General features: G+C 45.8%; 14 protein-coding genes and 1 pseudogene across 15 annotated transcripts; 8 read left to right on the plus strand and 7 right to left on the minus strand.

Moving 5' to 3' along the window:
* Positions 1–10739: 10739 nt before the first annotated feature.
* On the minus strand, positions 10740–12097 carry MYCFIDRAFT_212687 (uncharacterized protein). Its single transcript, XM_007933902.1, has one exon. It carries the CDS (start codon positions 12033–12035, stop codon positions 10854–10856), a length of 1182 nt encoding a protein of 393 aa, XP_007932093.1. The 5' UTR covers positions 12036–12097; the 3' UTR covers positions 10740–10853.
* A 1868-nt stretch (positions 12098–13965) lies between these two features.
* MYCFIDRAFT_19487 (uncharacterized protein) lies at positions 13966–14276 on the minus strand (the record flags this gene model as incomplete). Its single annotated transcript, XM_007933771.1, has 2 exons — positions 13966–14151; positions 14211–14276. Coding segments are annotated over 2 exons (252 nt in total), but the record flags the coding sequence as incomplete, so codon positions are not given.
* Positions 14277–15389: 1113 nt separating this feature from the next.
* Positions 15390–16007, plus strand: MYCFIDRAFT_146670 (uncharacterized protein; the record flags this gene model as incomplete). Its single annotated transcript, XM_007933903.1, has 1 exon — positions 15390–16007. One exon carries the CDS (start codon positions 15390–15392, stop codon positions 16005–16007), a length of 618 nt encoding a protein of 205 aa, XP_007932094.1.
* Positions 16008–17218: 1211 nt separating this feature from the next.
* On the plus strand, positions 17219–18864 carry MYCFIDRAFT_158198 (uncharacterized protein; the record flags this gene model as incomplete). The annotated part of the gene is made up of 1 exon (XM_007933904.1): positions 17219–18864. Exon 1 carries the CDS (start codon positions 17383–17385, stop codon positions 18862–18864), a length of 1482 nt encoding a protein of 493 aa, XP_007932095.1. The 5' UTR covers positions 17219–17382.
* Positions 18865–19352: 488 nt separating this feature from the next.
* MYCFIDRAFT_158199 (uncharacterized protein) lies at positions 19353–20521 on the minus strand (the record flags this gene model as incomplete). Its single annotated transcript, XM_007933905.1, has 3 exons — positions 19353–20224; positions 20312–20400; positions 20451–20521. The coding sequence occupies 3 exons, from the start codon at positions 20519–20521 to the stop codon at positions 19509–19511; spliced, it is 876 nt and encodes a 291-aa protein (XP_007932096.1). The 3' UTR covers positions 19353–19508.
* A 593-nt stretch (positions 20522–21114) lies between these two features.
* On the plus strand, positions 21115–22181 carry MYCFIDRAFT_42189 (uncharacterized protein; the record flags this gene model as incomplete). Its single annotated transcript, XM_007933777.1, has 2 exons — positions 21115–21689; positions 21752–22181. 2 exons carry the CDS (start codon positions 21115–21117, stop codon positions 22179–22181), a joined length of 1005 nt encoding a protein of 334 aa, XP_007931968.1.
* A 735-nt stretch (positions 22182–22916) lies between these two features.
* Positions 22917–23006, plus strand: MYCFIDRAFT_t77 (annotated as a pseudogene). The gene has a single exon. The product of its transcript is annotated as a tRNA-OTHER (tRNA).
* A 144-nt stretch (positions 23007–23150) lies between these two features.
* On the minus strand, positions 23151–26105 carry MYCFIDRAFT_179910 (uncharacterized protein; the record flags this gene model as incomplete). The annotated part of the gene is made up of 6 exons (XM_007933906.1): positions 23151–23191; positions 23224–23286; positions 23310–23645; positions 23678–23719; positions 23749–24002; positions 24040–26105. 6 exons carry the CDS (start codon positions 26103–26105, stop codon positions 23151–23153), a joined length of 2802 nt encoding a protein of 933 aa, XP_007932097.1.
* A 271-nt stretch (positions 26106–26376) lies between these two features.
* MYCFIDRAFT_179911 (uncharacterized protein) lies at positions 26377–28723 on the plus strand (the record flags this gene model as incomplete). Its single annotated transcript, XM_007933907.1, has 13 exons — positions 26377–26389; positions 26413–26472; positions 26530–26649; positions 26681–26704; positions 26752–26834; positions 26866–26879; positions 26923–27228; positions 27273–27385; positions 27424–27461; positions 27487–27545; positions 27570–27579; positions 27628–28602; positions 28628–28723. The coding sequence occupies 13 exons, from the start codon at positions 26377–26379 to the stop codon at positions 28721–28723; spliced, it is 1911 nt and encodes a 636-aa protein (XP_007932098.1).
* A 28-nt stretch (positions 28724–28751) lies between these two features.
* MYCFIDRAFT_179912 (uncharacterized protein) lies at positions 28752–31431 on the minus strand (the record flags this gene model as incomplete). Its single annotated transcript, XM_007933908.1, has 13 exons — positions 28752–29248; positions 29293–29325; positions 29362–29393; positions 29422–29606; positions 29654–30202; positions 30229–30294; positions 30321–30447; positions 30481–30573; positions 30642–30734; positions 30803–30995; positions 31035–31058; positions 31103–31330; positions 31368–31431. The coding sequence occupies 13 exons, from the start codon at positions 31429–31431 to the stop codon at positions 28752–28754; spliced, it is 2184 nt and encodes a 727-aa protein (XP_007932099.1).
* Positions 31432–32215: 784 nt separating this feature from the next.
* Positions 32216–33762, minus strand: MYCFIDRAFT_42334 (uncharacterized protein; the record flags this gene model as incomplete). Its single annotated transcript, XM_007933787.1, has 2 exons — positions 32216–33003; positions 33057–33762. Coding segments are annotated over 2 exons (1494 nt in total), but the record flags the coding sequence as incomplete, so codon positions are not given.
* A 2532-nt stretch (positions 33763–36294) lies between these two features.
* MYCFIDRAFT_83279 (uncharacterized protein) lies at positions 36295–36792 on the minus strand (the record flags this gene model as incomplete). The annotated part of the gene is made up of 2 exons (XM_007933909.1): positions 36295–36536; positions 36591–36792. 2 exons carry the CDS (start codon positions 36790–36792, stop codon positions 36295–36297), a joined length of 444 nt encoding a protein of 147 aa, XP_007932100.1.
* Positions 36793–36823: 31 nt separating this feature from the next.
* MYCFIDRAFT_179914 (uncharacterized protein) lies at positions 36824–37064 on the plus strand (the record flags this gene model as incomplete). Its single annotated transcript, XM_007933910.1, has 3 exons — positions 36824–36839; positions 36863–36879; positions 36912–37064. 3 exons carry the CDS (start codon positions 36824–36826, stop codon positions 37062–37064), a joined length of 186 nt encoding a protein of 61 aa, XP_007932101.1.
* A 36-nt stretch (positions 37065–37100) lies between these two features.
* MYCFIDRAFT_168793 (uncharacterized protein) lies at positions 37101–39830 on the plus strand (the record flags this gene model as incomplete). The annotated part of the gene is made up of 1 exon (XM_007933911.1): positions 37101–39830. The coding sequence occupies one exon, from the start codon at positions 37101–37103 to the stop codon at positions 39681–39683; it is 2583 nt and encodes an 860-aa protein (XP_007932102.1). The 3' UTR covers positions 39684–39830.
* An 811-nt stretch (positions 39831–40641) lies between these two features.
* Positions 40642–42045, plus strand: MYCFIDRAFT_146550 (uncharacterized protein; the record flags this gene model as incomplete). The annotated part of the gene is made up of 1 exon (XM_007933912.1): positions 40642–42045. A coding segment is annotated over one exon (1404 nt), but the record flags the coding sequence as incomplete, so codon positions are not given.
* Between the last annotated feature and the right edge of the window lie 27287 nt (positions 42046–69332).

A 69332-nucleotide genomic window follows, 5' to 3' on the forward strand; every position in this document is an offset into this window, starting at 1 on the left:
AGGCTTCCGTCTTAGTTTGCCTTTAATATCTGTTGCTATACTAGTTCGTAACCTTCTATATAGTCGCTACGGCGGCTTAGTGCGTCGGCTCGTCCGTTCTCGCGTCCTAGGGTATAGCGGATTTCGAACTTGTACTATCCTAGTAGCTCCGACTAGCGGGCCTATCTTCGGGTTAGTACTTTAGTCGTAGTAAAGTAAGTTAGATTCTTATAATTAGAAAGAATCGTAAGACTTAGTGCTCCTTCCGCGTATACTCGCTAGTATTGCAGTAATACAACTATTGTAAGTAGCTCCTTATTATAGATATCGTAGTTCTATTCCGCGGGTAATATCTTTCTCGAGTAATAGGCTACCGGGTATCGTTTCCCGTTATACTCTTGCGTAAGGTATACTCCTATAGCTCTATCTAACGCGTCTGTCTCTATCTAGACCGCCTTATTCCTATCGAATAGTCGTAGCGTTAGTACGGAAGCGCATTGCTCCTTTAGTTGCCTAAACGCTATATCTTCCTTCGTACTCTAGTTCTATTTCTTGTCTTTCTTTATAAGCTCCGTAAGGGGTGCCGCTATCTTAGAGTAGCCCTCGATAAATTTCCTATTATAGTTAGCTAATCCTAGGAATAATTGTACGTCCTTAACGCATATTAGCGTTAGCTATTCCTATATTAACTTGGTTTTTTCTAGATCGATCCTAATTCCTATAGTACTAATAATAAATCCTAGGAACTTGACTTCCTTCTTATAGAATTCGTATTTCTTAGGTGCAGTCTTGAATCCTACTTAAGTAAATCGTTTAAAGACGTCCTATACTATCTGTATATAGTCCGCGAGAGCTCCCTTAGTATAGACTAAGATATCGTCTATATATACGATAACGTATACGTCTAGGAGGTCTCGGAGGACTTCGTTTATAAGGTCTTAATATAACGCTAGGGCATTTGTAAGTCCTATAGGTATAACTAAGAATTCGTAAAGCCTATATCTTGTTCGGAATGCTATTATCTATTCGTATCTAGCTACTATACGTATTGCGTAAAACGCATCGCGTAGGTTAATCTTCGTATACTAGTCTAATCTAGTTAATCGGTCTTATATTTCTTCGATATTCGGTAGTAGGTACCGATTCTTAATCGTAATATCGTTAAGTCGTCTAAAATCGACTACTAGCCGTCCTTCGTCTAATCCGGCGTTCGGAACGAATATTACTAGTAAGGCTGCCGAGGATATCGACTTCCGTATCTAGCCTTTTTCTAATTTCTCTTTTAGCTACTTGTCTAGGGTTTTAAGCTCTTTCTTAGACATTGCGTATAAGGGTCCCTATAGAGGCTCTTTCCTAGGCTATAAGTATATCTTATAATCCTATAGTTAGTGTTTAGGTAAGGCTACCTTGCCTCTCTCCTCTTTAAAGAGTCGCTTCTACTTACTATACTCTTTAGGAATGTCTAGGTCCGAGATTCTAGTTTTATTCTTCGATAGCGTATAACTTCTATCCTTCCCGTAATTATTATTATAACCCTCCTAACCTAACGGTAGTATCGATCCGGATTGAATACGGTTCTCCGTAATTCCTATCGACGTAAACGTCTTACGAGTCGCTCTACGTTTATTAATCTTATCTGCCTACGAACGCTACCGCTATATAGGTTGAATGCCGATTATATAGTCGCATTCCTTAAATGTAAGTACTCCTCTTCTCTAGTCTACGACTAGGTTATACTTTCTTAACTAAGGTATACCTAATACGATGTTATAACTAGCTATATTAGTAATATCTAAGACAATTTCCTCGTAGTGCTGTTAGATAGCTAGTAGTAACGGTATCGTTTCTCGTTCTATACTAGGTAGCGGTAACCTATCTACTACTATAAGTTTATACGCTCCTTCTCTTCTACTTCGGGTTGCGATCCTTTAGCTTTTAACGAATAATTCGGAGGTAAAGTTCCCGCTCGCTCCGGAATCTATTAATGTACTCGTCGGGTACCTATTAACGATAACTTTTATACGGAAGACTGCTATTAATACTTAAGCGCTTTCGGTATTAAGGAACTCTCTTAGAACGCTCTAATCTAGAGAGTTAGTCCGTTTCCCGACTAATTAGTAGCCTAACGTTGTTCTAACTAGCTACGGATCCGTAGTCCTGCCGTTCGTACTTCTTCGGTATATAATTTTTCTTCGAGGGTGTCGTTATATACATCCCGTCCTTACGCTGCTATAGCCTTTCGGTATTACTAATTTAGTCGCTAGACCGTCTAACGTATATCTTAAGTAATAATCGTCCTTTCGTCGGGTAGGACGTATCCGTAGGGCGTAATTATACTTCCTATCGGTACTCGCTCCGTAATGAAGTTATAGTACGTATAGTCTATAGGTATCCGGGGGTAATTCTAGAATTTTGCCCGTAAGCTTATCTAGAAATAATTAAAGTAGATAGGATCGACCTTCCGTTATCTATTAACCTTTAGAAACATTTCCTCGTATTTACGTACTAGATACAAGGCGATCGTTCGCGCTACTATAGGTGTATCTATTATAAACGTAAGGATCGTATCGTCGTTAATTCTAAATTCGTCTTTACTTTCTTTATTCGTAGTTTCTTCCTCGGTATCTAGACTTTTTTCTAAATCTTCTTGCTATTCCTCCTCTTACTAAGGGGACTCCGGTACTTCTAGGATATCTCCTAACTCCTCTCTAGAAGGGAATAAAGCTTCCGGATCTCGGTTTTCTTTATCGTCGGTATCTAAGTAAGATTTATTAATCGTTTCTTCTTCTAACTAGGATTTCGTATCTTCTCGTACGAGTCGCCTAATCTAAGGGAAGAATCCTACTTCTATTTTAGTAGAATAATGAATTTAGTATTAGTCGTCGTAATAGAATCTCTAGTAAAGGGTTCTATATATAGGTTCTTATCGTCGTGCTATTATATAGATTTGTCGTAGCTCTTTCTTTACGACCTCTACGTAGGTCCTCGGCGTACTATTAGTAGAGTATAGCCCTACTATTATTTAGTAGCCTCCTCTATCCGAGTCCTTTCGTTGCATTATATTAAACTGTTCGCGTCGTACTATATTCTTACTGCGGCAGTTCTATACTATATAGCCTTCCTTGCTATATATATAGCAAGTTAATCTTTCTACTTTCTTAGGCGAACTCTTACCTTTTCTTCCTTTAAATACTCGACCCTTCTAGGTAGCGTCTAGCTCTATTAGTTGCGCTCTATAGTAGTTGTTCCTCTTTAGTTTATCGTAGGTACTATAGTTTCGTCTATTATCGTATCTAGGAGTATAACTAGCTTTTCTAGAAGTCTTAGAATCGTAGCGTCGTTCTAAAGCTCGTTCGTAGAGCCTATCGTCGAGATCGATCGTAACCTTAACTAATGTTCCTATATTATCTATCTTTCTACTATCGCGTATAAGCTCGTCCTTAATATTATCCTTAAGACCTCGCCGATATATTGTTATAAGAGCTTCGTCGTCCTAATCTATAAGTTAGGCGTATTCCTAAAATTTAGCGGCGTAATCGGTATATAACCCCTTCTAAGTTAAGTATTAGATAATCCTAACTACGGTAGCAACCTCGTTAGAAGATCTAAAGACCTTCTTTATCGCACGCTTAAGGTATTCGTAGCTTGCGAAGATTCTATCCGAATTGTCGGTCCCGTTGCTATCTAGATAGGTCCTAAGAAATAGTTTAACCTAATGCTAAGCCCTGCCTCGTATAAACGTCGTTACGAAGACTAGCTTTAAGTTGTCTTAAACCTAGTTAAATATGAAATATATATCTATCTAGCTAACCTAGGTATCGAACTTATCTCGGTCGCCGTAATAAAAGGCTAGCTTTCCGATCTTAAGGGAATCGTTTCTAGTATAGGTTCCTAGTGTATTGCTAATACTAGAGGTAGTACGTCGAGTACTGCCTATCTCGCTAGGGGCGGGAGTTCCCCTTCCGACTTATAATAAGGCACTTATCCTAAGGGCGTTCAAAGTGTTACGGTTACTCGCGACAGATCGTTAGGTAACTTCTTATTACGTATAAGCCGAGGCTTCTTTAGAGAGGCTAATATAAGCGGGAGGTAGAGACAGAATAATTAGTACAAAGGTAATTCCAATTAGTAAGTAGGTAATATAAGTTGAACGCCTCGAGCTATAAGGGTATTCCGGCGTTCCTAAATACAAAGGAGACATCTTATCTGTAGTCGTAAGCGACGTAAGCGACGCTATCGCTCTCGACCGCTCCTATCGCTCCTAGTAAGATAGAGCGACAGCTTAGCCTACTAGTCTTAGCGTCGCTCTAAGATTATATAAGGACTCTAGCTAATTAGATCCGTAATATAAGGATAATAAGTAGAAAGGAAAGCTAAAGTACTTTAAGGCCTACCTACGTAAGAATAAGGGCTTCTATTTAAGACAAGCTAAGTTCTTTAAGGACCTACTAGCTATTAAGATTGTATAGCAATACTATAGTTTATCCTCTTCCTCTAATAATAGAAATAATGCTAGAATAGGCAATAGATTAGACAAAGTCTTACTAGCCTACTTCTTTAAGCTAGACACTCTAGACCTATTAGCCTTTACCTTAGTTACCCTTATACTAACTACCTATCTATTAATAGCTATAAGAGACAAGAAATAGAACCCCTTTATTAGCCTAATATATAATAGTAGATCCAACTACAATATTGTTCGAGCGGAGCGATAGGCTAAAAAAACAGGCACCTAGAGCAACCTAAGGAGCTTGCGACGAAGGTTGTAGAAGGTGTTTGTTTTAGCCTGTCGTAGAGCTCGAGAACAAATTAGATTAGTGTTATTGCAGCGAGCGTACCGAGGCTTTAAACAACGTGTATATGTAATGCGGTAGGTAAATAGGCGCGGATAGGAGGGCTAAATTTCAAAGATGCGCCCGCAAAATAAAGCGCGCGCTATAATTAGCTTAAATCCGAGAAGATATTACGTGTTTTGCAATCCTTAGGCTAACTTCTAACCTTAGCAGTATAGCGTATACGAAGGACAATGCGATCGCTATACGATCGCTGCTTGTGTGGTTGCGCGCTACAGATACTAATCTAATTTGTTCTCGAGCTCTACGCGTCGCTCCGCTCGATTAGGACAAGCACTATAGGGCTTAAACGATACTTTATTAACTATCCTAGTCGCTTTAACTTTCAGGCAATGTTTATTCTACCGCGAGCTACTATAGCAATAGGAACTAGATATAATAAAGTTATCGCTATTAGAAGGGCATCCTTTACTATTAAGTTAGTAGTAGGTACACCCCTAACTATTAAGCTAAAAGAGTGCCTCTATATCCCTAATTTCTATACTAATATTGTTAAAGGGGCAATCTTCTATTACCGTAGGTTTAAGCACAATAAGCTTAATAATGTTCTCTATAACCTATAAGGGAAACTACTAGTCCCTCTTGTTAGACCGGACAACTATATGCCCTATTTCGATATTACCTATAAAGTAGATAGTAAACCTCCGCTTAAATAGCTAATAGGAGATAAAGGCAAGCTATACCTATACCTATTCTAACTGTCTTAGTTAACTACAACTATACTATTAGCCTACGTAACAGCTCGACGCTCCGTACGCCTACTACCGCTAAGGAAGCTTACCCTTAAACAAATACATAAGGTGTTTAGACATCTCGGCTCTAAGAGAGCGTAAGAGCTTATAGATAGAGTTAATAGAATAACAAGAGATTATATATATAATAATAAGGTACTAAGAACACCACTTTGTCCTATCTATATATAAGCAAAGGGCAAGAGGCTTATCTCTAGGAGACTAAGGCACTATAATGTGTCGATACTAACTCTATATAGACACCTTATAGCCGACCTAATGTAGCTAGATCTAGCCTAGAATAGTGATTAGTACATTTTCTATACATACGACCTAAATACTACTAGTAGCCTTTATTTTATATAGACTATTAGCAATCGTTAGGAGTTAACTCTTCTATAATGCTAGAACTAAATAGCTACCTTCGTGCGTAGCATTAGTAGAGACATTATATGCCTATTATCTAACAATAAGGGAGGTATTTTAGGCCTTCGGTTTCGGTCGTATCTACGCAATAACTATACTATATAGAGGCTAACAGCCCTATATATATTAGAATAGGACCTAGTAGAGCGAGCAGGCCGTACTATTATTAAGGTAGCTCGAGCCTTAATAATACACGCTAGATTTCTACACAACCTATAGCTAGAAGCAGTTTATATAGCAACCTTCCTAGCTAATAGGTTACTAAGATTACGTATAGCCGACCTATCGATACGTACCCTATATAAGATTAGCACTAGCTATAAGCCAAATATAGCCTATATCTACTAGTTTAGAGCAAGGGCATATCTAGTAATCTACGGTATAGAGGCAACTAATAGCAAAAGTAGGCTATACTGCTAAACACTATAAAAGTAGCCCTACGCACCTATATTAGATACCTATATAGATATAAAGGATACTCTATCTATAGGATATAGGTACCCTTACGAATAATAGTGCTACGTACAAGGGACGTTATATTTAATAAAACCAAGTTCTATAATAGCTACAATAATGACCTAGGTGTTGTTATAACTAATTAAGAGCTTGTAGAAGAATATAGTAATCTCGAAGAGGCATAAGCACCCGCCTCGGAGCATTAGTTTAACGAGCTTCAAGAAGCCTACGATATACCTCTAGACCTTGTTAGGTTTAGAGCTAAGGGGGTAGATACACTAATAGGGCCTAGTTGACTTATAATAGTTAACAGGCTAATAGATAACCCTATTAGACTAGAACTACTACTACCTTAACTACTAGCACTAGCTAAGCTATAGCGTATATAGGTACCTATATAGAAACAAGACTTTCTAATTAATCTACGCGAAATACTATAGCCGCGTAATAACGTGCTAAGTGAATTAGTTAAACTAACTATTAGTTAGCTAACTATTAATTAGCAACCTTAACAACCTAAGAACGATGCTAGTACTTATACCCCTACTAACAATATAGACGCACTAGGTTACGCAGATAATATAGACATAAATTTACTACGTATAGAGCTTGCTAAATTGCTAATGCCAATTAAAGCAGCTAATATATCTTATCGTTACTTACTAAATACAGGAGGTCTATACTATCGTATTAATAATCCAAACAAGCGATAACGAGCAGCCGCGATCCGTTACTGTATTAACGACCGAGACTAAGCGAGAAACCTCCTTCTATTTAGCAACCTATATATAGTAGCAGAGCACGAAGCTAGGTTAATACATAGTAATAGCGCCGATAATAATCAAGCCGATAGCGATCTGCTACTACTACTTCCTCGTAATAAAGACGATCTAACCCTTATACCAAAAGTGTTAGACTTGCTAAAGGAGCTACGCAACTAGCGACAGGTACTAAAGAGCAAATTTAAAGAGCATTAGATACATGCTGCAAGAGTGGAATTCAATAAGGCGTTAGAGATACGTATATTCGAGTAGGTAGATCTAAATATACTAGACAAACCTAACCTCCTGCCTCTTACCTAGGCATTTAAATACAAGGGTAATGCCAATAGTCGACCAATCAAGCCTAAAGCAAGAGCATACACAAGAGGGGACCTTCAGAAGAACACACACTTAGACATCTATGCCTTAATACTAGCTATACGAGTTTTTAGAGCCCTTATAGCTATCGTAGCTAAGTTTAACCCAGAAGCCAAGTAAATAGATATAGTCAATGCCTTCCTTAATGCTATATTCCTATATACGCTATACCTTAGGCCGCCTAATAGATTTAAGCAGAAGGGCAAGGTATTAAAACTAATCTGAGTACTCTGTAGTCTGTAAGAGTTACCTCGGCTATAGTATAACCACTTTACTATAACACTAGAAAACAAACTTGGTATATAACTAGTAGACAATATAGACTGCCTATACACCGACCTAGACAAACAGGTATTTATCTTCTTCTGCATAGACGACATTATACTATTATATTACCGCTAGCATATACAAAAGGCAATAGACCTTAAGCAGAAGTTAATAAAGGAATATAAAATTAGTAACCTAGGAAAGCTCTTATAGTTCCTTAGTATTAAAATTATACGCGATAGGCAGAATAGGAAACTGTAGCTGTCTTAGAAGATATATACCGAGAAGATAGCTTAAAGATATAGTATCGCAATTGCTAGTCGAAGAGCTAAAGCACCCCTGCTAACTAGATACGAACTATATAAGAAACCAACTTCTAGTAAAGATAACTATGCTCGACTTAATCTAGTAGCAATCCTAGCCTACTAGAGCCGTATAGGGTCACTTAACTTTGTAGTAGTTCAAACTAGGCCGGACATAGCTAAGGTAGTGTCCTTATTGTCTAAGGCTCTATAGAACCCGCGGACAGAAGATATAGTAGTAGTAGACTAGTGCATTAGATACCTGCTAAACACAAAGGACCTATACTTAGAGTATAACGCAAACGAACTAACAATTACCGCTTATTTAAGCTAATAGCTTTATAAATTCTACGTAGCTTCTAACGCATCCTATAGTAACTATAAGGGTACGAGATAGTCGTTAGAGGGATAGATATTCAGCCTATTTAATAGACTAGTTAATTAGAAGGTAGTACGATAGTTAACTATTACTAAATCTACGACTAAAGCTAAACTGCTAGCTGCCTTATATATAGGCTTAGAATTGATCTAGTAGAAGCGTTTCTTTAACAATATTAGCCTTACCTTAGATAGCATTCCTATACTATACTATAACAATATATAGACTATCCGCATTATTAAAGCTAATGCTAGCAAACTAGATACGAAGCTCCGCTATATAGACATTTACTAATGCTAGCTAAGGCAAGAATATAAGGCTAGAAGGATTTAATATAACTACCTAGCTATATAAGACATACTAGCCGATAGAATAACTAAGCTCTATAGCCCTTAGAACTAAAAGAGGTTTATTAAACAGCTAAGGCTAACTGAACTACCTAACCTAACAACTAACTAAGATATATAGTTATCCGAGCGAAGCGAAGTAAACAGGTATAAGCCGAAGCATTCGAGGAGCTTACGACGAGGATACGAAGGTGTTGTCTGTTTACGAGCTAAGTAGAAGAACAGTTAGAATTTGTGTACTTAGGCAGGAATTTAGATATTACGTATAGAGTGTTCGCCGGGGGTTTAGTTTAAAGATGCGCTTATACAAATCTAGGCTCGGCTTCTAATTAGAAGAAATCAAAATGTCCCCCCTACGTAACTATAGCCTTGTCGCCTTATAGCTTCGCTTTAGTACTATAATAACGACTCGGAGATATAGCAATAGCGACAGCGATATTGCGACAATGCGATACGATAATAAACTACTAAGTAACAAATTCTAATAGTTCTTCTACTTAGGTCTCGCTTCGCTCGGCAACCCTTAGGTAGTACCTACCTATACGGTACTTTATAGGGGTATATAAGGAAGCAACTCTTCCTCCGATAACCTCTTCCTCTTCCGTAATACGAAGACAACTCTATATAATAGGTAGTAGGCGCCTCCCCCCCTTTATCTACTAATTATAACTAAGTCGATTAAACACAACTTTATCGATTAGTACTAACAAAAGTGTCTAATACGATAACGACGACTAATTAGAATAAAGGACTTAACCTTACCTTCTAATATAGACTAAATAATAGTATAGGTAACCTTACCCTACGGGGTACGTTACTATCGCCTATATTATTACTTCGAGCGTTACTTCTGCTAACTAATAACAAGTCTACGGCGATTGTATTAGTACTAGTAATAATAGTATAGTAGTCTTAGCTAAGGGTAGCGTCCTTAGTTAAGTTACCTATCCTAATTTATTAAATCTGTTTAAACAATATATATCTTACCTAATCCTTTATCTAATTAAATAGACGCTACCTATACGATTAATATAATAACCGGTAGTAATAATATAACGGGCTTAGTTTAGCTAAACTAACTTTACTAACGATACGAGTTCTTATATAAGGCTTAATAGTGTCGGTCTGTGCTTAGACTACGTAGGAAGAAAACAGTTCCTAGTAATAGGGACTGTATATAAAGGTATATACGCAGTCCGGATTATGTAACGATATCCTTCGGGGTACTCGAGGTATAAAATAAGACTCTCTTATATATAGTGTAGATTTAAACTATTTTTTTAGTGTTTTAATAAAGTACTATATAAGGAGTTAAAAGGATTAATTTTCTTTTATTTGTATATAAAGAAGCATTAACTACCTTGCCTAAAACCCTTTTATATAAGCTAAGGGGGTGTGTGACGCGTTAGCTCAATTATATAATAGACACGTAACCTCTTAGCATGAAGAATTTTTACACTGTATTTTAGACCATAGAATAGACTAAGATATAGGCAATCAACGAAGCCAATTCAACCGCCGGCAATGCAGTATTACGTAAGTAATCCACTGCGCTGTGCGTGATACCATTTGGTCTTGCAGGCTGCTGTAGCCAGGCAAGATAGCAGAGGCTCCATCCTAGGGCAATACATGCGACTGGGACCGGCTCCTCGATCTTTGGCCATAATCTACACTTGGTCGCTTCCCGCTTCCCTCCTCAGGCGTCACCGACAGCTGCTTACCATCTCCCCAATCCTCAGGCCTTGTACGTCGACTATACCAAGTTTTCAACACTCAAATGCGGTTGAAGACCAGATACCCTCAAGCAGATCAGCAGAGACTTGGGGAAGTGGTCTTTTGGTAGGACACGGGCACCTCGATCCATTGGAAGTGAGCAATTCATCAGCTCATGCTTCATTCCTCGTTAGTAGACATGTCCTGGGTATACATTAAATTCCTACCCTCTCCTCTATTCCCATCCCAGTCACTCACCTCTCACCTCCTCAAAAACTCCAAAACCTTCTCCCCCCAAACAACCCCCCGTTTATAAACCTGAATCTCGGGTACATTCCCCAACCCCAACCCCTCAATCGCCTCAGCCAACCTCTCCCCATACCCTTCCCTCTTAACATCCTCAAGCAAATACTGAAAAGTCTTAAACCCAAAAACCACAGCCCGACTCCTCGGCAACCGAAAAAGCGTCTGCCTCTCACTCCTCAATCTACAATCCCCAATCACAACTTTCGCCTTCTCCTCCTCGATCCGAGCCTGCAAAGAAACTTTCTCCTTCTCCTCCCCCTTCATCCCCCCGGTAGTAGCATAAAGATGATTCCCCCCCTCACTAAAAAGCGGCTCATTCGTCGTAATAGTCCAATTCGCCCTTTTCACCGCACTCCCACACTCCAGCCGCGCGAAAAAACGATCCATAGATTTTTCTAGTTTGGTTTTGTAACCCGGGACAGGCATATGAATAGCGGAGAGTGGGAGACCGAGTTTCTTTCGTAGACTGAAGCCTGAGGGGAAACAACATACGAAAGCTTCGAGGTGGTAGAGGGGGCTTCCATCGGGGGCGGTGCTGGAGGGGAGTAAGAGGAGGAGATCGGTGTCGACGTGTGCGCCGAGGGTGTGGAGGGCTTGGAGGGGAGAGGGTTGGTGGAGAGGGATGAGTTCGTTGGTGACTTTGTTGAGGAGGTGAGGACCGGAGGGGGAGGTTGTGTTTTGGAGTTCGTACATGGTTGGATAGCGTTGAGGGAGGTAGGTGCCGAAGATCCAGTCGTGGAGTTCGAGGACCGCTGGCTCGCAGACTTTGTTGCAACGAATGGTGGCGTCTGTGTTTTCGTCCATGATCTGACGACGGATTTGCATTCTTTCGGCGTAGGTGTTGTCCATATCTAGTATTTCCGACAGTGTGATCTTCTCCACGGCCATGGTGAGGTGGTATTTAGGCTTGAGAGGTGAGTTGCGGATTGGCGGGGTCGTTTTCCAGTCAAAGTTGGGGAGGGTTTCGATGCTGAGATATGGGTCCTTTTCAACTGGCGGTAGTGGTTGCGAAGATATTTGCCTCCATCGTCTCCGGACCAGGAACTTGTAACCGCTTGCAACAGCGAGAAGACAGAAAGAGATAGCAAAGAGAAGGGGAGAAAGCATGATGTGCTGTACGATTGAATCTTTGAACATGAATGCGAACGATGCAAACAATGGTATGAGTAAGTAACCAGTCTTCGCGTTTAGACGACGTGAAGTATGTGTAGAACTGGGGTAGCTATGCTATGTAGTTGAGTCAACCGTCAAGCGTGGAGCTTGCATATCGTGAGCCAATGGCTTTCCGCTACAGCCAAAGGCCCGTGCGCCTGTACCTTCCTGCTTCGGTAGGAAAGTCCTCGGGCCTGCGGCCGGCCAAGACGCCTCACTTGCTTGCACCACATCTTCAATCATGGTGATATGTATGCCATACTCTGGTCTGACAATGCGAAATTTAGATGAGAGGCCGAAAATGCTCAGGATCTAAAAGCGGCATGGGAAGATGCTAGTACCATTCGTATTGACGATAGGTGGGTGTTCCGCCTGGGAGCATTGATCTACCTCGACCTCGCAAGGCTTCTGCGATGCGATACGCAGCCAAGAAGTCAAAGAGGGCGATAAGGTTCGCCAGACGCTGCTGCTGATGGACTTGGCGATGATGATACGGATGAAGCAAGAGCGGGCATCGCAAAGCGTCATTATATCTCGAGGTATTAGGCTCCAGCTCGTATGCTGTCATGATGCGGTTCAGTTGATGCTCACCCATCTCTTGAAAATCTATCAAGCGCCGTGGAGTTGAGAAGTCTGCAGGATAGCGACCATCGGAGCGCAGCATTGGTTGTATTTGCACAAATGAGCTTGGGTACGGAATTGCTCCATTGGCAACGGCAGCTCGAAGATTGCTGTCACAATGAATGAGTGAGCCATTCATCATGTGTCTCAAACAGCCAGCACTCACCGGCCAACGACTTCTCCGGGATAATAGCTCGTTCGCGGCTGTCCGAGAAAGACAGGTATCGCCCCGAGCATTGCATACTCGGAGCCATCAACCAAAATATCACCGAATGCGTCGCAGTGATTGCCATTCTCGTATCCATATGAAGCCATGACTCGACGGCTCAGGAGATCGTTGTACAGCCAAGGCGAAGGAGGAGCAGAGCGATACGTGCGATCACTCATGAACTCATAATGGTCTTCGTGGAATATCCAAGCCATGTTGTTGATGGAGATCTGAGATTGCTCGATGCAGAACCGCGCGCAGGTCAAACGGGCGAGCAGCCGGGTTTTGGCGTATTATGTGCCCACTGCGTCACCGCCGTCGGTCCATCGTGAGTGTGACGATGGGGGGCTTGAGTCTGCTGTCATGGGGTCAGCTGGCCTGCCATTGAGGGCAACGATTTCACTTGGCCCTGAACTCCCGTCCCGTTCGGCTGGCTAGATGTCCATGCACATAGCCGAGGACATCATCCGTTTCGCCGCCGTGTAACAGCAGTGACGACAAGTGACTCCTCCTGCTCGTTAGCACCCATGAGATCGGGGCGGTCGATGTCCTGGGCGGTCATCATTACCCGGCGGAGCACTGCACTCAGCAGGGCAGCTTTTGAGGGGCTCGATCTGGGGCTGGATGAGGACCATGAACGGGAGCGGGATGGAACGGGTCAGCTTCCCAGCTCAGGGGACGCTAATGGGAAAGTGGTGTTGAGGTTGCGATGCTCTCGACAAAGGCTTTGAATTTGATCTCAGACACCTGCTTACAAAAAGTCTGGTCGATCTTTGAGCATGTGCGGTTCCTTGCAGTCTACAGCCCCAGCTTTCGGACAAGCAGCTTGCAACAACAAGGCAACCACGTGCAACGCGAGCACAAAGGTGGACCATGGTCCGGGAAGCAAGAATGCTGTCTTGGATTGGCGCAGAAATGCTGCATCTGACCAGATAATGGTTGGTAGTAGGTTTGCAGCGATCAGAGTGCTTCTCAATCTCTAAGCTTCGACGGCGTCCTGGGTGCAGTGCTGTGAAGATTGTTCGGAGTTGCTGTCGATGTACTTGCTTCCTCTCGAATTGAAGTAGGGCGCTGCGTTATTCCCGGCATGCTTATTCGGCGCTTGTGTCCGCTAGGTCGTTCGGTCAGACTGGGGGCTCGGGGTCTCTGTCGTCCTCGTGCTCTGCCGCCAATATAAGGCAGTTCGTAGGTAGCGGAGCGCCAGATGTACAGAAGTACATCATAGATTATGAAAGCCAGCCAGGGCCCGATGGTCAAGAATGCGAACAGCAGCTTCGGGAATTTCAGCACTGCCGATGCCTCTCGTCGTGTCGCACAGCATGAGAACTCACAAAGAGCCTCGTGATCCACGTCTCGAACGTCTGCAGACTTTCCGGCAGGATCGAGGACCATCCCATGATCAATTCAACTGCCAAAAGCGGCTATGTCGAGAAGTGTTTAGCAAAAGAAGAGGTGCACAAGATGGATGCGATGGACTGACGTCGTTCCCCACCACCTGCACATCATTTGGTGAATCGCGACTCCCCCAAGTCCCCAACAAGACAAAGCACGCATCTTCGGGCCGGTCGGAGTTCGGAAGCTCTTGCCGATCCGATGCACAGTGCAACTCGTCCGCCAAGACTTGAGTTCCCTCGTTTTTTTCTCACAGCAAAGAATGCAAGCTTCATGTTTGTGTGAAAGATAGCGGTAGCTGATGATATCGAGCACTGCATCCTGCCATGTGTCTGGAACTATGCCGCCAGCAGCCGCCAGTACACGTCCGTCTTGACTCACAGAAGGACCAACAGCACTCTCACCGGAGTACGAGTAGACTTTGCTCGAGGCACACAACAGCTGTAGCTCAGCCCCAATGCATCCAATCGCACCTTTCGAAGCCATGCTTGGTGAAGCTGTATGCCAGTCTGCCAGACAGCTGTGCTGTGCTTCCTGCAAACGAGGGGCACCACTTTCCCGTGACTCCAGGCAGCCTTTCCTGGAATGCTGGAATGGCGGCCTCAAACGTCTGCACTGCGCCATCTCCTTCATTGCAGTTGTTGTTGTCGTTGAAGCACTCGTCTCGACACTGACAGACATGTTCCGGTAGGCAGTCTGGCGCTTGCTCACCCTCGCACTCACCCCACCCCGACAGCCATCCCAGAGCCATGGACGACGATTTCACCTTCTACGCACCACCGCCTAGGCCGCGACGCATTTTGCCTACTGTCGGACCTCTGGAGCCATACCTGGAAACTTCAGAAGCAACGCCAGATCCCTTCTCATGGCGCATGCCTTCCTCGCCGCTTGGCTGGCATGAGTGCCCGGAGGAATCAAATCTGCTTGTAGCACAGGACAAAATCTCACCTCTGCACAGCGACGCGACTCGGTCGCCTCAAAATGGCTGGCAATATCCTGTCGTCGATGACTTCTTAGATGGTTGGGATAAGGAGCTCAAGTCACCGCCCAACCCACAAAAGGATGCTGGTTACATGGGCAAAGACAGCCCATTCTCGCTGGACACGCTACCCACTGATATGTCTTTTCTCCACTGCTTTCCGAAGGGCAACGCGACAATCACATATCTCAATGATCTTGGGGACATGGAGTCCATTTCCGATCTCAGTCCATGCATCATCGAAGAGCGCAGCTTCCTTCTGGCTCAGGCTTTCGAAGACTCCACTACCGGGCCTCAGCTGCATCTTGAGCCACTCACTCCCCTCAGCGCCCGGCCCTTCCTGCAATACCTTTACACTGGTGTCTACAATCTGCCCACGGCGAATGGGGAGTCATTTCAAGATGTCCCAACATCTCTGCTCGTCCACTGTCAGCTATATCGTTTGGCTGACATCTACGATCTGCCTGAGCTCAAGACCGCGGCCAACCTCAACATCATACGCCAATGCGAGTTTGGCTGTTCTTCCCCCGACAAGCCGATTGACCTGTGCGCTGCCATCGAGTACATGTACAGGAACATGCGCGAATCAGCAAACGTAATCGACACCATCACAAATTACTGCGTGACCTGCTTCTTGAGCCACAGGTTGGCAGACGACTTCGAATTTCGCCGTATGGCATACGATCTTCGACCATTCCATCAAGACTTGTGCAAGGTCAGCATGAGCAGGCAATTTGAGGATGAGAGCAGTAAGTGACCCCTAGCGTCTCCATGAAAATGAACTTGCTAACATCATGACAGTTGCCCAAGCAATTATTCAAATGCCCTTTAAGCCTTACGTTCCTGAGACATACGCATCGAGAGAAGACGGCTTCGGACGGTCAACGAACCAAGATGTCGTCTATAACTTCCATGGGGGAGATGCATTCGCGGCTTCGCCCAAGAAGCGAAAGATGCTAGAGATGACACCAGCTCCGAGCGCTGGCGGGCTCTACCTGGCATTTCGCTCAAAGCACGAAATGATCCAAGACAAGCATAGAGACAGCCCGTTGCTCAACGAGAAGCAGGCCCTTGCTCCAGAGGCAGAAGCACAAAACCTTCCAAGCGAGACTGTCTCCGTGGATGCAGACCGAGCGTTCTGGGGAGCAGCGGCAAAGACTGCTCCGGTCGTGAAAGAGGAGGCTTCTGAAGAGTACGAGGTGCTTGCAGGACCGGCACAAGTCGAGGCGCTCAGCTCGGACAACGACTCTGACGCTGAGACATTGGTGATTGTGGACAGGCCAGCTTCGACGGCATACGAGACATGTTTGCCCATTCGCAAGCGCAGTGCAGCAAGCTCCATTACCGCCGTCGAACATCAAGAGAGCTCGGATTCTGAGTGGGACATTGTGTAGAATGCTGCATTCGATGTCGAGGGTGAATTATTGGGAAGATAAGAACATCCCCGTTCATGTCGTCCAAACTCGTACATATTGGGATGTCTTCAGCGCGGCGTTATGGACCAGCTATAAGGAATGGAAAAGCAGACAACGACCAGACGCAATGAATTTCTCACTACTCACACAACATATGTGCTTACAAATAGCCCGATTCAGCTTGTGCTAATCGAGGCTTGTGTGACCATCGCTTCGCGAGTCGGGACGTTTTCGAAGATCTGCTAACCCGCAGTAAGTAACCGGGAAGTGCTTGGTACACACGGGTGATCGGCATTCGGTCAAGAATGCGCTCAACGAGGAGCCGGCAGGTGCACTTGTGATCGCCACCTTATCTCCATGCATTTCTCGCTGTTTGTCTTGGATGTTGATGATATGCAAAACAATATCATTGTTCTGGGCATGCACTTTCATTCAGCGTCATGACCGGAACCCCGTCACCCTGAAACTTTCGCAGCCATGTGCACTCCTTCCGGATCAAACCCCGTGTCGGCAATCTCGAAGCCAATCTCACAATCCCAGCCCGGCGGTGAAGTCAAACAACATCATCAGAAAAATCCTCCACTACCAGCTCGAGCGACATCTGCAACAACCAGCGACGAAGAGCGAGAAAGGACGAAATCTACATCACGACTCTCATCAATATGGAAGAACACGTGCCGCTTCATCTTCTGGCCCTTCCTCTACGTCCCCCCATCAATGCACTACGACGCATCCAATCCTCCAAGATTCAGCATCTGGCTCAACATCCTCTTCGCATTCGCCGGAGCCTTCACCGTCGCAAACCTCTACTACAACCACCCCATCCTCAACATCCTCGCCCATGACTTCGGCGTCGAATACGTTCAAGTCTCGCAAATTCCGACCCTAGCCCAAGCAGGCTACGCAGTCGGTCTCCTCTTCCTCTGTCCCTTAGGAGACATGTTACGAAGAAGGCCTTTCGTGCTGAGCCTCGTCTTCTTCACAGCCACAATGTGCATAGGCTTAGCCGCGACGAGCAGCATCCAAGTCTTTTCCGCCATCCAATTCATCACCGCCGTCACAACCGTCACCCCTCAACTCATGATGCCACTCGTCGGAGATCTGGCCCCACCGAACCGTAGAGCTTTTGCACTCTCCATCGTCACGACAGGCCTCATGCTCGGAATCCTAGTCGCGAGATTACTCTCCGGAGTCGTCACGCAGTACACGTCGTGGAGAACGATATATTGGATGAGTGTCGGATTACAATATTTGATTTTCCTCTTGCTGTGGTGCTTCATGCCGGATTATCCTGCTACGAATCCTGGACGATTGGGACCGAAGACGTATGTGAAAATTCTTTGGAGTATTTTGGTCATGTTGACCAAACATCCGGTGTTGGTACAGGCATGTGTGATAAGTTTCTTCGTCAGCGCGACGTTTACGAATTTCTGGACAGTCCTGACGTTCTTACTCGCCGGACCTCCATACCACTACGATGCTGTGGTGATCGGACTTTTCGCATTGGTCGGGATTGCGGGTATGTGTCTAGGGCCTTTTTACGCAAAAGTTGTGATTGACAGATTTGTGCCGCTGTTCACGGTGCTGCTGGGGATGGGTTGGTGTATGTTGGGGATATGTTTGGGAACGTATGCCGGGACCTTCACCGTCGCGGGACCGATTTTACAAGCTTTCTTCCAGGACTTTGGAATGCAGACGACGCAGATTGCGAATCGGTCGGCGATATACTCTGTTGAACCGAAGGGAAAGAATCGGGTGAACACTGCATTTATGGTCTTCACGTTCGCGGGTCAGCTCACAGGCACCGCGGTTGGGGCACATTTGTATGAACGGGGAGGTTGGATTGCGAGTGGGAGCTACAGTGTTGGGAGTATTGGAGTCGCTATTCTGGTCACGCTTGCGAGAGGGCCTTGGGAAGAAGGTTGGGTTGGGTGGCATGGTGGTTGGAGTATTTGGAAGAAGAGCAAGACTTCTGCCGATGGAAAAGTTACGGAAGTTGATACGCCTGAGGCGGCTGCGCAGCTTGACGACGCAGAGAAAGCAGTTCATAAAGATCTTCATCAGCATCATCACGGACATGATAGTCAAGATCAGGTCAATTCAGTTGATGCCGAGAAGAGTATTGAGATGGGAGCGGCGGAGGACGTGGACGATAGATCAGCGAAATCTAAAGAGGACGAAATCTCGGCGGCCAGATGATCCAAGATATATAAATGGGCAAAGCGCGGCGTTGGGGATATGAAAAGCTTCGAGAGGATACCAGGCAGAGAGATCCCACAATCGTACAAGATGTTCTCACTTGAAAGCCATTGTCTTCGAAGTGCTGGCTCCCTGAGAATGACGGGAATGCCCCACTTCAGGCAAGCAGACTATTCGAGCGGAGACGATCAGTCAGACGAATTAGAGAAGCCGCACGTGGCATAAGTAAACGGAGAACAAAAGCGCTCGAGTCCGAAGAACTGATCGGAATCGCCGTGAGCAAAACAATATCCTTCGAGTCCCGTGTAGATTACCACTCAGGCTGATTCGTGTGCATCGGCGCAACCATACCACCAAAACTCAGCCATTCCCCATGCCAGTGATGTATCTACCCATCCTCCTACCAAATCACCACACCAGCGAGTTCGCTCAAGGGAAATGGTTCTGGTACTCTCGTGGGTCAATGCCGGAAAGTTATTACCACACCGGGAAAGTTGTTGAAGCATCGGGACTGCGATCCGAGTGAGTAGTGTGGACCCTGCAAAAGCATCATCGCCTGAAATGATGCCGAATATCCAATTAATAAATGAGCCAGAAGGAAGGAATTTAATGGCAAGAGTCAGTGTTTGCGGTGGTGGTAAGGTCTAAAATATTGCCACGATGTTGGGCGGACTTGCCACTCCACCGGGAACATACACCGGCTTGCTCACCACGAAGAAAGACCACCTCTTGACTTCTCTACAATGCGCTGCCAGTTTCTCCAAATCGAACAGCTCGCCAATGGGCATGCCCCAACCGGCCAACATGACCTCATGCAACGAATAATCCTTCTGTGTGGGCCATGCTTCCCACGATGGGTGATCTGCAGCGCAAGCCGAGAAGTTGTTCCACATGAACTCCATCATGTCCTCGCTTTGCTCCACGCCTGTGAAGGTGAGAGGCTGCTTTGCGCGAAGCGTCTCAATCTCGGGTCGAGAAAGCTTGTTGTATGCATCAAGGTATCCAGAACGAACGAAGAGCAGATCTCCAAACTTGATCTCTGTGCCCTGACTCTTGGCCACATCTCGTAGCGTGTCGGCAGGGATAGCGGCTGTCTCGAAGGCATTGTGCGGGATGTTGTTTTTCAAGCGGTACTCGTGGTAGTCGAGTAGAATTCCTCTTCCAACGATTCCCTTCTCGGCCCAAGCTCCTATGCCAATATTGTTCGTCTTTTGCACGCCATTGCGGCCATGGATCTCGTCTAATGTGACACCATTGTAGAAGCGTGCCTCTTTTTGGTAAGCGAAATGTCGGAATCCATCCCATTGACTTGACGATTGCGTGTTGAAAGTCCAGACGTCGTCGTTAACGATTCGAGGGGCTTTCTGGTAGACATTCTTCTCGAATGACTGCCGACCGAAGAATGGCACATCGGCTTGTGCATCGAGTGGCCAGTCTAGGTTGATACGCGTTCCAGTCTGGATCTCGCTCGCGGCGGCCTTGACCACGTCGTCGGAGAGGCGGTTGAGAGTCCCTAGCTGGTCATCTTTGCCGTATCTTATGCCGCAGTTAGCACGACACGAAGCCAGTACATCTTTTCTGCTTACAATCCCCAGGCATTGTGATGCGGACCGTTCTTGTCAACGGGCAAAGAGGAAAACGGTATTGGAGGAGGCATGGCGCAGACCTTGATGGACAATATGATATGCTTGGCCTACCTGTAAAGAGAGCCTGTAGCTGTGAGCGTTTATCTAAGTATACTCTGGTCAGTGTAGAGCTGTACCCATAGCTGCGAACTCGCCTCGCCGGTTCATGGGAGGAGTTGCGAAGTGGAGAGGGGTTCAAGTTGGACCGAGGAAGAAATTACCTCCTGCGGATTTCCTCCTTCTTTTCCGCCATTACCACAAAATCGACGTGTTAGCTGATTGATCAATGCTGTCGTGTCTATTGTCGTTGGCCATCTACCTATGTGAGTGTATGTCCAGATGCCAATGAATCCAGGAGTTGGCCGCAGTATAGAACTAAGGGCTTATCGCAGATGTCGATTTGGGATAAATGAGTATGCAGCCTTACGACCCGGTCGAAGGACTCCATAAGACATCTCGCAGATGAGTCCTGCTTCCGTCTGTCTGAGTTGTATGTTCGCTGGCTAGGAGTAACATCCACCGCCTTTCCAGCCACTCCTGCCAACCTCAATCCTTGGCACGATGACGGTACAGGTACAGTAGTTCTAACGACTCCACCTCCGATCTATCGATTCGCAACGACACCATGGCAAGAGGACCTTGGGACATCCCCAGCATCATCACACAGTGTCTCTCGCCAGCAAAGCTGATAGTTCGCATACTCAATCTCATCTTCTCCTTCCTTCGCCCCTACAATCCAATCCGGCAGAATGTCACGTTGGTCTGCATAAGCGACACACACAACCTCATCCCGAAGCACGTACCCTTTGGAGACGTGCTCATCCACGCTGGAGATCTGACACAAGGCGGCACTCCGAGCGAGATTCAAGCACAAGTGGACTGGCTGGATTCTCTGCCTCATCAATACAAGATCGTGATTGCTGGAAACCATGACTCGCTGCTCGAAGTGCGAAGTCGTGGGACGCTCGACCTCGCAGACCAGAATGTCGACATAAATTGGCGCTCGATAATCTATCTCCAAGAGGACCCTGCTCGACTACATTTTCCGAGCCGAGGATCTCATGGTGATGGCTGTACGCTCAAGATCTATGGATCCCCCATCGTTCCACATGTCGGAGGGCCAGAACATGCATTCCAGGTACCTAGGACTAAGGATCTATGGACTGGACGAGTGCCTCAAGATACAGACGTCTTGATCTCGTAAGTTGACGTTGGGAATCAAAATGTCCTACGCTTGAAGTCGCTTGCTGACATCGCTAAAGACACACGCCACCCAGATATCATCTTGATCTTCCAGGCGTCAGTCCTCTCGGCTGTGAATTCTTATTACGAGAAGTTCGACGTGTGAAGCCTGCTGTGCACGTCTTTGGACATGTCCACGCGGCGAGATCTGACATTTTTGGCCAATTATCTGGAGGGCAGGAACTCGTACGCTGGGACTTGACAGAACGACATCTCGAAGGTGTGTTCTCCGCGGAATCACCAGACGGGCTATTCAGCTTCATGTTCAGCTTGATCAATCCGGTAACGTGGTACCACTTGTGCGGCTTCTGGTTCTATAGCTTACGAGCGCTTGTTCTGGAGCGTCTACTCTGGACCGAGCCGCCTCCTACCACGAGGATGGTAAATGCAGCATTGATGCGATGCGATGAAGGTTGGCTGGGCAATGAGCCGCAGGTAATACATGTATGAATTTCCCGAGTCAACCCAAGACTGGAAGACACGAGAAATTGGCCATGACAGCAGAGGATATTGCTATCTCCCACCAAGTACGTGCACTGACGTACAAGACGCCATCATTTGGCCAGCACAGCATAGCAGAAGGGGACTTGCTTATTGCGAGCAGATCCTCTGCACGACGGTATCGCTCTTATGACCCTGACTTATGAAAAGGCCCATCAAGATACATGCGTCGACCCTTGGCCACAGAAAACAGAAACACGGCCATTCAAGACCTATAGCTTAGCGGGTTCGTGGCTGCAACACGACATGGGCAACTTCTTGCCGAAATGAACAAGCCAGTTGCACTGCTGGCATAGCTCGGAAGGCATTGAAATCACTCCATTTTGTGCTTGACCCTGGCCACTCGATTTGTCGCAACAGATAGTCTGGAGCTTCTCAATGCTCTACAACAAGGTCAGTGCAGTCGGACTACTTGACGAGTTGTTCAATCCAGGAGTGGATTCGGCTACCGTAGCGCGCTTCCACCCTCACTCACACTTTCACATCACCACAGTCTGCAGATACCGCACATCGTTATTGGAGTATCTGTCTAAACAAGAACAAGCAGTCCGAAGACCCCCACAACGTTGCTCTTGCTGCCGCCCCCAAATTCCTTGGCAAATCCACGAAGCCCAGAATTCCAACCTCATCTTTCATCTATATACAATACAACCCACTCCTCCACCATCCAATCAGCACCCGCCCTCTTAGCTCAGGGGTAGAGCGCGTCACTAGTACCTCCTGCAGTCAATGTAGCTATGACGAGGCCACTAGTTCGAATCTAGTAATCTTGAGCCTTCACGACGAGGTAGTGGCAGTTGCTAACAAATGTACAGGTAGTGGGCACAGTTCAGTTTCAACTTTTTTTTATTCTAACTCAGCAGAGATAATGTTTTTGTAGAGTGAGTAGCGCTGACCGTAACCGGAAGTTGGCAAGACTTAAGAGCAAGATTTTGGGCCAAGAACTTTGCGTGATAGTACTATGGACGGTTACGTACATGACCAATTCCACTTTCACCGGGCGCCTCTTCCTCTTTCCCTTCGTGATTTAGTATTTCGGAAGCTTCTTCATCCCCTTGCTTCCAAACTCAACACCACCATCATCCATGCCGCTTCGCTTCATAACAGCTCTCAATCGCTGGGCCGCTGAACCATTCTCCTCCTCTGGCTCCTGCTCGCTCTGCACAACAGCCGTAGAGTCCGTAGTCGAGCCAAAGCTGAACACCTCCGAAGTGTCTACTGGCCAATCTTCCATCATCTCGGCAAATGAACTCTGGCTTTGGGTTCCTGTCAGAACCCCAGGCAATTTGCCAAGGCCAGCGGCTCGCTTTCGCTGAGCGTCAGAAGCAGGTCCGACAGTAGCAATGGATGTCATCTGGCCTGGCAAATCGGCCGCACGCTCTGCCTTAAGAGGTACTGCTTCGATGCCCACGCCTTTCTTCGCCGCGACCTGCTTAGCCTCTGACAGAGCCATCCGTCTTCTTGTTTCGATGTCTCGAGACATTTCGCTCCAATCTGGATCGAGCCTATAAACCACAATTAGCCTTCATTATATGCGGGGTTAGTGATGAAGTAGATGTATACATACATGCCAATCCTGCGTGCCATCTCGACGTGGTCGGGCTGATCGCTTTCCAGATTTTTCTTGATGTGTTGTGTGAGAATGCCGACAGACAACGATGGAATAGAAGTGCAATGGGCTGCTTCGCATACGTATCTGCCTTGCGGGTGCTCTGCTGCTTTGGCATGCATACGACGCCGCCATCTAGAATCCGCGGTATGCTCTCGACCCTCAATGTGCTTCTTTAATGTGGAAGCGTTCTTCCACAATTTCGTCTTGGCTTCTTGGTCCATCGTTTCGTCAGCAACACAAGCCTGACACAAACGTGGTTCGCCAGAGAGTAATTGCTTCTGCAGCATGAAGTCGAAGAATTCGTAGACCATCAATTCGTACGAGACCTCTTCGACTGGCTCGAGATCGCCAGCTGCGTCAGTCTGCACGTTCAAGGTGACTGTTTGTGGAGTCTGCGAGGTCTGCGAACCAGAGGGAGCATCATTACTCAGCCTAGCTGCACCCTCCCCAGCAACTTCCGTCTCGCCCTGCGCCGGAGTGTCTTCACCTGCAAAGTCGACCCTCGCAGCCTCGCCGGCGTCATAAGACTCATCGGCTTCTTCCTCGTCAGGTTCGAGAAAATCTTCATCCTCGTTATCGTACTCATTGACGAAGATTGAATCATGGCGCTGCGATCTCAGACGGGCTCTTGCGCGCTTGTACAGAGTGTCTGCCATTTTGGACCGATTCGACAGCTGCTCCTGACGCTCTTTGATTTGTTCCATAGTAAATGTTTCTTGGAATATCTTGCTGGCATAAGAGCGAAGTTCTCGCTTGGCCTCGCGACGAAGTCGTCGCATCTGGAGCTTCTGATCCGTTGACGATCGGTCAATGTACTTTTCGACATAAGCTTCGACCATCTTGTCTTGCTCGGCTTTGGTCAGCTGCAGCTCAGCACGATAAAGAACTTCGTGAGACCTTTCTTTCATTCTCTCTTCACCTGCTTGAACGTCTTCGCCGTATGCAATACTTCCGATATCAAGCTTCTTGAACATGTCGAGGTATCTTGACCCTTCCAAAACGTGTGACCCAGGACGATGATTCAGCACAGTCCGAGCTACTTCTCTGCTCTTTACGGCACTCAAGTTGGTAGCCGTGCCTCTTCGCCAAGCATAGAAGCCAATGTCCTTGGTAAACCCAACTTCGTCCGCTCGGAGCCTTAGGTAAGAACTTAAAGAGACAGCTGAAGCTGCTTTTCCAGGGTTGAGACCACGGCCTCCTTCTTTGGCAGCAAGGAAAATCGGCTGTTCGAGTGCTTCTTCCTTGATCGAGATATGATGATCATGTCCAGCCAGCAATTGTGAAAAGTTTTCGTAGCGCTTCAGAAAGCCACGACGTAGCAGTATGAGAAGCATATAGTAGCCAGGATTCAGGGGAATGTTGTCGGGATTCTCTGGCGGCGTGACGGTCATAATGAGATCGCCACTGTGTAACTCGCCGTCGTCATCATTATAGCCTTTCAAGTATTCAAACTCGAGCTCGACTGTAAATTTGATCTGCTCAGATCGAGTTATCTTGACGTGCTTCCATCGCATATAATTGTCAGGACGTTTACTAGTGAATCCCAGCGAACCAGGCCGCACACCACAAATGCAACCAAGAATCCATGCAAGATGATGCTGCTCTGCGACGTCCACGTACTCTGTGCGATGCATGTCCGCATCGATCATGAACCGAAGCTCTTGACGACCAAAGTACGCCTTGGTCTTGGCTTTCTTGTTGATACCGAAGACACGAGCGGCATAGTGGAGAGACTTATTGGTCTTGCTGTGATAGGTTCGATAATTTGGTGCCTTATTACCGAGCTTGTTCTTGATCCAATGCCGTAAGGACCAGCGTCTAGAAATAATAGTCGCAAGCCGAGGGCTGACGTCGACCTTTCTCAATGGTCGAATCCTCTGCACTGCCCAGATGAAGTAGTGCTTGCAATACTCAAAGAGTCTGTCCATGTCCTCAGGGAAGAAAATGTGGTCGTTTGCGGAGCTGAGTGAATCTCTCGTCACAAGAGAATCTTCTTCACCTAGATGACGAATGTAAATCATAGTCGCAGCACGGTATTCCCAGAGATGCTTGTCGAGACGAACTTGATAAGACGGTGATTCAAGACGAAAGTCCTCAGACTCGATCATAACTCGCTCGCGGTCTTCCATATCTTTCTGCTGCTCCTCTGTCATTTCGACTAGCTCCGTTGTGCCATCCTCAAGTTCGTCGAACTGCTCTCGAAGGTATTCGGACAGGCCAGGAGCGCGGGCACGGGGAGGTGCTAGCATAGAGATATCCATATTGATGAGCGGAGCAGCGAGTTGTTAGTGTGTAGAGCAAAGAACTTAGGCTTGTGGTTGAGTCAGTGTTATTACGACTCTAGTTGTTCTGCTCGAGTTGCTGTTCCTTCCTCTTGTTGTGTACTTAGCGTAAAGACCTTAACGATGAACAAGTAGTACTTCAAAAGATTATCTGAATTGTCGTCGTTTAGGTCTTCTGCTTTGGTTGTAAAACCGAGAAGGAGTGATTGGAGAGCACTAATATATGCGACGCACTCTACTACGCTTGCCTATGTTCCACATTTGTGTGCTTGCTAGAATGTTCAAGGGCAAGGAACCTTTCATCTCTTTTCTTTGATTTGGCTTTCGACATCGAAAGCTCGTGCAAGTGAGTAGAGCCGTACAGAAGCTGCGACATTGGTAGTGAATTGTCTCTTGCTTTGAGCCGGCATTGTCCTAATACCAGACAAGCTCTGCGTAGTCTTTGATAGCATGGAGAGATTTGCTCGGGCTTTCGCAGACCTTCGATGCATACCTAGTACCTCAGAAGACCATCAAAGCATGCGTTGTCCTCGTTTAGGAAGGTCGTCAACAAGAGCAATCATGCGAGACATACTGCCGTTTGCCGCTTTCTTCGATTAAGAGAGGTGTTTGGCCAACTTGACAGCTTCAATAGAGGAAATGCTTGAAAGCCGCAGAACCATCGTACTTAGACGGCTTTGTACACTGTCTTTCGATATTTGCAAACAAGTCATGCCCGCTTTGTGTTCTGTTGTGTTAGCAAACTATCCAAGCGTAGCAACTTTATTCACTTACTAAGATGTTTGCGCGCCAAAAGTGTTGATAAACACTCCCTATCGCCGACAATTGAACACTTTCGTTCTCCAAGCAACTTCTGCAAAGTCACTCAGGACACTCTTCATTTACTCACCCCCAAAAAAAAAACGAACCAAAGAACACAGACACAACGAACCCAAGAATCCACGATGTCGACCGAAGCCTTTCCAGAGGGTGACTTCACCCAGACCGAGCATTGGATCAAAATTAAGTACGGCATGCCGGACAAGGCCGATATCCTCGATGCGCAGAACCAGACGATAGCAAAGCACATGGTTAAGGAAGCTGGTAAGCGCGACAACTTTGAGTCATTTGTCGAGACCGCGCTTGAACAGCAGTTCAATCTGTAAGTCATCCTGACCCTTCTCCATTCATTGCCCCTTCTCCATTTATGACTCCGCCTCCTCCATTCATGCCTCTTGCTTCATTCATGCCCATTTCCAGTTTTAACTCCCAGGCTGCCCGTCATAAATCACGGCAATAATGCATCCTGCTTGGCGAGACGATGCTGCTGCTACTGCTGCTGCTGCTAAAGTAGCTGTGAGGCATGCCGTGTTTCCAAAAGAGCAGCTCTGCATACGGGCCCAGGCCCAGGCTCGCTGATTCGCAGACGGAGGCTGTTGAGTGCTAGACCAGTGCAGAGCGAAGCCACTTCTCGGTCTCCATTTACTAACTTTTTCTACGCAGACTCAAAGCAATTGGCGAGAAGGTCGGAGTCGACAAAGAGGTGATCTCGGCCGCCAGCCCAACGAAGCGTTCACCTACTAAGAAATCCTTCAACGTCGATACACTCGGTGCGGACTTCCATGACCGGGTCTTCCACGCCACAATCGAATATCTGCGCGAGAAGTATGCCAAGATGCCCAAGAATTTGATTACTCAAAACGCGCCAGCTGCCCAGGGCGAATTTAAGAATTGGCTCCCAGTCATGAACGAGAAATTGGAGACGAATGATGCAAGCCTGCTTGCAGACCAAAATACCACCATCCAACTTCAGACATACCTGAAGGCTGCCAAGTTAGTTAAGAAGGCCTTCCAGAACAAGATCCAAGAAGAACGCGAGAAGGAGGTAGCAGAGGCGAATGAGCTGCGTGCAGAACTCGAGGCTTGGTTTGACGCTCTTGATCCTGAGTTGCTTTCTACCCTAACGGAGGGGCTGAAGAAAGTGGAGTCGGAGAAGAGCGAAGAATGGGATTTTGTAGAAGACGCCAGCGATCCAGCCCTTCGCACAACTGTTAAGAATGTCTTCGACTACTTCGCCGACGAACTGGAGAACGTGGACGTTGTGATTCAAGGCTGGACCACTGAACAGCAAACGCATGCTTACTTGACCATGATGCAAAACATTCGTGCGGATCAGCCCTTGAGACTTACAGAGGAGGAAGATGCTGAGCTTTTCAAAGCCAATGTGATGGGCCTCCCACCAACAGATTTCGTTAAGCAGGCGTATCTCACCAGCAAAGCCTTTATGGCGGACAACAAACAGGCCTTCCGCCACACCAAGGCCGGAGGATATCAGAGCCACCTCGCTACACAGATTGCGTACCTGAAGAGGAACATGCCGGATGTCACAGGCGAGGATGGCGCTGACCTGAAGACCCAAGGTTTCACTGACTTGGACACGTTTCAGGAAGATATGCGTCACGAATTCATGTTGAACATGAACAAGGTGGTCAACAAGGTGGTCAGGAAGTCCGCCAAGCCAGACGCGAGTACTGCTGCCAATGCCCAATCCGGTACTACTGCTGGTGGATCTCCTGGCCGCAAGCGCTATGGCACTCGTCATGGCGGAGACGTGCTAGATGATTGAGGTGGACGTTTAGCAGACCGCTAGGCGAAGAGAGAGAGAGAGAGGGCGATTTGCATAGAGCTTGAGGTAGAATAGTCTGGGGTTGCCTTTGGGTGTATGCCGTATTCGAACTTGAGACAATACAATGATTCATAAGAGCTGCTTTTCCCACTCGTATCTTCGCCGACGTTGCTCACAAGTGCTTTTTCACATCGACCGCCTCCGGAACTCAGGTATTTGGGAGGTATTGAGGTGTGTTCCAGGACCGCCTCAGTGGCTTCACTCTTGGGAGTTACAGCATAGTGAACGTTCTCCATTCCTTGCTCAATGACGACGTTTCTGACATTGAGGAGTTTGGAAAGGTGTTGAGGTACAAACCAGGACCGTCTAATGGCCGCCAATATTCTGAGTTGCAGCACGGCGAATGCCCTCAAATCTCTCTCTGCGGCGATGCGAGTTCGGTGATGAGAGAAACTCGGTAGGGAGAGAAAGGGTGTTCCCGGGAAGGTGGTGAAAGGCGAATATACTGCAGGAGCAGCTCAGCTTCAGTTCGCGGCGGTCGCCAATGGACTGCCCTTTCACTAGTGCAACACTGGTCTTGGTTGCAGCTTTCCGCTTGAGTGTGTTGGTGTTCTTACCAATTCGGAGCACGTGCCGCCTCCTCTAAAGAAGAAAGGCCAAGTCTCCGTCGTCTGCAAATGATGCTATGACCGCGGCGTCAATCTTATCGTCAAGAGACAGTGGAATGATGCCATGATCGCGGCGTCAATCTTGTCGTAAAGAGACAGTGAAATGATGTTGAGAGTGATCAATCTGAGTCGAAGAAGACGCCATTGAAAAAGTCTCGATGCAATTGCTCGTCGAGTGGACTGTCTTTTCACTGGTGCAACACTGCCCTTGGGTGCGGTGTGCATTATTGTCCTTCTTCCTTCTGTCTTTTCACTAGTGCAGCACTAGTCTTGGATGCGGCGCTGGTCGAGTGGACTTTACGCCTTTTCACTGGTGCAGCAATGGTCTTGGGTGCTGGTGCTGGTGCTGGTCGAGTGGGCTGTCTTTTCACTGGTGCCACACTGCTCGCCTTGGGTGCGTGCTGCTCTGGTCGGGTGGACTGTCTTTTCACTGGTGCAACACTGGCCTTGGTTGCAGCTTTCCGCTTCAGTGCTGGTCGAGTAGACTTCCTTTTCACCAGTGCCTTGGATATAGCTTTCCGCTTGAGTAGGTTGAAGGGTAGCCTAAAGCCCCGGCCGTCGTTATCGTCTTGATCACTTTTATTGGCGTGTTTTGCTAGAATAGTGCGTAATCGACTCAATTCTGCTATCTCCCTTCTCGAAGCGATATTTACCATCCACATGCTTTTGCCGACGTTGTCGCTCAGGGCAGGGGGGAATGGTCGTCGCAAGCTCCTCCCAAACCACCCCATACCCACCGCTTTCGTATCCACATTCTTTTGCAGACGTTGTCGCTCAGGGTAGGGGGGAATGGTCGTCGCAAGCTCCTCCCAAACCACCCCATACCCACCGCTTTGGTATCCACATTCTTTTGCAGACGTTGTCGCTCAGGGTAGGGGGGAATGGTCGTCGCAAGCTCCTCCCAAACCACCCCATACCCACCGCTTTGGTATCCACATTCTTTTGCAGACGTTGTCGCTCAGGGTAGGGGGGAATGGTCGTCGCAGGCTCCTCCCAAACCCCCCGTACCCACCGCTTTGGTATCCGCGTCCTTTTGCTGACGTTGTCGCTCAGGGCAGGGGGATGAACCCCCGTCCCTCACCGCTTTGGTATCCGCGTCCTTTTGCTGACGTTGTCGCTCAGGGCAGGGGGGAATGGTCGTCGCAGGCTCCTCCCAAACCCCCCGTGCCCACCGCTTTGATATCCACATCCTTTTGCTAACGTTGCCGCTCAGAGGGAGGGGGATAAACCCCCGTCCCTCACCGCTTTGGTATCCGCGTCCTTTTGCTGACGTTGTCGCTCAGGGCAGGGGGGAATGGTCGTCGCAGGCTCCTCCTAAACCCCCCGTGCCCACCGCTTTGATATCCACATCCTTTTGCTAACGTTGCCGCTCAGAGGGAGGGGGATAAACCCCCGTCCCTCACCGCTTTGGTATCCACATCCTCTCGGTGCGGACATAGGCGTTTCTCGAACCATTCTTGGTGCGGATCTTAGTCGCAGTCTTGGTACGGTTCTTGGTGCGGTTCTTGGTCGCGTTCTTGGTGCGGCTCTTGGTCGCATTCTTGGTCTTAGTACGGATTGTACTGTAGTGTGTAGAAGGAAGAATTAGGTAGAGTGCTCGTGATTGGTTGTCGGACCTAACTCCTGGTATATCACGTGCACTCGGTCGCAATATGATCCCTATTCAATACGACGACGATACGAAGGCGACACGGCGACGACACGACGACGATACGAAGATAACAACAATTCAATTACAGGGAGGAATGCGAGCTTGTACTGTAGGTAAGCGGCAAGCAAGAGGAGGTTCTGGGCGTATCTCCCATACTTCCGCCACCTCGAACCTGACGTCGTAGTCCTCTGGTCGCAGGCTCCCGACGGAACGACTAGCGGTCGAGGAATGGCTCCAGTAGTATGGTCGTAGGCCTCCGGCGGGGCAAAGCGCTGCCACGCTTCGCAAAGTACGACATTGTAGTTCCCAGTAACAACTTTTGACTTCGTTCAAACCCCGCCTTCGGCGCGGTTTGAACTCGTCAAAAGTTGTAAAGGTCATTGGTTCGAATCCAGTAAGTTATTCTGTCCTACTATAACGAGGTATTTGCAGGTGCTAACGAATCTCCAGGTAGAGGGCACAGTTCAGTTTCAACTTTTTTTTATTCTAACTCAGCAGAGATAATGTTTTTGCATAGTAAGCAGCGCTAGCCGCAACCGGAAGTCTTATCTAGGCCTCTATAAACCTATCTCTAACTACGTAAGCTTTAAAGCCTTTAAGAGGACGTTACTATTGTTTTTAAAGAGCTAGAGTTATTATAAAGGTATTAGATAATAATAAGAGACATTCTAGTTACTAGGATAAAAATCGGTCTAGAAGTCTAAAGACTATAAGTAGTAGCTATTTAGAAGCAACTATATATAAACCTCGAGCTAGCTCTGACTAGTACTAAGATTTAATAGTAGCGCCGAGGGCAAAGTTACTACTATCTTAGTACTTCGAAGTAGCGGTAAAACTATAATTCTAATACTTAGTAAGAGTAAGATTTAGTTCGATTCTAATAGAGATTATTAACTTGTTTTTTTTTTCTTTATAACGATTTAGAGGTTTAGAGGACGAGGAAGACCTTTACGCCTTCATGCCTCCTATATAGAATAAGCTTAGGGGATAGATAAGAAAAAGATTAGTATCGTCAAGATTTTATCTCTATATTGAATATCTTACAAATGTGTTTAATACAGTATACAAAGATCTGTCTGGACAACGAGAGTAGTAGTCCCAAGATACATATCAAAAAAAAAATTCTATCATTATACTAAAAAATTCTATCACTATACTTAAAATTCTACCATCCACCGCCTCGATGAGTAGCAGGCCAACGTTTCCTCCAGCTCGGTCCGTAAATATACACGACCGGAATGAGCAGAGCGAAGACTCCGATGATGCCGACATATATCAGCATGGAGTGGAGGTATCCGAAATTTGCGACCCATTCGGAAACTCGGAACGAGAGGATGAAAGCGATTAGACAGCGGAAAGATGCGATGTTGACGAGCGAGGGTCCGGCGAGGTGGGGATAGCATTCGAGGACGTAGACGGCGCCGACGGTATTGGCACCTAGGAAACCGAAAGCCATGAGGCCGAGGCCGAGGAGGAAGACGGACCAGTGGTATTGGTCTTGGTTTGAGCCGGCGAGACCGAAGATGATGGCACCCACGAGGGCTGTGAGAGTTGGGAGGATGAGGTTCAGGAGTTGGTTCTCAGGTGAACGCTTACCACGTTTGCGAGCTACCATGTTCGCTGTCCAGTCTGCGAAGAAGCCTGTGAGAAGACCCACGGCGACGGCGGCGATCAGGACTGGGACCAGACAGAGACCGAGACGGAGGAAGCTCCAGGACCAGGGTTGGGTCAGAAGTGCGGGTGCAACGGTGTAGCCGGCTGCGAATGCTGCGGCGATCATGGCGCTGTTCAGCATTGTGATGAAGAAGATTTGTGGGTAGAAGAAAGTCACGAGGGTGTCGATGAATGCGGTCCAGCCCTTTCGCCACTCTTTCTTTCCGTGGAAGAGGGCAATGTCGTATCGGAATGTTCTTGGTGCATAGGTCTGGTCTTCTTCTGGGCGGGGCACGCCATCTGTATATTGTCAGCAGCAGGAAAATGGAAATATGAGTGCGTGGCCGACTTACTCATCTCGGCTCGAGTTCGGTGCCATCTCGTCTCTGGCAGGAAGAAGAAAACGCCGGTCAAAAAGAATGCAGCAAATGAAGCAGTGATGTAGTAGACCCAGCGCCAGGTCAAGTCGAGAATGATGTATGGCGTCCCGATTCCCAGTCCGATGATAATGACACCTTGTGCAGCAAAGACGCAGGAGATCCATGTGTTTCGCTCGTGGACGAAGACCATATCTTGAACGATGAATGGAATCAAGCTCTCAACCGTGCCCGCTCCTATCGCTTGAATGCATCGTGCTGCAAGATGAGATTCCAGAGATTGGCTGAATCCTGCCCATACAGCCCCGCCAATTGCGATCACACCGCATATCAGCAATACTGGTCGTCGGCCGATTGAGATAGCGAGTGGAATCAGGGCCAGGTTGGCAAGTCCCATTACCAGGACTGGTAGAGAGGCAAGCAGATATACCTCCCAGATGGGCTTGGCACTGGGAAGCTCGGAAAGCACTTTCAGCGGGTCGCTTCCCTTCGGCAGGCCTCCATTTGCGGTGAGTAAAGGAAGGATGGTCTTTGGGTTGAGGTGAGCATATTGGAGGGCGAAGACGGGAAGCATGGCACCCAGGATCAGTTCTGCAGCGGAAGCCAGGGCGCCGAAGAAGCAGAGGAAGAAGATTGCCAGCGCCTTCCTGCTGAATGGCAGATTGATTGGGTCTCGTGGGTCCTGCCCATGCCGTTAGCAAAGCCGCGGCTGAAGTGGCGAGCACATGTTCGTCGTGTGCGCGCCGGACGCTGCCGCTCCCTACCTTGGTGGGTGCCGGCTGCTTGATCAAAAGGCCACCTTTGTAGAGTAGACCATCCTGTGCCTGCTCCGAAAGCGAGATGTCTGGGTGCTTCAGGAACTCTTGACTCGCCGAACTGCCGGACCTGCCGTCCTTTTCGGATGTCGCGACGGAATAGCTGGTGCCAAACCTGTTCTTCTCCATGGAGGGCAATGCCTCCAACGCATGAAAGTCTTCCGCTCCAAAGCCATTCGAGCCCTTGACTTGGGCCGGTCGAGCAATTGGACGTGGCATGATGCGCAGATTCGTGCGGGCGGGCGGGCTCGCTACAAGGCCAGCAGCGAAGCGGTGGATGTGGAGGGGAAGGGGTCTGTAAGACGTGGCTGTACCAGACCAGCTAGCACTCCACACCCAGCGAACGATCGATGCGAAAAAGCGATGCGGTGAACGTGTGGAAGTTGAAGATGTCTGGCAAGCTCAGCAGCGTCCCGAAAGGTGGCGGTCGAGCATCGCGCGACGTGGTAGGCTTCAATAAACCTGGGCTTAATTTCGAGCCGTCAAGGTGGCAAAAGTCGCGGAAAGTTCGTGGAGAGTAAAAGAGTTTGGAAGTGTGTAAGGGTAAGGTATACAGGGAGTCAGGGACACGGAAAAATGGATTCTAGGTCCGGTCCGCATTCCTGGATGCAGTCTTATGTATACTGTACAGACGCCAATTGCTCCATCTTGCCGTCGTGCCGATCGGCATTGCGGAGTATGTAGGCAATACTTGCTGTCTTCGCTTATCGTTGTCGAACATCTCTATCGACAGTACTCAGGAGCACTGGCGCCGAGAGGCACAAAGGGCAAAGTGGCACGATGGAGCACGACGCCGGCCGAGGCTTGGTGGTATGGGTGTCTGCGAGGGTAGCACGCTTACTCAGTAGCAGAGTAGGGTAGCAGAGTAGGGATCTGCTTGGGAGATGACCACATGCATAGCAGCGTGACGCCCGGGCATCCTACGCAGCACAGCATGCTTGCAAAACGATACCAACACGCGTGGCTTTGAAACAAATTCTTCATCGAGTAGAATATTGACTCCGTCGCGATATCCTCTTCAGGTCAAATGCCTCGGCTCCGCTACACCCACGCTCCAGGAACGAATGTCAGCAAAAATATTAGAAGGAGCAGACCACACCAGGAGAACGTTGCTGTCAGCAAATCTGCAAGCATATGGGAATACTCTTCTGGCGCGAAGCTCAAAAGCTGAGACTTCACCTGGTCCGGGGCATCTTCCACATTCTGTTCATAGGGCATTCATACCATACTATCCATGATACGTCCTCCAGAGAACCGTCTGAAGAGGCCGGAGCAACCGAAAATGTTATCAGAACACGATGCCTCCCAGCATGAGGCCACCTGCAGTTCTTAATTAAGCCGTTGCCGGATACCAGCAAGATCTTAGCCAACCTGGCGTGAACAGCGTTCACTCATGGGTTAGAATACCTGTCCTGGCATCCCAAAACTCCGGCACGCCTCGGCTATGTTTGTACTGTACGAGCTTCGACTTTTGGGCAAGTAGTGCGCAATTGTGCTCATCATGGTGAGGAGAGTCATTAATTTTGACCGCTTTGCCAAGCGTACGTGGCTTTCCTAAAATTGCTGATGATGAGCTTGATAGCGTCGCAAACATGGCGCTAGAATGACATCCATGCGTGGATCAATCGGTTACCTGCCGAAACTACTGAAAATGTGAGAGCACTTTGTTCAACAATATCACTGATCAAACCACTGCCAACGCGCTCGTGTTCGTCAGAGTAGGTGGAAGGAAGGCTCGGGCTTGTGCTGACAGCGAATATTAAGCACGCACTTTGAGGCTTTGACAAAGTTAAGCCGTGAAAGGTTCAAAAGCACGCATTGCCGTTGATTCCCTATACACGACCTGTCCCCGTTTTGCGTGCCTTCAGGTATAGCTGTTGAAGCGTATCCTGGCTTTCCTCATTCTGTAAAGACCGTATATGCCCAGCGTGGCTCGCCTCCGATCCTCCAATCTTCCTTGCGTATGCCAGACGAGTTGCCGCATAAAGGAGTCACCTGCTCACCGCAGTCAGCCGGAGTACACAAACACTCTTAAGAGTGAGTGGTGTACTCTCGGCTTCCTCGCCACATACCCCGATCCAGTGGTGACTTTGGTCTTGTCGCTCACGCGTCGGCGGCAGAAAATATCCCAAGCCCTTTTCATGGAGTCCATGCGCAGGTGGTGCATACAGACTAAGCAGCTCCTCCAAGACACTGCGAGAGGCTTGACAGAAGTAGCTACCACGCCAACTACGGCCCGCAATGTAAGCAAGGAGGATGAAGCCCAGCCTGTGCGCGTCATCTGCGTTCGGTCTCCATGAAGAGGGCTCAGGTCACTTTCGAGGATCCAGCAACTACCAGAGCCTCGCGAAGAGCCGAAGGTCCTATGTTAGTAGTCAAAAGGGCGATGTATACTTTACCTAAACTCCAGAGGGATTCAGTCCGATGCAGACCATTGCATCTTTGACAGTCTCGATGTCCTTGCCTGAATCGACATAGATAGCGCCGACAACAGCCTCAACAGTGGTTGCCATGGTCTTGCGGCTCACCGCGCCGCGCTGGCCTGGATGGACCACGACATGTGCGTCAAGACCGATGTTGAACCCGACCGTCGCCAAATTGTCGTTGCCGCAAATGCGCTCCAGCAATGTCTGCCCGCGGACTGGCGCGGATTATCAGGAATGAGAATATTGAGGACTTGGATCGGATGGTGTACCTAGCGGAGCATTACTCGCATACCACCCGTCTGCAATGATGTGGACCATCAGCTTGTCTCCCAGCAGGGCCAGGCGTCGGTTGGACTCGCGAGCCCTCTGGCCCGTGGTATCCAGTGCTTCAATCAGGAGATTGCTGTTCGTGAATTTGTGACCCGTAAGGTGCTCGATGAAAGTTTTCGCATTCTCCAATCGGCTTGCCATAGTCTGAGCACTGGTATGTCGCAGTTAGGATATGAAAACTGATGAAAGTACTGTTGGTGTGTGATGTGAGATGAAGAAGAAGCGGCGGTGAAGGCGAAGGCGGCGCGGCATGAGGAAAGCACAACCCACGCCAAGATTTCGGCAACATCCGATGCGGGCAGTCGAAAATCAACCTGAGTTTCCAACAATCATACGGGCGAATACATCACGTCGCGCCCCGTGACTCACCACCACCAGCGAAGGCGACACATTCTAGGCAGGTGCCGCACTGAGGATATTTGTTCTCATCATAACAACACCCACCCACCATGTCTCGATTCTTCCACGCAGGCGACAGCTCCAGCGAGAGCAGCAGCGACGAGGAGGAGTTGTATTCTGATGGGGAGCAGGAGGAACAGGAAGAATCTTCCGAGGAGGAGAGCGAGGATGAGGATGCATCCGACGACGATTCCAGCAGCGACGATGAGGGCGGCCGAACCGGTGCCAGCCGTTTCTTGCGCGAGGCGTCCGACGAGTCTGAGGAGAGCGATGAAGACAAGGTCACAGTGGTCAAGTCCGCAAAGGACAAGCGCTTCGATGAACTGGAGGGCATTATTCGGTTGATCGAGAATGGCCTCAAGATTAGCGACTGGAACAATATCAACGAGCACTACGACAAGATGAACAGGCAGTTGCCTACACTGATCCGTGACTTGGACGGAAAGGCGCCAAAGATGTACATCCAGACCGTGTCCGACCTGGAGAACCAGGTGCAGGATGCGTTTGAGAAGCAGAAGGTGACCCCCAAGAAGATGAACCCAATCGCACAAAGAGGTCTCAATGCTCTGCGCCAGAAGATCAGGAAGAACAACCGCGACTACGCTACCGAGATTGAGGAGTACCGAAAGAACCCTGACGAGTTCATGAAGGAGGACATTGTGGAAGAGGTCGCAGCGCCAAAGGTCAAGAAATCCAAGGCGTTGGTGCAGAACGCCAGCCAGATCGATGCAGATGACGATGGCTTCACCATGGTTGGCGCTGGTGGCAAGGCTATGGTCTACACCCCGGAAAGCATCCTCAAGCATCTCCGACAGATTGTGGAGTCCAGAGGAAGGAAGAACACAGATCGTCTGGAGCAGATCAAAATTATGGAGAAGCTTTTGGAGGTCGCAGTCAGCGAATATCAGCGCATCCGAGTTCTCCTCACCTTGATCGCTACCCGCTTCGATCTGACCTCTGGAACTGGTTCGCAAATGTCTCAGGAGCAATGGAAGTTGGCATCGCAGGAGCTTGCTCAGCTTCTTGGTGTGCTCGAATCGAACCGCAACATTGTTGTGATCGAGAATGCTGAGGAGTGGGAAGACGATGAGAAGCAGCCCACCATCACTCCAAAGGAGATCTACAAAGTCCCTGGCAGTGTAGTCTCCTTCGTAGAGCGCCTCGACGATGAGCTGACCCGAGTGCTGCAACACGTCGACCCACACACCAGCGAATACGTTGAACGACTAACGGATGAGGGCATTCTCTACACCAATATCGTCCGCACACAGATCTACGCCGAGAGACTGAAGGCCGAGCCAAAGCTTGAGTTCTCACAAGAGAGCATCAACCGCGTTGTCCAGCGTCGCCTGGAACACATCTACTTCAAGCCATCCCAAGTGGTCAGCATCTTGGAGCAGAACACCTGGAAAGACATCTCGCCGAAGCTTGATTCCACCATTACTCCCCGAGCGCAAGGCGAGGATATCCCGAACCTGGTCTCGACCCTCTCCGTCTACCTCTTCAAGCACGCCGAAGGTATCATCAAGGGCCGAGCTATGCTTTGCCATATCTACTTCCTCGCGCTCCATGACAACTACTACAAGGCTCGTGACATGATGCTCATGTCCCATCTGCAGGAGACTATCGGTAGCTTCGATGTCAATACCCAGATCCTCTACAACCGCACGCTCACCCAAGTCGGTCTTTGCGCCTTCCGTGCCGGCCTCGTCTACGAGTGCCAGACTGCTCTGCAAGACATATGCGGCAGTCAGAGACAGAAGGAGCTCCTCGCACAAGGTCTGCAAATGCAGCGCTACTCGCAGATAACGCCTGAGCAAGAGCGTCTCGAGAGACAGCGCCAGCTGCCATTCCACATGCACATCAACCTCGAGCTGCTGGAGTGCGTGTACCTGACATGCTCCATGCTGTTGGAAATACCAACTCTCGCCCAGTCCGGTAGTTCACCCGACCTGAAGAAGCGCGTTATCTCGAAGTCCTATCGCCGTATGCTCGAGTACCATGAACGCCAAATCTTCACTGGTCCTCCAGAAAACACTCGCGACCATGTCATGCAGGCATCGAAGGCTCTCGCTGCTGGTGAGTGGAAGAAGGCTGCCGAGTTCATCACTAGCATCAAGATTTGGGATCTACTGCCAAAGGCAGAGGAGATCAAGCAAATGCTCGAAGTCCAGATCCAGGAGGAAGGTCTTCGAACATACCTCTTTACATACGCTCCCTTCTATGACACGCTATCGATCGACAACCTCGCTGGCATGTTCGACCTCGAGCCAAGAAAAGTCGCTGCCATTGTCAGCAAGATGATCCACCACGAGGATCTCGCAGCCGCTCTCGACCAGATCAACAGCGCCATCATTTTCCGCAAGGGTGTTGAGCTCAGCAGATTGCAGAGTTTGGCGCTTACTCTCTCCGATAAAGCACAGAATCTCATCGAGTCGAACGAGAGAGTGCTCGAGCAGCGAACGCAGGGCACTGCTAATGCCTTTGACCGGCAAGGCGCTCAGCGTGGTGGTCGTGGCGGCGGCAGAGGTGGTCGTGGCGGTCGCGGAGGAGGCGGCGGTGGTGCTCCTCGGAGAGGTGGAGGACAAGGCTTCACTGGGGGTGCGCTCGGAAATGCGATCCGAGCGCAGTAGGGTGTTGGAGCATACTGCATATCGGCGTTGGTTCGGATGAAAGCGAATGGCACAGGGTTGCATGGCATGTGTCTGTGCACGATGTCACGGGCATGATTCAGTGCTAGATCAGATGCGATGCACTAAATGAAAGATTCCATACTCGTGACTGTCAGTCTCCTAAGTTCAATATCTCTCCTTCATGCACATTGCCAACACTTTTACTTCTTGGCTGCGGATATCGCGGGAAGGATTCTTGTGCGGCTTGCACTGATGAGAGTGTATTCCACGTTGCCGACGGCATGACCCTGTGCATATGATCAGGTCAACATCTGCATCTCCTACTTTCCTACGCCAACGCGGCTGGCCATAAGTCTCACTCTGCCGCGGCAGGATGGAAGACCCATTCCTATCGCTGGTACCACAACGTCGCGATGTACCGTCTACCGAAGTCAGATCGGATCTCAATCTTATCAGATCCGAGACAGAGGAGCGTTTGACACCTGAGCAACGCGAGCATTTCCAGAGCCTCGTAGAAGGTTTCCAGTTCTCCCGATGGCTCCACGTCACATATCAAGCCGCGGTGCTGGCAATAGTACTGATCGCTGCTGCCTACCGATGGCACGAACGAAGAAGCAGGCGGAGAAGAGCAAGGCGGAAGAAACAAGTCGTGAGCATACGTGAAGAGCAGCTTGTGAAAGGACGAAGAGATTCTGGTGGTGCGGTGGAGGGATTTCGTGAAGATGGAGATTCGGAAAACATCTCACACGGACGGCAGAACAGGATATACAGTCCTAGGCGCGAAGATGGATGGGCAAGCAGCTCGTCGAGCAGTACCCGTGGAGGTGATGCCACACCTCCCTCGAAACTAGAGCCTGACGATGACATTTCACCTCTGCGTCCGCTTCTCAGGCCAGCAGATCACGCTTCCAGGCGGCAGCGTAGTCGAGCCTTCAGACCTTGGAGCTATCTCAAGGCAGTCCTGACCTACCAGCCACCACCTCTACCCATTTTACGCAGAATCATACCCTCCAACAGCACGAGCTTGCTTATTCTCCTGCTTCTCGCTCTTAACCTCTTCTACCTCCTATTTGGCATCGACTTCAGCACTCTCAGCGCAGTCGATATCCTCGCCGATCGTGCTGGCCTACTTTTCGTTGCAAATCTGCCATGGCTGTACCTCATGGCAGCAAAGAACCAACCCATAAAACGCTTGACCGGCGACTCTTACGAGAATCTGAATCTCATCCACCGCCGTCAGGGAGAATGGCTCTGCTTCTTAGCATTGTTGCACTTTGGAGGCATGCTAGTGGCATGGTACAACTTTCTGCAGTCGGTCCTCACACTCTGGGGATTCTTGACCATAAAGTACGTCACTTGGGGAGTGGGAGCATTTGTCGCCTACGAGACGCTATATTTGACTTCCCTTTCCAGCTTTCGAGAATGGTGGTATGAGGCGTTTTTGGCCAGTCATGTTTTCCTGCAAGCTGCGGCATTGGTTCTGATCTGGATGCATCACTTCCGCGCTGGACCGTATGCGGTCGCTGCACTTTTGATCTTCGTTCTGGATAGGTTGGTCTGGAGACTAGGTCTCAAGTCCACGAGCATCAATGCTACCCTGGATATCATGGAAGATGGAGAGACGGTCAAAGTGTCTGGGGACTGGCCTGTCTTGCCCCAAACGAATTCTCGTTGGAGGAAATGGTTGGGCCGAGATCTGCGCTTCGGATGGCTTCCCTCCGAGCACGTCTTCATCACAGTACCTGGCATATCTCGAAAACACCGGCTGCAGTTCCATCCCATGACGATTGCCTCCGCTGCCCCACATGAAAATGGCCACGCTTGGTTCAACCTCATCATTCGAGCCAAAGGTGGCTTCTCTCGAGATCTTCTCAACTACGCTCGTACATTCCCTTCTACAACAGTTCGCCTCGACGGACCATATGGCAGCCTGCACGCATTAGAAATGTTGGAAGCGAGCGATGCAGCAGTGATAGTAGCTGGCGGATCAGGACTCGCGGTTGCATATCCTATGCTGTGGCATCTCCTCCATGTCGAAAGAAATCTGACACGGAAACTTGCTTTCATCTGGATCGTGCAGGACGCGAGCCACATGTCCTGGATCGGCAGTGAAAGACTGGAGGAATTTCGAGACATGGGATGTAGAGTTGTCGTCCCACCACCGAGTCGGAAACATGGAAGACCGGATGTTTGTGGGTTGTTGCAAGACACGATTGCTGAGATTGAAGATTCTAGAGATGGCAAGGTTGGTGTTGTGGTTTCTGGACCTGATGGGATGAATCGGGATGTGAGGAATACTTGTGCCAACATGGTTTGGGAGGGGAGGGATGTTGAGGTTAGGGTTGAGAAGTTTGGATGGTGAGGGGGAAATAGTAAATGGGAATTTTATGGTTGATCATTGGATATGCGGTGGATGGATGATATAGCGTGCAGTGCGTATCGACTATGGCTTTCGAATGGGTGAGAATACAGCGATCCAGTATCGAATATGTGAAGCCGAATATAACTCAGACTGCTGCTCTACTCGGCATCGGCGCTACTTTTCTCCTGTTTGTGCCATGCGTCTTCGTTCCTTTGTAAAGCAGGGTCCCTGTCCATCGATATGATCCAAACGACTTCTGGCTATTTATGGATTAGGCACCTTGCGCAGTAGGTTTGAATTAGCAGTTGCGCTCCGTGCACGCGGAAGTGGCTCGCGCTAGTGTACTAGTATGTGAATAAACTCTAACCTATTATCCGTACGTAAAGGATTAAGTAAATAAAAGCACGGGTAATACCTTAGTCTTAACCTATTACCCGTATACGCTTATATAATCGAAAATACGCTAATTAGACCCTGCACTAGGCCGTTAATAGTTAAGTAAAGGAGTATACGGAGCGCTTAGCGTAGTAGCTTAAATCCTACCTTCGGCTTCTATTAAATTCCTCTCCGCTAGTATAGTATCTATTATATACTAGTCGCTATATAACCCCTACCTATATATATAAAGGTAGAGAGTTAAGCAAGAGGTATATAAAGGTTAGCGGACGGCTACTAAGCCTTATATAGGTCTAATAGCTAGTATGTAATTACTCTAAGAGCCGTTATAGGAGGAGTTATAGATATCTCGGAGGAGAGTAATATAATTAGAATTAGGTCCGTACCTCGAGAGAGGTATATATTAGGGCCTCCGAGAGCACGGAAGGTACCTAGAAGCTTAGATTTATTAGCAAATACCTCCTGTTTAGAGCGTCTTAGTACTATAGCGGCTCCTATTACCCTAATATATACCCTACCTAGAATTACCTCCCTTCTCGACCCTAATTTTAACTTCTCTTAGAGCGATCTATACCCTCGCTTAGGTCCTCCCTTCTATACGCTACTAGCTATATTCCGAGACTATTATAGTTAACCTGCGCTATATAGTCTAACGCAATTACTTACTAGTAAAGTCGTCTATAGGCTAGTAGCTAATTAAGACTATAAAGTAAGTAATCTAGTTACTTCTACGCTAGTCGAAGAGGCCGCTTCTATACTAGTCGAGAGACTAATTAAGGAGCCTATTTCTACGCTAATTTCTACGCTAATTTCTACGCTAATTTCTACGCCGACTAATACTTAATCTTTAGCTAAACAACTATTATAAGACGACCTAATTGCCGCTTCTATAGCAGAAGCTAATACCGCTAATACCCGAGTATATAGATATAGCTATATCTCGCCGGCCTATAAGCTTACTATCGTTAAAGTAGCTATAGCGATTGCTTATAAACGAGTCTCCGGCAAGATCCGTTAGTAGAATGCTAAGCTAAAGAATATTATAATAGCCTATTAGCTATAAGACGAGCCGACTATTAGTAACGCTTCCGTTATTCTACGTCGACTAGTCTATTAGCGTATAGAAGCTAAGCGTACTATCGAAGCGGCTTCTAGAGCAGTTATTATAGATATACTATAGGATTAATTACTAGATAAAGCAATCGATACTATATTTCGGCTCGATAAGGTATAGCGAGAGAGGGTATTATAGCCTTAAGAACTAAGGGTCTTTAACGCTCTAGTATAGAATATACGAGATAATATACTATCGATACTCTCTTAGCGGTCTAATAATAAAGTAAGGGTACCTATACTAATACCGAGCGCTCTAACTAAGCTATCTCCGGATCTAAATCTACCGTTAACTCTAGCTTAGTATATAGAGATTGTCGACTTAAATACGCTAAGTACTAGTAATAATAGCAATACTATATAGCTTACTAAGCGTCGTCGACTAGACTTTAAGTCTAAACGGCTTTAGTATAGCTCGTAGGTATAAGGAGCTATACTTAAGGAGGTACTATTACCTATATTTAAGACGCTAAGAACACTAGCTAAAGGACGTAGTATAAGATAAAGATTATTATCTATAGGTGCCTCTATTAGTAGCGTCGATAGCGAGGGACTCTATATACTAAGTCCTACTAGATTTGCGAGCGCCGTCGGCGGCATTAACGACGGACTCGAGATAAGAGTTAATATAGCTATTCGAGAGGTTAAGGCGAAGATAGTACGTTAATTAGATATAGTCTAGTCTAGTATCTAGGCCTTATCCGTAACGATTACTTCTTTATTACTATTCCGGCTTTTACTATTGTCTTAAATAGTAGCTTCTAATAGTGCTATAGGAAGTTAAACGGAGTCGCTAGACTACGATAACGATAGCGACTATTTCGTAGACCTTAATACTATCGAGGAAGAGGTATTCTCGTAGATAATTTAATCTCTTAGGGTTAGGATTAGGGTTAGGGTTAGGGTAAGGGTAAGGGTTAAGCTTAGGGTATTACAATTGTCGTATTCTTATTGTCGAGAATGTTGTAATTACTTAGTTAATATCTTCTTTTACGAGTGCCTATTCGAAATCGTAGCTTCGTTCGGTATAAGAGCGCTAAGACCCTCTATATCTAATAAAATCGTAGGGTTAGAGCTCGAATAGCGAACCCGTATCGACGGCTCTAAGGGAATCGTAAAATAGGGTAGGTATTATAGTATATAGCTCGAAGTAATGCGGAAAGCCGAGATTTTATCGCTTAGTAAGCGGGCTTCGACCTTCTACGACTCGCTACGTAATAACGTACTACTCGTTTTCGCTCGTTTTTAGACGATAAGACGCGCTATATACTAAAGAATATAGCGTATATAAGAGTATATAAAATTAGTAATAATATTATTATATTTGAAGTTATAAAGTATCTCGTATAATATACTACGCGCTAGTATAGGTATACCCGTATCTACTACTTTCCTACGTCTTCTACCTCTATCTCCTAATTTAATCTTCTTCCGTTATATTAATAACCTTAATCTCGTCCGTCTTATAGAATAGTATAACCGTATAACTATATCTAAACGAAGCGCTACTATCGAATACCTCGTCGCTAGCTTAATAGCCCGATCCGAAGTCCCTACTATAGCGTAGAAGGTCGCTATCGTTAGTTTAAGCTATAGGTATTATAGGTAGGGGTAGTAGTATTAGCTAGTAACCGGCCCTATATACCTAGGCTAAGTTTTAAGCCTATATAAGAGGCCTCCTTCTATATTATAGATAGGGCATTAACCTCGTATAGTATATTGTTTACGTTATACTTCTATAATACCTATATTGCAGAGCTCTAATTATTAGCCTAAGCGACTGTCTTGTTATCCTATTATACTAAACATAGCTGCCTATATTGCTATAGGTTATATTACCCTCGGTTGCCTATACTATTACTACTAGTAGTAGTAGTAGTAGTATTAGTTTCCGTCCTTTATTAGAGCCGAAGGTAGGGCTATCTCTTTATATCTAATAGGTTTAGGTATATCGAAGGTAGTCCTAGGGTACGAATAGCTATAACTAGAGCGAGGGCATAATAAGAGCCTACGATATAGACGATATAGAAGTATCTCGAGGGGCTATTACGACAAGCGAAGAAACCTCTTAACGAGGGCATCTCTTTAACTCTAAAAAGCTACAAACCCTTAGGACTATTATAGCTTAGGGCCTAGTTTATAACTATAGCTAGCTTCTAAGGACTCGGCTCTAGGTCGAAGACCTATTTAGTACCGCTTACTCGAGATAAGCCCGCCTAAGGAGGAGATAGACTAATTACCTATCGGCCTTACTTAGTTTACTAAGACTATTAATAGATAGTAAATACTAGATAGCATGTCGGATAGCCGGGGAGTCCCCTATTAATCGGGTAGGGCGTTCCTAGATTCGTAGCCTCGCTTAGATAGTACTTAGCCTTCTACTAGAAAAAGAAGGCTACTGCCCCCTCGCCTAGCTAAAGGAGATACGAGCTAGTTTCTAGGATCTAGGTATAAATAGAGATTGCAGTCTCTCCCTCCGAGCGGCTTTCGTCTAAATTTACTAAACTAAGCTCCTAGAGGTAATTAGGCGACCCCTAGGAGGCTAAATCCTAATACTACCCCGGGGGTAATACTAGGAGAGAATAGCCTAATATACTATTCTCTTACGTAGCAATATTATAACAAACTAAACATACTAAACAAACAGAAACACCTTTATACCGCATTTTATTTTAGCTTTATATAGCATTTTATTTTAACTATTTTATAAGTAATCGAATAAGCTCTAGCGAAAGCGAGTATTAGGAATTAGCGGAATCTTCTAAATCCGAAAACGCCCCTAACCCTATTAACGAGGAAATTAGGCGGCGACTAGTTAATATAAGCGAGCCTCCTACGCCCTCTACGCTAGAGGCACTCTGTACTATCCTTGTAAAGATAATGGAGAAGCAAACTAAGCTTCTCTATTAAAACAAGCGTCGCCCGCTAGAACTAGGGAGTAGTACAAATCCCCTATTCGAAGGGTAGAACGCTATAGTATATATAGAGCGTTTTAAGGAAGGCTTAATTAAGTACGAGCTCGATAGAGAGTCCGACTAGTATAAGATCCGGTCCCTTACGAGGACTACTAGTACTAAGCTTTACCGAACCCTTAGAACTCTAGTTAGCTACCTAGAAAAGGACGACAAGTCTAATACTAACTAGGAGACCTTTAAGTTAGCCTTTCTAAGGGAGTATTAGGAGCGCGATAGCCGTCGTATTAAAGGTAGTCGCGCGTAGCTCGAGGCCCTCTACTTAGTAAGGCGTACTAAGGATAACGACCTAAAGGGGTACGTCCGCGAATTTGTCGAGTTAGCGGACGGCATCGAGTAGGGTAACCTCGAAAACTCTTAGAGAACGAGGCTACTCCTCTAGGGATTACCGTAGCCTATAGTTTAGCGTATCTTCCGTCGCTATAAGCTTAGCGAGGCCGATCCTAAGAGCTTTAGGAAATATAAAGAGGTCCTAGTATATATTAAATCCGATATTAATAGCACCGCCGATACGAGGAAGTTTATCTACGGCGAAGATAGGAATAATCTAGCGTAGGTTAGGAAAGAAGCGATAGGAAGCAAGGGGCCTAAGTTCCTTCCTAAATTATAAAGTAGCCCTAAGACTATAACTCCTACTATTACTAAACACTCTTAAGACGTTACGGACCTAGCTAAATCCCTATCCCGACTTAACCTAAATACGAAGGCATTATAGCGAGTTAGGGAAGTTATCGATACTACTATACTAGGCGATATACTACTAGTCTACTAGGTTTTAGATCCTAACTACCCTAAAGCCCCTTTAGTAGATGTCTACGCTATACGGAAGATCTATTCTAACTTAGATAGCAAGTACTAGATATATAGCGGTTACAAATATATCTAATCGTCTTACCCTATCTAGAAAGAGCTTCTTAATAGGAAGCTTATTATATAAGTAAATAGTCGATTCTACTATATAGATAGCGGTAACAAGATTAATTTCGAATAGGATCGGAGAGCCCTAAAGCTACCTTAACTAAGGACCCTTCTAGAGAAGAAGTATAGCGGCAAGATCGAGTTTAAGGATACTAGGAATAGTACCCTCGCCGCTATTACTAAACGAGAAACTTAGAAGGTTAGGGCTAAGCAGGTTAAGGAGCGAAGTAGTAACGGTACTACCGAGCCCGTTAAAGTTAACTTTGTTTCTTAGGACCCGGACGCAGTTACTAACGTTTACGCGGTTACTAAGAACAGTATAGATGTCTACGCTGCTATAAGGTCCTAAACCTAGTCCTAAAGCAAGGGCAAGAGCCTATAGAACCCTACTCGCCCTAGTACGGCAGCCCCTACTAGGGTACTAAAGAACAAGGCGGCCGATAAGGCTAAATAATAACGAGAGTTAACTGCTAAAACTAAGACTCTCTAGACAGCTATAGACCGCGCTGCCCGATCTAGTACCGTACCTAGCACCGTACCTAGTACCCTACCTATAGAGAGCCTAGTCGTCCTAGAGACTCTAGAGGTCGATATAGAAGATATTACTACCGACATTAGTAGTACCCTAGGTCTAGCTAACCTACTAGCCTATAAGCGGAAGTTATCCGATCTAAAGAGCTTTCGCTTTAATAAGTATATAAACAAGTAGAGCGCTAGCCTAGCTAACTCCTTAGATATAAAGGCAAACGCTCTCTTCTAGGCTTTATAGTTCTTAGACCTCAAGTCTAACGTATCTATAGGAGAGCTATTAGTATACGGTTTGCCTACTAACCTATTCTAGAGCCGGATCCCTAACGATACTACCTTTATAAAAGACCTCGCTACCCTCTAAAGAAAATAGGGACGAGAAGACTATATCGATATCTCCTCCCTATAGTTCCTTCCTAAATTTTCTTTAGATACCTAGGAGTTAGTATAAGGCGAATTAGTAACCTCCGAAAACTAAGAGACTATCGATAATACTAACGAAGAGGGGGTTAAGGAGATAGGCTAAGGGGATAGTAATAATCCCGACCCTACTCTAGTTTTAGTTTCTATTAAGGCTATCCGATTTACTAGCTAACAAATCGGTCGAGTAGGACCTCCTCGACCTAAGGAACTTTACTCTATCCCTAATAATATAGACCTTTCCGTAGTTACCCGTTCCTACGCCGTCGTTCCCGCTATCTATATTTAAGTTACTATCGGAAGCTATAGTTAGCAGATGCTAGCAATACTTAATAATAGTTCGGAGTTACTTATTATAAGTAAGCGTTAGGCTAAATAGCTTAGGCTACTAATAAATAGAGACATTTCCCTCGGTATACAGGGAGTAAATGGGGAGGTTACGCTAGTAGGTGCCTACTATAATGTTATAGTAGACGCCTTCGGCATATGCTTTTCCTTTACCTTCTAGATTGCCGCCGACCTAAATACGCTAATTATTCTAGGTCGACTATAGTCTCGTATAACCTAGGAGGCTAGGATATCTAGCGCAACTGCGACGATAGCTCCCGGGAGGGAACTGTCGCTAACTAGAAGGGCAACCGAGTCGTATTTACTAGTTATATCGGCAATACTAGCTATAAGTCCTACGAGGATATCCTTGCTACTTCTAGACGGTCTTCGGAAAACGCTATAGCGCGGTTATAAGACCGGCAATCTGCGCTATAAGTTAGTATGGCTTGAATGGGTTATTTCTGGGAGTACGCCGCTCCGTACGTTAAGGTAAGTTTCTAGGTTCGGTACTAAGAAGACGAATGCTCGAAGCGACGGCGAGTATAATATAACGACTACCTACTATACAAGTTAAGGTAATAATGCTATCTTATATAGCGTCGCCGGAGGCATTATTACCGGACGCGGGTCTACCTAGACTAGCTGGTTAGAGCGCGAGTCTAATGCTATCCTAGGGGTATTATTACGAAACTAACGTTTTCGCCGGGATTTTAAATTAGGACTACTAGCTATATACCTATCGACTTAAAGAGACTTCTAAAGAAGTTTACGCGCTGTTTTATTACGCTAATCTTTAGGCCTAGCGATAAAGAGAGAGAGCTCGGGGTCTATAAGCGATTAGTATATATACCCTATATAAGAGGGTAGCTAATAAGATTAAGCCCGTTAAGGGTAGCGTGTATATTACTAATAGGTCTAACCCTAGCGGAAATCCTAACTAGCGATAAAAGTGCCTTAATTAGGAGGCGACGCTACTACCTAGGGATAGTCCGTACGATTAGAAGTATATTACTAAGAAGTTCTCTACTATCCCTAGGGGGTTAAGGCTAATAGAGGAGAGGTTCGCGAGGATTAAACCTAGTATAGAGCTTTCGGATTGTAAGCTTAACCTGCTATACGAGCTTTTATACAATCGCGAAGCCGTATTAGTATATAACTTTACTTACCTAGGTAGAATTAATCCGGAGGTTGCCCCTTCTTAGAAGATCCGAACGATCGAATATAAGCCTTAGGCCTACCTAGGTTTTAAGCTAAACCCTAGCCTACGAGGTATAGTTAAGGATATAATATAGCAGCGGGTAAAGGCCGGTATACTAGAGCCTTCCTATGCCTTGTATCGTAATCTATACTTCCTAGTTTAAAAGAAGACAGCTCCTAGAGAACTAAAGAAGTACCGCCTAATTAACGCTACGTAAAAGTTTAAGGCAGTTACGATTAGGGATACTAACCTTCCCCCGGAGACTAATAGGTTCTTAGAAGCCTTTGCTAACTATATTATAGCCTTACTAGTTAATGTTTTCTCGGGCTACGACTAGATTCCTCTCTACCCTAATAGCCGCGACCTTACTAGTTTCGAAATACCTCTTAGGCTCTATAGGCAAACTACCCTTCCCTAAGGGGCGACTAACTTAGTAGCTTAGTTCGTTCGTATTATAAACTAAGTCCTCGCGGCCTATATCTCCTATATAGCGATATCTTTCCTCGACGATATCGGCGTTAAGGGCCCTAAAACTAGGTACGATAATAAAGAAGTAGAACCTAGCATCCGTAGGTTCGTTCTCGAATATATCTAGAACCTCGATAGTATCCTCTACGACCTAGAGCGAGCTAACCTAACGGTATATAGGGAGAAGCTTTAGCTTCTATATAAACGAATAAACATTATCGGGTTTGTAACCGATAAAAACGGCCGCTATCCTAATAATATACGGGTCCTAAAGACAGTGTCCTAGCCGGATCCTACCTATTAGAAGGATATCCGAACTTAGCTTAGAGTAGTCTCCTACTTCCGTATCTAGGTCGAGAACTTTGTATTAGTATATAAGCCCTTATACGCCTTACTTAAGAAGGATACTAAGTTCGAATAGACCTCTGTTTACTAAGCGGCTAAGGATAAGGTAACTAAGGCACTCGTTAGCGTACCTACACTTACGTCTATTAACTACTTAGAGGGTACGGGTTTAATAATTGTTACTATCGACTTAAGCGGGGAAGGCTATAGCGAGATACTAATATAGTATAACCGTAAGGAGCTATCCTTGCGTTATTCTATTAGGTACGACTTAGGACTATAGAAACCGATCGAGGCCCGATACGATACTAGAAAGCGAGAATGCCTTAGAGTCTATAAGGCTCTAAAGAAGTTCCGACTATAGCTCTTTAGTATATTCTTTCGTCTAGAAATCGATACTTAGACGCTAGTCTATTAGCTTAACCGTATAGCCTCCGACCTACTAAACTCTACGATAGCTCGGTAGGTTACCTAGATCTATTTGTTTAACTTCGACGTCTTCTACGTTCCTAGGAAGAAGTATACTAGACCGGATAGCCTTTCTAGGAGGCCCGCTATAGAAGAGGACATTGCCGAGACAATAGAAGAAGACGATATTAACGCGGTTATTAACCGCACCTTCTTTAGTGCCTTCTATATTAACGCTATACTAGCGATTACTAGGTCTACTACCGACGACTAGCCCGATAACTAGCCTAGTAACTAACCGGATAAAACTAACGGGCAGCCTAGGAACTCTACTACTAATAGCGACTAAGCTAAAGCTAAGGCAGATAAATCGGATAGGGATAATATCTTTAATAGGGTCTACTCCGACGACTCCTATTATATCGCCTACTTTCTAACCTATACAAAGAAAGTACCTAGTCTATTAAAGAGTTAGTACCGTCGGGTTATTCGCTATTCTCGACGATTCCTAGTTAAAGATCGCATCCTTTAGCGATAGGCGATAGTTAATGCACCCCTCTAGCGTATTATTAATAACCCTATAGCAAGACAAGAAATCCTTTACGTAGTTTACGACGAGCTTAGCTACTAGGTAGCGGAGGGCACCTTCGATATCCTTCGTCGGCGATACTAGTAGGATAGCGTATAGGCTAATATCTCTCGCTACTATAAGAGCTGTCCTAAGTGCAACTTTAGGAATAGCTACCGTCGGCCGGGCGAGCTACGTATCCCCGCTACCTAATTAGTTAGTAAACGATAGTACGGTAATAGAGTTTATCTAAGCCGGAATAATAGCTTATATATTATTCGGGAAGGTCTTTCTCGGTAGCCTAAAGCCTATTATTACCGCAAGGGCTATAGTGCTATTAATGCTTACGATATAGCTACCTTCCTATTTAAGGACCTATTCTACCGATAGAGCACGCCCTATAAAATCGTCTTAGACAACGCTACGACTAATATAGCTAAAGAAGTTTAAGCTCTACTTGTTTCGTACGGGGTAAAGAACGTTCGCATCTCCCTATACTATCCCTAATCTAATACTATTATTAAGCGCGGCTATTGGTCTTTAATCGATGCCTTGTCTAAGCTAACTAATAGAGGTAACAGATTAGTCGCGATCTCTATATACGTCCTAGCCCTTCTCTAGGCAGACCGGACGACCGTTATCGATACTACTAGACTTATACTAGCGGAGCTTATAATTAGGAGAGACGCTATTCTTCTAATTGAGTTGTCCTACCGTACGTATAGCGTTTACTGTGAGAAGGGTTATGTTAGCAGGTAGATAGGGTGGTAGTGAATTAGTGTAGTATTCGATAAGGATCTAGGAGGAGAGGGAGGAAGGCAAGAGAGTTGGCCTAACGCCAAGCGCCAAGCCCTGCCTGAGGCATCGAGACCCTAGCTTCACTCGGCCTAGTCACATGCCAATTACGTGTAGCCTCTTTGGCCCTAATATACGCTTCCCTTCTAAAGGCCGCGCCCTCGTAGCCGGTCTTGTTCTAATCTCTATCGCTGCTAACTTAGCAGGTCTAATAAGCTACTTAATCCGCGCTGAATTGAATACGCAACTACCGATTATATAACTATGTTAAACCTCACCTTCTAACACAATGTCTAACTTCAACTGCGCTATCCTTATATATAATGAAGTGAAGGGATATAAAGCTACAAGAATTGAGGGCCTTCGACCAATTACAATACGAGCGCGTCTTCCCTGCTATAATAGGTAGACGTACGAGGTATTGCAGCCCTGCCTCCGCTCTAAGTGATGTCGTTCCGAGTTCTTTGCGTCTACTCTAAAAGACCTAGCTATATCCGCTCCGAGGGTTTGTCCGCTTCCGAGGGTTATTGTTCTTATCGCTATAAGGACTATTATTTACTATCGTAGTTTCACTAGCCCTAATTGGTTAGGTTTAGCAGCCTTTAAGTGTCAACCAATCATATCTTTTTAAAAAACACAGCTCGTCTAGTTTCTATAGGTAAAGGCTATTATAAGTATAGTAGTAGAGGTTCGCCTCGCTTAAAGGGTTAGATAGATCGAGGAGTAACCTATTATCCGCAAGATCGACCCCGGCTAGCTTAGCTCTATAGTTTTGCCCTTAGTTAGCTAGTCTATTGGTCGCTTAATCCTTTAAGCGGCTCAAAGTTTTGATCAAAGGTTTAATTAAAGTTTTGATTAAAGGTGCCTTAGGCTCGTAGTATAGGTAAGGTTGTGTCCGCGGGCGCAGTAACAATAGCAAGTAATGTCGACAATGGCGGCGCTAGCCGTCTTAGCGCCAACTTCACCTTCTTCTAATTTCCTTCTTCAACTAATAATAACTCGTTAATACCGTTACTAATATAGCCGCGCCGGCCGCGCCGCTACAAGCGCGACGTCGCCCTCGCCGATTGCCTAGGCCTCGAGGCCTCGTTAGAATAAGGGAATAAGAGGGGGACCTATAGGGCGCGTTAGTAAAGAGGTGGAACCCTTGAAAGAGTATGCGATTGATTGATTAACGCGTCGTAGCGCGCCGGGTATAGTCTTATTGTCCTTTATTACTAACAATTGCTTGTCTCTAATTAGTTAGCTAATAGCACCCCGGGGGTAGCATTGTTCCTAGGCCTTAATAGTGACATTACGAGCTTTTGGCCTTCTTCTTGTTCTTTACGCTAGTCTAATACTCATCCAACAACTCGGTTATATCCTTAAAGGAATCTTTAGCTTCCTATAAGTCCTATTCTAGTGAATAGCCTTACTATCTTAATAGGTACTCCTTCTTGCCTTGCCTAGTCCGATAGTTTAGGATACGTTCTATAGACTACAGTTCTTCGCTATTAGCTAAGACTTCTTCTAACTTAGTAGGCGCTTCATCGCCTTCGCGTTAGTAGTACGGTTTAAGGAGGGAGATATAGAAGGTATTATAGATAGTATAATAAGGTGGAAGCTATAACTAGTAGGCCTAGCTATTGCCCTTCGGTTCTCGGATACGGAATGGCCCAATGTATCTTAGTGCGAGCTTGGGCCTTGTTTTGCCGTTAGGTAATAGGTGTTTGCGGATACGGAGGTTCTTAGTACTTAGCATAACTATATCGCCTTGCTTGAAAGTTATTGGCGTATAGTGCTTGTTATAGTAGGCCTTCTAATATGCTTAGGCCTTTGCTAGTTTGTTAGCTATCTTAGCGTGAATCTCTCGCATCTTTTAAACCCTCTTAATAGCCGCTAGTGTCTTAGGTTGATCCGCTTCCCTTTCCTTGCGCTCGGCCTCGAGCGATAGGTCTTGTGGCATAGTAGCGTTCTAGCCTATCATAGCTATATATAGTAACACCTTAGTTAATAAGTAGACACTGTTATTGTACACGAATTCTATAGGCTATAGGAGGTTGACCTAGTCGTTAGGGTTCTCGTTAATATAACTGCGTAGGTACTACTACAGGGTAGCATTCTGCCTTTTAGTCTAACTATCTGTTTGTAGATGGAATGCTATAGACAGGCGATGCTTGAGTCTCAGCTGCAGGCAAATCTCACTCTAATAGTAAGATATAAATGTCGGGCCTCGATCGGAGACTATCCCCTTAGGGGTCCCCTAATGGCTATAGAAGATGTTGTTCTATAGCGACTTAGCTAGGTCAATAGCCGTCCAATCCTTTCGGGCAGGAATGTAACGAGCACCCTTAGTAAATCGGTCTATAACGACTAGTATAGCGTCAAAGACGTCCTTGCTTCCTCTTCGCTTAGTAGGGGGAAGACCTATAATAAAGTCTATTGTAAGCTTTGTAAAAGGCTTCTTTAGAACAGGGAGTAAAGACAACTCGCTAAATGGTAAGTGCTTTGGTACTTTGACTCGTTGATATACGGCATACGTGTTTACGTAGTCCTTTATGTCCCGCTTACTATTTAGCTAGTAGTATATACGCGATAGTAACTCGTGCGACCTCTCTATACTATAGTAACCGGCAAGCTTACTATTATAGTGTCGCTTAAGAAGCTCTTGTCGGATCGAATGTTCAGCGGGGACATAGTATCTGCCCTTAAACCTTAAGTAACCTTTGTCGTCGATCGACTAATTACTCTTACTAGATCGAGTCTTTCGCCTACTTACAAGCTTGTCTATACGTTTAGTAGCAAAGGCGTCCCTCTGCTAAGCCCGTAACAGCTTATCTATAAACGATTGACTATCCCTATTTGTAAGGTTATTTAATAGCACCCTCGCTATTGAACGAGGTACGTATTATATACATCTAATAGCACTAGCAGCCGGATCAACTACATTAGTACTATCGCTGTTACTATATATTGCGATGTCGACTAGGGAGTTATTATAACTTCTCCTATCTATATCTTTAGCCCTTGCCTTAATACGCACTGTTAATATAGTAAGAGCATCAACATACTTCAAGCCGTCGCGGAGTCCGGTAAGCCGCTTATCCTACGCTTGCTTATTAATAACACGGGCTATAGCAATCTTATACTATAGGGTTAGAAACAAAGAATTGATGTACTAGGTCTCGCTGTTATAATTAGGCCGCCTCGATAGGCTATCAGCAGGGTTACTTACGCCTAGCCGATATAATATATCAAAATCGAACCCGGCGAGGTAGACGGCCTATCTAGCCTGTCGACCTATAACCCTAGTAACCTTCGTGATTCTACGGAGGTTGTTATAGTCCGTATAGACCTAAATGGTGTACTGTGTACTATCGAGATAGTGCCTCTAGTGCTTGAAGGCCTCGATAATAGCTAGGAGCTCTTGCTCGTAAGTCTCGTAGCGACGCTTAGTATCGATCATTTTCCTTAAGAAGAAGGCAATCGGGTGCCAATAATAGTCCTTGTCCGATTGTTGTAACATAATGGCTAATATAGCAAACTATAAAGCGTCAGTCTCAATGCGAATTGGTTTGCTTAGTACGAAGTAGTATAACAAGGGGACTTTAGTAAATCGCTTCTTTAAACCGTTAAAAGCGGCTTGTGCTCTATTAGTCCATTTGAACTCTCTAGTTAGGTTGGCCTTGGTTTTAGTAAGCTTAGTTAGGGGCATTATATGCCGTAAATAGCCCTTAATAAACCGACGGTAGAAGTTAGTAAAACCGAGGAATAATTGAAGCTCTTTAATAGACGTAGGAACAGGCTATTTAGTGATTGTTTTAATCCGGTCAGGATTAGCCTTAACACCCTCGGTTAACACGAGGAAGCGAAGGAAGGACACCTCTTTAGCAGCAAAGGTGCATTTAGAAGGCTTGCAATACAAGCTATAGGCCCTTAGGCGATCGAGTACCTTACGGACTGCAGCCTAGTATTCCGCAATGTTAGGAGAGTGTGTGTAAACTAGGATGTTATCTAGGTAAACCACACAGAGGTGATCTAATAGGCCTAATAGGGCCCGATTGATGTAGGACTAGAATGTGGCAGGGGCATTAGCTAGCCTAAATGGTATAACTAAGTACTCGAAATAGCTATAGCGAGTGCGAAAGGCTGTCTTCTATTCATCGCCCTTGCGAATACGAATGCGGTAATAGGCGTCCTTAATGTCTAATGTGGTATAGTAGTAGGCACTAGAAAGGCGATCGAGGGTCTTATTAATAAGAGGAAGTGGATATCGATCTTTGATAGTAACAGCATTAAGCCTACGATAATCGATACAGAGGCGTAGGCTACTATCCTTCTTTAGCACGAAGAGGATGGGTGTACTAGTAGGGCTATTACTATATCGGATGCGACTATTGGCTAGGTTTTCCTCTAGATACTTACGTAATATAGTAAGCTCTCGTTTACTAAGGTTGTAGAGTAGTCTAAAAGGAACCTCCTTGCCCTCTATAATGTTAATCTTATAATCCGTCTCTTTAAATATAGGCAACGTCGATGCTAGGTAGTGTTTGAATACATTAATATAGGTCTCTCGGATAGGTTCTAGTATGCGAGCAAGCTAATTAGGATTATTAGGGGGTACAGGTTTATCGTTATTACTACCGAGCAGGTCGGCCGTCGGATCGGCTAGGGTTAGGTTGCTAATAAACAGGACCCTAATATTATTAGGGCACTCGCTAACATTAATGTATTTAATGTCCTCTTTCCTAGCGATTCTAAATCGCTATTGTTAACTGCCTAAGTCTATAACTATAGCATAGTACTTAAGAATAGGGTTGCTAATAACAATCTCAGATAGGAGGCTGTCTATGTCTACCGCGTAGGCAGTGAAGTTCAGCAGGCGCTTATTGCCGAGGTCGTCCTTTAGGGCTATATAGACATAATAGGCCCTATAGGTTAAGTGCCGAGCGTTATTAAACCAAGCAAGGGTTGGCAGGTTAGTCCTAGGCAGTTGCCGAAGGTCTAATTGCTTGGCTAGGCGATAGCTAATGAGGGTACTAACTAAATTTCCTAGGTCTAGCGTAACCTTGGTTTTATAGTTAGTGTCGGGCCTAGATATGAGATAGGTACGTATAATAGCTAGCACAATGTCGATAGTCTTACGCCGTACGAGGCCAATAGTTAGTGCGGCGCTTACTCTTTTTTCGAAGGTTGGCCTATAGGGGTAGCGTTAGCTGCTAAAAGGTGCTTTCGGTATTTAGCGGTAGTACGGTCGATTCGGGCCTAGTCCTTAGGTTTGTCGCATTGGCCTAGTAGATGGCTAGTACTGTTACAATTGAAGCACTTTAGTCCGGTTGGGGGATTGCTATAGCTATTGCCGCTATTATTAGCCGAGCGATTAGTACTATAGGGATACGAGCCCCTTCTACGGCCCCTATCACGGCCTCCTCTATATAGCCGCCGGCTACGGCTTCTGCTACGGTCGTTGTTACTATTCCTATTGTTAGCATTGTTGTCTTAGTAGGAACCTTAGTTTCCTCCGCGGCTACGGTTGCTACGGTTGTTAGTAGGTCGGATCCTTAATTCTAGTCGTTGCTAGAGCTAGATAGCTCGTTTAGTAGTTTCGACTTCGACTATAAATTAAATGCGTATAAGATTGGTCTGTTCGAATACGCGACGGCGGTCCAATTTAAGGACCAATTCCTATCGCAATTTAGGGCGTATTTCGGAAATCTAGATGGAGTCGGTCTTAGCTAGCAAATCGTCTTCGAGGGTCTTTAAATAGGCCTTAAATAAACGGGCTGATTGATTAGTCTTTTGCTTAGCCCGAAGGTACTAGTCCTAAGCGTGTTGTTGCCTTAGTATAAGGTTTCTAAGGGTGTCTAGTATAATAGTTTTGTAGGTTTACCACTGAACAGCGGTCTAATTAGTGAGGGAGTCAAAGTAGTTATCCTAGGTACGCTTTGGGTCTCTATCAATGTATTGTATAGCATAGACGACTAGCGAATAGTCGTCTAGCAGGGCCCTTGGTACATTTCGTTAGTTAAGCTCACAGTCACGGATATAGTCGTTATATTGTTTCCGACTAGAGCTATTAAATACGGTACAGTCCTTGAGTTTAGCATCCTTCTTTTAGACTGAAACAGATAGAGAGGAAGGCCCTGCTGTTGGTTCAGTATTAGTTGCTAGGGCTTCTTATAGGCGACGAATTTCGAGGAGATTATCCTTTAGCTATTGTTCTTAGCGCAAGGCAGTAAGCCTGTTTTAGGTGGCTTCTTAAAGTCTCGCTACTAGCTAGGGCCTAAAGGCTGGCTAGCTATATCGTCGATTGACAATGTTGTTAAGAATGTCGTTAATAGGCAATTCTAGATCGTTACCTGGAATTACAGGTTCTTCTTTAGTAGGCTTAGTAGCAGGCCCTTTAGTAGGAGGCACTTTAGTAGGAACCTTAGTAGGCGCTTCAGTAGGCGCTGTGCTACTAGCGTTGTCGTTGCTAGCGCTACTAGCGGCAGCACGGTTGTTGTTTCGTAATAAACCGGCTATTATAATAGGGGGTGATACTAATAATATATTATTAGCCCCTAAGATGCGGATGTAGCGGAATTAGTGGATATCGGTCTAGTACGATTGACTTAGTGTAGTAGGCCGTGTAGAAGGCCTTGCTTAATGATTAGTACGGTTGTTTCGATAGAATAGTACGTGTAGGTCCCGTTCTTCGGGCGTAATATAGTCAAATCGATAGTTTTCGTAGCTATACCGCTAAAAGCTTGAAATAAGGACTATCTAGCTACTGCCCTTAAAGGGTGGATCGAATACTATATAAGAAGGGTTATATTAGCAGGTAGATAGGGTAGTGGTGAATCAGTGTAGTATTCGATAAGGATCTAGGAGGAGAGGGAGGAAGGCAAGAGAGTTGGCCTAACGCCAAGCGCCAAGCCCTGCCTAAGGCATCGAGACCCTAGCTTTACTCGGCCTAGTTACATGCTAATTACGTGTAGCCTCTTTGGCCCTAACATTTACGACTAGGGGTCTATTCGAACTAGGGCAGATCTTCTTACCTTACGCGCTAAGGCTCTTAAGGAAATAACTACTACTTCTTAAGAGGGACTTACTCGATAACGTCGCCTTCGTAAGGAGGCTAAGCAGTATTTCGATAACTATAATACTATTAATTAGGAGCCTCTAAAGGTTAGCGATATAGTTTTACTATACCGATCTAAGCTAGAATATAGTTACTCCTATAAGCTAGCCTTTAAATAGAAAGGGCCTTATAGGGTATAGGAGGTCCTTCGCGACGGTTCTACGTACCGACTATAGGAACTTAATAGTACTACCTTAAAGTACTCGCACCCTCGAGCTAACCTAAAGAAGATCGTCGAATTAAGAGAACCTACCTACTCTCTCCCGACCGAGGAGGAAGTTAGTGCCTCTATAGACCCTCTACCGACCTTAGATACCTACCGAGAGGAGGATCCTACCGCGATTATAGATCCTATTCTGCCTAATAACTATACGTATCCCTAGATACGTCTTAGTAAGCTATTAGGAATAACTTATAAATAAAGGGAGGGTTATATACGTATTAATTGCGCGTAGAGCATTTCCGATATTAATTCCGATAGTAAACTAGACTTCTAGCTATCTAACTCTAACTCCGAGGAGGAACTCGACTAGTCTAGCGACGAAGACCGCCTAGAATTATAGGTATTAGGCGACCCCGGGACTAAATAATTGCTTGCTTGCCTCTATCTGCCTCTACTACGTTACTTCCTTACTCTTACTAATCGTTCTCCGCGCTATTAATGCAGTGCCGCTATATATCTTTAGTCCTTACCTACTATCTATTCCTACTAATATTTATACTCTTATTTGTTTGTTACTTTTAGCTTATCTTATTGTTGCCTTTTATCTTTGCCTTTACCTTCGATTAATATTGCTATAACTTTATTCCTTTACTCTTATTTCCTTAGATAGAACTATACGAGGCGTGTTTTCCTAATAATATCCCGGGGTGTTAGAAAATAGGTATATAGCAACGTATAGAACACCCTCTACTAATCGCCGTAGTAGAAAGTAGAACTAAACCGTGCCTTTCTTAGAACAGGGCAGAGCGTTTACTATTAACTAGGCTACGTACGGATAGCATATATACCGAGCCGGCAACCGAGTATATCCGTACGAGCGACCGAGCTTTTCCGCGTATACGCTAAGCAGGCTTTGCGCTAGCGAGACAGCACCGCAGTGCACGTAATAACATTATATAATTGTTATATAGGCTTGCTAAGGTATAATAGGAGACTTTACTTGCTTAGGTTCTTATAATTATCTTCTTTCCTTAGTATAGCTATCCTAGCTATAGAGCAATATAGTAAATTATACTATTTCTTATACTCTACGCTACACTTGCGCGTCTTATACGTACCTATCGCTAGGCTATAGTTACTAGGTACGTTATAATTTGCCTCGTAGTTGCTTGTTTGTTTATAGATTTAAAGCGCGGCTGCTTCTAGTACTAACTAGAGGTAGCCTAAATTTCTAAGAACGCGGTAGCTACGCGAGAACGTAAGCTATCCGAAAGCGAGGTAAGTATTTAAAGCATTCGAAGCCCGCTTAAAAACTTCTTCTTTTTCTAAGCGCTCCGAATACTACCCGCCTACCTCCTACCTACTTATATCTTGCGCCCCCCTAGTATTACTTAAAAGTTTTTTTTCTTTAATTATCTATCTAAAAAAAACATTACTAGTATAGCTACTCCTTCGCGTGCCTTAGGCAAGCGCGCTATAGGCGTACCGCCCTCGATACCTACTACGCCTACCTAGCGCCTACTAAAAGTCCTAGAGGGCTATACTCGTTACTTTAGGTATATAATAGCTAATAGTATGTTTTCTTGCCCCTTGCTACGCGTACGCGCTTCGCAACTAACTCGCTTTAGATAACCTATCTAAGCTCTATATAGGCGGCAATATAGACCCTACTACTAAGCGTAACTATAATCGCTACCGCGGTAGCTATTATACCTACACTCCTATTACGGCACGCGCGCTAGTATCGCTACTAGCCCGCATCCGCGCCGTACGCTCTATACGCGACCTATACGACCTAGACAGCTACGACTCTATCGAGGAGTCTAACGAGGCCTTAGAGGCACTCTAGGCTAATCTAGACGCCGTCGTCGTACGTAGGTTTCTTATACGCTCCGCTTACGCTTCGTATACTAACTTCGTTATTAGTTATCTTATCTACGCTCGACGCCTTCTATATTAATAAGAATAAGGTAACCCTAGGTAGCAAAGCCCTAGCCCGTAAGAGGGCCGCTAGCGAGTCCCTTACGGATATTAACCTACTTAGTGCCCTCGAGAATATCGGTACTAACTTAGCCGGCTTAGTAGAGATCGGTCGTTAGGTATAGTTTTTTCCCTATAGCCTCGTCTTACCTACGCTTTATATACTAACTATACTAGAATCTCGCCTAGCGCGTCGGCGCTAAGGCCGTCGCTACTATCGATACCGCTATAGGTATCGAAGCGGAGGACGAGGAAGAGGAAGAGTCTAAGGATAAGTAGAGTAGACGGCCCGCCGTCGCCGCGCTTACGCGGCGCTACCTTTATATATACTAGGCTAATAGGCCTTTTTTAGTAGCGAAACGAGCACGTATCTACTATTTTTCTTAAGTTTTATTTTCTTTTGTTTTAATTACTACCTACGCTTACGCTTCGCTTAAGCTTCGAACTCGTCTAACGCTATAGAATCTTTAATATATATAGCTAGTTCCTAAGTGTTATATTCTTTAGGCTAACCTCGCTACTTAATAAGATAGTACGCCTTCCGCTTTTTTATCTTCTTAGCTACGATTGTTTCTACCTACTACTCGTTACCTTTAGCGATAGGTATACTTATCTTATGCTCCTCGCTATCGCGTCTATACTAAGGCTCGAGGAGGGAAATATAGAAAACATTATAGATCTTCGTGCTTAACAGTAGTACTAGGCGGTACGCCTACGCTCCGACTACGTCGATAATATAAAAAGGCCCTATATACTTCGGGCTAAGTTTCTTCTTTAGGATATCTAAGCTAATATTCTTTATCGATAGCAAGACTAGGTCGCCTATACTATATATCTTAGCAGTATAGTATATATTGTATTGCTTAGCCTAGTATTCTGCTGCTTTCTACTAGCGTTCTATAAGCGTCTTATATACTTTCTATAGTCGCTCTATAGCGTCGATAGCTACTAGTGCCCTTCCCTTAGTTAGCTCGTCCCGAGCTAGTAGCTTATTTACGCTTAGTATTAAATTAGGGTTAAAGCCGTAGAGTATCTTAAAGAGGCTTATACGCAACGTAAGATAAACGCTATTATTATAGGCAAACTCTACCTAGGGCAACAGTTTAGCCTAATTATCCTAGTTCTTAGAGTAATAGTATCGAAGATATTGCTCGAGAGTCTAGTTCGCGCGTTCGGTTTACCCGTTAGTCTAAGGATAGAAGGCTATACTAAGCCTACGCTTTATATACGCTTCGAAGCAGAAGTCGCTCTAAAACTAGCTAGTAAAAAGCGATCTACGATCGCTAATAATGCCTAATAGCACTCTAAAACGCCTAATTACCTCCCTTTAAAGGATATCCGCGAGTTCTACTACTATATACTTCTTTGTCGTTAGGATAAAGAGGCTTATCTTCGTATAGCGGTTAACTATTACGAGGATCGTAGTATATACGTAGGTACCGAGCTTACTCGGCGGGAGATCGGTAATAAAGTCTATCGTTAATTCTTGCTAAGGTCGGGTTAGTATAGGTAGCGTAGCGAGCTCGCTATATAGGCGATAGCGCTTCGCCTTCGACTATTAACAAATTCTATAGGTACGGATATAGGCCGTAATATCCTCGGCTATCTTCGGCTAGAAGTACTTTCGGCGTATTAGGTCTATAGTCTTAGCTATACTAAAGTGTCTAGCTAAAGGGTCGTTGTAGTATATATATATTAGCTACGTATATAATACGTAGTCCTTAGGGACATATAGCGTATCGCCGTAGTAAATAAGGTTACTACGACGAGAATAGCTAGGCGGGAGGTTAGAACTACTTAACGAGGCTAAGCTATCCGACGGTAAGCTTATCTCGTATAAGCCTCCTCCTCTCGCTTACTCTAGCTATTATAAAGTACGTACGAAACTAAGGATTATATTAGGCGTCTCGTAGTAGGGCCCGTTATTCCTAACGATAGTAGCCGCTACTCTTACGGGACTACTAATAAAACTCTTACGTTCCGCTAGCGCTATACTAGCGTCTCGCATCCCTATATATATAATAGAGATACGTTTTATAATCGGCTCGATATCCTTAGGTAGATTTAACTATAGAGCTAGTTTCGACTATAATATAGGGAGAAGGTTGTTCGCCGCCTACGACTCGCTCTCGTAGTCGCTACGTCGCGAAGGTATATTAGCTAGATTTCGTTTACTAGCCCGATGTTTAATAGTAAAATTAAAAGGTATAAGGAAGGTCGCCTATCTTGCCTACCTTCCGATAAGCTGCTTTATCTTTATAAAGCCCTTAAGATTAGCGTAGTCGACAACTACGCGGATCGTATACTAGGCGCTATCGAGGTACGGGCGCTAATACTTAAAGGATTCGATAACCGCTAGGAGCTCCTAGTTATAGGTCTTATAGTTAATCTCTATAGGGATTATTTTTCGTAACTAGAAGGCTAGGGGGTACTAATTCCCGTCTTCGCTCTATTGTAATATAATTCCTACTAAGGCGAACGTAGAGGCATCGGTCTCGATACGTAGGGGCTTCGTAGGATTATAGTATCGTAATATCGAGGCCGAGCTAAAGGTAGCCTTTAGCTAGTAGAACGCTTACTCCTCGCTTTCGCCCTACGGGACCTAACCTAGCTTCCGGCTATTTACGGCTCCTTTTAATAGGGCGGTTAGTAGTATAACGATCCGGGAGTAATTAGGGATAAACCTCCGGTAGAAGTTATAGAATCCGAGGAAGGATTAAACCTCCTTTAGCGTTAATAGGCGAGGCTACTTATTAATAGCGTTTACCCTACGCTAATCTATCGATACGCCTTCGGTACTAACGATAAATCCTAGGAATTCGACTTCTTTCTTCTAGAAGGAACACTTCTTCCTATTTGCGTATAGCGCAAACTTTCTAAGCCGCGTAAGGATAGCGCGTACGTCTCGTACGTAGTCCTCTCGCGTTTTGCTATAGATAAGAATATCGTTAAGATAGACGATATAGCAAATATTAACTAGGCTAGCTAACGCCCTATTAATGTATCCTTAAAACGTAGTAGGAGCATTAGTAAGCCTAAAAGGTATTACCTTATACTCGAAGTGCCCGTACCGCGTACGGAACGTAGTCTTCTACTCGTCGCCTCGCTTAATACTATTAGCTAGTAACCGGCCCTATACACCTAGGCTAAGTTTTAAGCCTATATAAGAGGCCCCCTTCTATATTGTAGATAGAGCACTAACCTCGTATAGTACATTGTTTATGTCACACTTCTATAATGCCTATATTGTAGGGCTCTAGTTATTAGCCTAAGCAACCGTCTTATCATCCTATTATACTAAACATAGCTGCCTATATTGCTATAGGTTATGTTACCCTCGGTAGCCTATACTATTACTATAGGTAGTAGTAGTAGTTTTAGTTTCCGTCCTTTATTAGAGCCGAAGGTAGGGCTATCTCTTTATATCTAATAGGTTCGGGTATATTAAAGGTAGTCTCTAGGCACGAATAGCTATAACTAAAGCGAGGGCACGACAAGAGCCTACGATACGGACGATACCGAAGTATCTTAAGGGGCTATTACGACAAGTAGAGAAACCTCTTAACGAGGGCATCGCTTTGACCCCGAAAAGCTGCAAACCCTTAGGACTATTACAGCTTAGGGCCTAGTCTATAGCTATAGCTAGCTTCTAAGGACTCGGCTCCGGGTCGAAGACCTATTTAGTACCGCTTGCTCGAGATAAGCTACCGCCCGCCTAAGGAGGAGATAGATTAATTACCTATCGGCCTTGCTTAGTTTGCTAAGACTATTAATTAATAGCAAATACGGATTGTAGGCCGGATAGCCGGGGAGTCCCCTATTAATCGGATAGGGCTTTCCTAGATCCGTAGCCTCGCTTAGATAGTGCTTAGCCTTCTACTAGGAAAAGAAGGCTACCGCCCCCCTGCCTAGCTAAAGGAGATACGAGCTAGTTTCTAGGATCTAGGAGTGAACAGAGATTGTAGTCTCTCCCTCCGAGCGGCTTTTGTCTAAAATCTACTAAACTAAGCTCCTAGAGGTAGTTAGGCGACCCTTAGGAGGCTAAATCCTAATACTACCCTAGGGATAATACTAAGAGAAACAGCCTAATATACTACTCTCTCGCATAGTAATATTATAACAAACTAAACAGACTAAAGTCACTAAAAACACATTTATATAGCATTCCATTTCAACTTTATATAGCATTCTATTTCAACTATTTCAACTATTTTATAACAATCAAATAAGCTCTAGCTCTAGCGAAAACGAACATCGAGAATTAGTAGAATCCTCTAAATCCGAAAACGCCCCTAATCCTATTAACGAAGAAATCAGGCGGCGACTAGTTAATATAAGCGAACCTCCTACGCCCTCTACGCTAGAGACGCTCTATACTATCCTTATAAAGATAATAGAGAAGCAAACTAAGCTTCTCCGTTAAAACAAGCGTCGCCCGCTAGAGCTAGGGAGCAGTACAAATCCCCTATTCGAAGGGTAGAACGCTATAGCACATATAGAACGCTTTAGGGAAGGCTTAGTTAATTACGAGCTCGATAGAGAATCCGACTAGTACAAGATTCGGTCCTTTACGAGGACTACCTCCTCTAAGCTTTACTAAACCCTTAAAACCCTAGTTAGCTACCTAGAAAAGGACGACAAGTCTAATTCTAACTAGGAGACCTTTAAGATAGCCTTTATAAGGGAGTATCGGGAGCGCGATAGCCGTCGCATTAAAGGCAGTCGTACGTAGCTCGAGTCCCTCTGCTTAGTAAGGCGCACTAAGGATAACGACCTAAAGGGGTATGTCCGCGAGTTTATCGAGTTAGCGGATAGCATCGAATAGAGTAACCTCGAAAACTCTTAGAGAACGAGGCTGCTCCTCTAGGGGTTGCCGTAGCCTATAGCTTAGCGTATCTTCCGTCGCTATAAGCTTAGCGAGGCCGATCCTAAGAGCTTTAGGAAGTATAAAGAGGTCCTAGTGTGTGTTAAGGCCGACATTAATAGCATAGCCGATGCGAGGAAGTTTATCTATAGCGAAGACCGGAATAACCTAGCGCAGGTTAGGAAAGAAGCCTTAGTAAGCAAGGGACCTAAGTTCCTTCCTAAATCGCAAAGTAGTCCTAAGACCGTAACTCCTACTATTACTAAGCACTCTTAGGATGTCGCGGACTTGGCTAAATCCCTAGCCTAGCTAAACCTAAATACGAAAGCATTATAGCGAGTTAGGGAGGTTATTAATGCTACTATACTGGGCGATATGCTACTAGTCTACTAGGTTTTAGATCCTAACTACCCTAAAGCCCCTTTAGTAGATGTTTACGCTATACGGAAGATCTATTCTAACTTAGATAGCAAGTGCTAGATGTATAGCGGGTTTAAACATGTCTAATCGTCCTACCCTATCTAGAAAGAGCTTCTTAAAAGGAAGCTTATTATGCAAGTAAATAGCCGATTCTACTATATAGATACCGGCGACAAGATTGATTTCGAATAGGATCGGAGAGCCCCGAAGCTGCCTTAGCTAAAGACCCTTCTAGAAAAGAAGTATAGCGGCAAGATCGAGTTTAAGGACACTAGGAATAGTACCCTCGCCGCTATCGCTAAACGAGAAACTTAGAAGGTTAGGGCAAAACAGGTTAAGGAGCGGAGTAGTAATAGTACTACTAAGCCTATTAAGGTTAACTTTGTTTCTTAGGATCCGGACGTAGTTACTAATGTTTACGCGGTTACTAAGAATAGTATAGACGTCTACGCTGCTATACGGTCTTAGACCTAGTCCCAAACTAAGGGCAAGAGCCCTTAGAACCCTACTCGCCCTAGTACGGTAGCCCCTACTAGGATACTAAAGAACAAGGCGGCCGACAAAGCTAAGCAATAGCGAGAGTTAACCGCTAAAACTAAGACTCTCTAGACAGCTATAGACCGTGCTACCCGATCTAGCACCGCACCTAGCACCGTACCTAGCATCCTACCTATAGAGAGCCTAGTCGTCCTAGAGACTCTAGAGGTCGATATAGAGGATGTTGCTACCGACATTAGTAGTACCCTAGGCCTAGCTAACCTACCTACCTATAAGCGGAAGTTATCCGACCTAAAGAGCTTTCGCTTTAATAGGTATATAAAAAAGTATAGTACTAGCCTAGCTAACTCCTTAGATACAAAGGCAAACGCTCTCTTCTAGGCTTTATAGTTCCTAGACCTTAAGTCTAATATGTCTATAGGAGAGCTACTAGTATACGGTTTGCCTACTAACCTGTTCTAGAGCCGAATCCCTAACGATGCTACCTTTATAAAAGACCTCGCTGCCCTCCGAAGAAAACAGGGACGAGAAGACTATATTAATGTCTCCTCCCTATAGTTCCTTCCTAAATTTTCTTTAGGTGCCTAAGAGTTAGTAGAAGGCGAATCGGTAACCTACGAGAACTAAGAGACTATCGATAATGCTAACGAAGAGGGAGTTAAGGAGATAGGCCGAGGGGATAGTAATAATCCCGACCCTACTCTAGTTTTAGTCTCTATTAAGGCTGTCCGGTTTACTAGCTAACAAATCGGTCGAGTAGGACCTCCTCGACCTAAGGAACTTTATTCTATCCCTAATAATGTAGACCTTTCCGCAGTTACCCGTTCCTTCGCCGTTGTTCCCGCTATCTATATTTAAGTTACTATCGGGAGCTATAGTTAATAGATGCTAGCAATGCTTGATAATAGTTCGGAGTTACTTATTATAAGTAAGCGTTAGGCTAAACAACTTAGGCTGCTAATAAACAGAGACATTTCCCTAGGCATATAGGGAGTAAATAGAGAGGTTGCGCTAGTAGGTACTTGCTACAATGTTATAGTAGACGCCTTCGGCATATACTTTTCCTTTACCTTCTAGATCGCCGCCGACCTAAATACGCTAATTATTCTAGGTCGGCTATAGTCTCGCATAACTCGTAGTGTCTAGCGCAACTGCGACGATAGCTCCTAGGAGGGAACTATCGCTAACTAGAAAGGCAACCGAGTCGTATTTACTAGTTATATCGGCAATACTAGCTACAAGTCCTACGAGGATATCCTTACTGCTTCTAGACGGTCTTCGGGAAACGCTACGGCGCGGTTATAAGACCGGCAATCTGCGCTATAAGTTAGTATAGCTTAAATAGGTCATTTCTAGAAGTGCGCCGCTCTGTACGTTAAGGCAAGTTTCTAGGTTCTATACTAAGAAGACGAATGCTCGAAGCGATAGCGAGCATAATATAACGACTACCTAATATACAAGTTAAGGTAATAATGCTGTCGCAAGTATTACTACCGGACGCGGGTCTACCCGAACTAACTAATTAGAGCGCGAGTCTAATGCTACCCTAGGGGTGTTATTACGAATCTAACGTTTTCGCCGGCGTTATAAATTAGGACTACTAGCTGCATATCTATCGACTTAAGGAAACTTCTAAAGAAGTTTACGCGCTGTTTTGTTGCGCTAATCTCTAAGCCTAGCGACAAAGAGAGCGAGCTCGGGTTCGACAATCGATTAGTATATATACCCTATATAAGAGGGTAGCTAATAAGATTAAGCCTATAAAGGGCAGCGTACACATTACCGATAGGTCTAATCCTAG

This window comes from Pseudocercospora fijiensis (genome assembly GCF_000340215.1).
Source record: "Pseudocercospora fijiensis CIRAD86 unplaced genomic scaffold MYCFIscaffold_12, whole genome shotgun sequence".
In the NCBI taxonomy this organism is placed as follows: domain Eukaryota; kingdom Fungi; phylum Ascomycota; class Dothideomycetes; order Mycosphaerellales; family Mycosphaerellaceae; genus Pseudocercospora; species Pseudocercospora fijiensis.

Bases quoted from the DNA above. Each gene is read 5' to 3' on its own strand.
- MYCFIDRAFT_212687 (XM_007933902.1), bottom strand. From the start codon at position 12,035: ATGTTCAAAGATTCAATCGTACAGCACATCATGCTTTCTCCCCTTCTC.